The sequence below is a fragment of the Cheilinus undulatus genome, linkage group 11, assembly GCF_018320785.1.
Source record: "Cheilinus undulatus linkage group 11, ASM1832078v1, whole genome shotgun sequence".
Taxonomy (NCBI): Eukaryota; Metazoa; Chordata; class Actinopteri; order Labriformes; family Labridae; genus Cheilinus; species Cheilinus undulatus.
In genome coordinates, this window is record NC_054875.1 from 4,820,510 (window position 1) to 4,892,448 (window position 71,939).

At 40.0% G+C, this 71,939-nt stretch overlaps 4 protein-coding genes across 4 annotated transcripts in view; 3 read left to right on the forward strand and 1 right to left on the reverse strand.

The window, feature by feature from the left end:
• The first annotated feature begins 6,534 nt into the window (after positions 1-6,534).
• On the forward strand, positions 6,535-12,431 carry LOC121517426 (keratin, type II cytoskeletal 8-like). Its single transcript, XM_041799173.1, has 9 exons — positions 6,535-7,143; positions 9,533-9,741; positions 9,823-9,883; positions 9,987-10,082; positions 10,241-10,405; positions 10,520-10,645; positions 10,795-11,015; positions 11,134-11,186; positions 11,367-12,431. The coding sequence occupies exons 1-9, from the start codon at positions 6,613-6,615 to the stop codon at positions 11,648-11,650; spliced, it is 1,746 nt and encodes a 581-aa protein (XP_041655107.1). The 5' UTR covers positions 6,535-6,612; the 3' UTR covers positions 11,651-12,431.
• Positions 12,432-23,380: 10,949 nt separating this feature from the next.
• Positions 23,381-28,992, forward strand: LOC121518012 (keratin, type II cytoskeletal 8-like). The gene is made up of 9 exons (XM_041800170.1): positions 23,381-23,997; positions 26,110-26,318; positions 26,400-26,460; positions 26,564-26,659; positions 26,819-26,983; positions 27,098-27,223; positions 27,372-27,592; positions 27,710-27,762; positions 27,943-28,992. The coding sequence occupies exons 1-9, from the start codon at positions 23,461-23,463 to the stop codon at positions 28,212-28,214; spliced, it is 1,740 nt and encodes a 579-aa protein (XP_041656104.1). The 5' UTR covers positions 23,381-23,460; the 3' UTR covers positions 28,215-28,992.
• An 11,858-nt stretch (positions 28,993-40,850) lies between these two features.
• On the reverse strand, positions 40,851-59,348 carry zgc:171775 (STKc_p38 domain-containing protein). The gene is made up of 12 exons (XM_041799249.1): positions 59,110-59,348; positions 54,990-55,119; positions 50,837-50,895; positions 50,445-50,556; positions 46,784-46,813; positions 45,968-46,015; positions 44,261-44,375; positions 42,946-43,017; positions 42,719-42,798; positions 42,496-42,574; positions 41,242-41,415; positions 40,851-41,130 (listed from the first exon to the last, which is right to left on the reverse strand). The coding sequence occupies exons 1-12, from the start codon at positions 59,229-59,231 to the stop codon at positions 41,069-41,071; spliced, it is 1,083 nt and encodes a 360-aa protein (XP_041655183.1). The 5' UTR covers positions 59,232-59,348; the 3' UTR covers positions 40,851-41,068.
• Positions 59,349-62,808: 3,460 nt separating this feature from the next.
• Positions 62,809-71,939, forward strand: part of LOC121517687 (plexin-B1-like) — a 139,946-nt gene continuing 130,815 nt past the window's right edge. Inside the window, exon 1 of the mRNA XM_041799652.1 lies at positions 62,809-63,058. The gene's annotated coding sequence lies outside the window, so the exon portion shown is untranslated. The remainder of the gene's footprint in view (positions 63,059-71,939) is intronic.

Here is a 71,939-nt window from a genome sequence, read left to right on the forward strand (position 1 = left end):
TTTTTTACTGAACAGGAAACTCCAGCATTCCAGAGCCAACCCCCTCCATGTCTGCTCTCACACCCACCATACCAGCACAAAGACATCATTACCTTACCTCCCTTACTGCATGGCCCACAGAGCCTAGACAGCATGCCAACAGACCCAGGCTCCAAATATGCAAACTCCAGGTAACGACAAAGTAGATACTAGCTTCCCAAACACCACCCATAATTAGTCAGACAATCATTCCTCCTACAATCTTTACACATAAAACTGAAATTAAAAAAACGTACAAAAGAGAAAATGAGAGAGACAGACAGAGCTCATCTGCCATATCTGCCGATACCGATTCACTTTTTAAGCTAATATCTGTCAACACTGATTTCATGCTGATAATATTGTATTTTTTTTTCTTTTTTTTTTTTTGTTCATTTAACCTTTATTTAACCAGATAAACCCACTGAGATTGAAATCCCTTTGGGGTGACCTGGCCAAGAGGTCAGCAGCAGACGTCATAATTAATAATACATATTCAAGAGACAGATCATAAACTATATGTTAAAACAAACAATAATTACGAATTAGAGCTAGATCAAATTTTAAGTGAAGGATAAGGAATCACAATAACAATTTAAAAACAAGCGCTGTTCGATGTTCTCCTGTTGTCTGTCATTTTAGATAGAGTGAAAGTTTTCCAGTGAGATGAGTTCAGACAGTCTCAAATCAGTCTGGAGAGTATTTGTGCAGAGGGGGCAGAAAAACTGAACGCTCTTTTCCCCTGTTCAGTACTGACACGAGAAACAAGCAGGTGGAAAATATCACAAGAACACAAGGCATAGTGGCTTTTAGTTCTTTAAAGAAGAGTACATAAATAAGAAGGAACTAAGCCAAGAAGAGCCTTGTTAATTAGAGTCAGCCAGTGAGTGTACCTGTGAGCACTCAGAGGAGGACAGCCAGATTTGGCATAGAGTTCACTGTGATGCGTGAGGCGACTACAACCAGTGACAAACCTCAGAGCACAGTGATAGACATAATCAAGGATTGTAGATGTTTGGCTGAGGCAGTCATGTACAGAATATCACCATAATCAAGCAAAGGTAGAAAAGTTGCAGATAGAGGATATTATGAGGTCTGAGAGAAAAGCAGGATTATTTCTGTAACAGAAACCTATTTTCACCCTGAGTTTGCGCTTCGAAACGAGAGCTCCCGATCAATAAGAAAACCCAGATATTTATAGTCAGCTACTAGCTCAATGGGCACACCTCGTGAAGTTCAGACAGAAAGGATGCTCCCTGGTAACTCACCTGAATTAGAAAACATCATGAGTTTGGTTTAGTCTGCATTTAAAACCGAGACTGAACAACATTAAAGCAGACTATAAAAACTTAAAAGCCTGCATAATCAAAGATAACCAACAATAAAAATTGGTTTCATCTGCATAAGAATGATATGAGGCATTTGACAACTATACACGTTAGTAATATAAATGGAAAATGAAATAGGTCCCAAGACTCAACCTTGGGGCACACCTTTGGAGACCTCCAGAAAAGACGAGGTGGAACCACCCATCTGAATGCATTGGGTTCTCTCAGACGGGTATTTAGCAAACCACAATGCTGTATATTTTGATAAGCCAATCAGGTGAAGCATGTTCATCAGTAAACTGTGATCTACTGTGACAAAAGCTTTTGATAAATCAATGTAAAGTGCAAAAACAGTATTTCATAGAATCCAAGGCATCAATAAAATCATTTAAAACCCAAAAGCAGCTGTAATTGTGCTATGTTGCTTCTCAAAACCAGATTGAAAAGGTGATAAAATGTTATTTGTGTCAAGAAAATCCTTTCATTGATCACTTACTATTCCTTCAAATACTTGCTGTGCTAGTCTTACACGTCTCTGACTTTTGGTAGTTTGCTCAAATATAGAAACACCGCACTCCTGATGTCACTTAAGTCCATGAGGGTTCAGTGCTTACAGACCAGGGTGGAGATATGGATAAAGCCACATAACCAATAAACATATGTTAACTGCCATTTTTATTCCTAGATGCTGTATTTTAATCTCTTCAACCCAAGCCCTTGTCCCATTGAGTGTGGCTTCTTCATTTTTGCGATCCTTTGAGCAGCCAAATAAGAAGCCTCTGTGCTTTTTCTGAGGTTGTGGTCAGGTTCACTATTCGTGTTTTCTGGCAGATGTATTCCTCAGCCCTTTAGTTTGAAAAAAATCTTTTGTTTTGTCCTTTAACTCTGCATCCTTTGCTATCAGATAATGCTTTAGCTTGGTGGGCTTTACATGAAGACACACAACACATTTTGGTCTTCTATCGCTGTTCCAATAAAACCAAACTCCAGATGGCAGTCATCATGTTTTCTCAGTTTAGCTGGTGTGGACCTAGCATCACTTGTTGTTGCTAGCTGGACCTAAAGAGTGATATATTTACAAACAATGGAATTAAGTTACAACTTCTTTTTCTTCCCAAGCCTTTCAGGTTGGTGTAATTAGTGTATGTAATAGATTTTGTGATAACTGGATCATGTATGTAATGCCTTAACTTGCCCAATAAACACAGAGATTAAAGCAAAAAAAAAAAAAAATTCTGACTAAAATTTTTTTTCAGCACCAAATCATATTACCCGACCATCAACCTACCATGCCACACGTGTAAGAGCCTTTTTTTCTGCCTATCAGTCACTTCCCAGAGGTTTTCATGTAAAAAGGAGTATACTGTGTACATTCCCTTAGCCCAAGGGCACAGTATACTGTTCTCTAATCAAGCATTCGAGTTGTAAAAAGACTTCCACCTACACTATTAAGATTCTCAGGACCAATACCATTTTAAAGGAAGAGGTCGATTTTGAACAGCTTTTCTGTTAGTTTGCTTTTATGTAATTTCAATGTTTTCAATCTATTCAATAAAACACTTTTTGCAAGGCTTAACTCAGCTAAAATGTAGTCATACAAATATTCAACCATCTCCATAACTTTTCAGTGCAAGTTATATATTTTACTTTGAACAGCCATACAAATAAACAAAACTCACAGCAGCACCAACAACTAAGAACAATTAAGCGCAGTTGTGTAAATGGCTATCCTGCTTTTTATTTCTTCTGCTTTGTGGCAGTGAAACCAAATGCCTCCAGTCACACCCATTTCTGGGGTCTTTCTGAATGAGCTGCAGGTTCTGGGGCTCTGACTCCAGCAGTGGAGAAGGAGGCTGTAGCACAGGGGTCTCAAATTCATTTAGGGTAGGGGCCAGATTTGCTCCAATGAGACGTCCTGTGGGCCGCACAATTTTTTTTAGCGATATCAACACGACCAACAACTAATATATAGGCTGCTGTAATTTTTATAAAGAGAAATGATCCAATATTAGATGTAGGTGTAGATGTAGACCATTTAATGAGTGCTGCATGTTTGCACACTAAATGGTTAATTAGTTACCTTAGAAGGAGAATTTATTTGCAAGTAATCTAAACAGGTTGGGCAAAAATGTGCTGTCCTTGTAACATATAACAAGTTTTACAGATTTTAACGTTTTTAGAATCCACTGATGATGAATTTACAAGACTGGAATATCATTCAACATGACTGTTTATGGCTTTAAAACAGCAACCTATTCACAAAACCTGATCTAAGCCCTGTTTAACCTGGCCTGGCCTGGCCTGAACCCGTCATGAACTGGAGCATCTCCGTGCTTAATTTGGCGCTGCGTCAAGATCAAACATGCCAACCTCTCATGCCTCATGTCTCATGCCTGTGTCCAGATTAGGATTAAATGTTCAGTTATAAAGTTTTGTTTTTGTCGTTATGAGAGGAATTTTTACTGTTTGATGAGACCTGGAGTTAAATACGCCACAGGATTTATAAACCATGTCCTATATAAACTTAAGTGATCAAGACCATAATTTCACTTCTTGTTGACATAAAATTCAAACATATATAAATAGAATTAGTTGATATTACTTTGGCATTATAGAGTGTAAATGTCAGGGATTAAATCAGATGAGAGATTGAACTGAGTTGCTCTCAAAGGTGAGATACGATGTCTGCATCACAATTACGCAGGGAAAATATTTGTCATCCTGAGCTCAGCTGTTTTAATCCCACTCAGGAGATGTTTGGTTTTACAAGGCAAAAACCTCTGGATTCCTTTATAGACTTATTTAAACTCCTATCCACATCTCTGACCCTTCCTGTCACATCAGTGAGCTGTGATGTCTGCGTCGTTTAAAGAATGAGTTGAGCAACAGCAGCAGAGACTCTCAGACCAGCACCCTGGTAGCCCAAGTACTGCTGGCACTAAACTCAGACAGAACCCGAGCCCTGGACCAAGCAGAAATCATTGATGCCTTTGCTCTCAACCATAACAATTGGAAGACTGTTTATTATGAAGACATCAAACTAGCGTGTTTTGTCAGCTGCAGTGTGTTCATTAAATGCATTTGTGGATTAAGGCACCTGTTTTGAATTGTTCTTATCTCTTAATGCTCATTCATAACATGGATATAATATGAACTGAGCCTTTTGTTGGCTTTAAAGCTGCAGTGTTGTTGACTGGCAGCAGAAACTGGTGGATTTTTGTGACTGAGGCTGTAGTGTGCGTGCGTATAAGGCGTGGGCCGCACTAACACTACACTTTGATGTCAATGGGGGGCCAAAAAATATCTTCCTGTGGGCCGCAATTGGCCCGCTAGTTTGAGACCCATGGTGTACTATAACCCCTACCCTGTCTTCTTCAACAGTACATTAACTTCACAGAGACGTCAATAAGTAACATGTAGTTCTTTCCCCCCTCTCATTTTCCAAATGACGGAAATTCGTTGTGGTGACGGAGAACTTTAATCCATGTTGGAGTATAATAGGCATTGTTGCTTAAACTGGAACATACACACACAGAGTGTGTTCTTAAGCTCAAAAAAAGTTTACACTAAAGAGCAGAAAGTTTTCATTTGACACTGATCCAGTGGAAGAGACAACAAGCACTTAAACACAGATGCAGAACTAATGAATAATTTTTTGATGCCTTTGTTTGCTTTTAAAAGGTCAAATAGAGGAATCACAATTTATCAGTCTGTTTTACTTTCCATAAAAAGATTACAACTCATCAGTGTATGTTTGACCTTCCAAAAAATCCTCCCCAAAGTTTAAAAATCAAGCCATGTGAAGAAGCATCCCCCCAGTTCAAAAGTGAATTTCAGGTCCTGACATTGACATCAACATTGACATTGCCTTGGGAATTTTATTTGCTACTCTGTCATGTTTTTTGAAGGAAAGTGAAGGTGCACCAGAGAGTTTGTCATCTATTTTTCACACAGACACCACTCAAACTTCCCATCATACATGTGACATCATTTGAAGACACTCATCAACAGCTCTCTTTCCTCTCTGAAGTCTCCGCCATGAAATCATACTGCCATCTTGTGGTCATATTCATAGCCTTTCCATCACTTTGGTAAAGGTTCATCTTTGTCTCATCAGTCCATAAAATTCTGTCTCATAATTTTTGGCCTTTTTTCCCTACTGACCTCATTTTATTTCCTTCCCCTTTGGCTGTTTTAAATCATTGTAGCCCTCCCCACTTTGATGCTTTTATATCTTTTATTGCTTCTCTTTTGTATGTCTTTGCTACATTTATTTAAAACATATAAAGATATAATATTAAGGGACTGTAAACCAAGTATTTTAACATAGCACACACCTCTGGCTCTAACGGGCGACACAGAGACACACACAGCTAAAGCGCACACAGAAACAGCGCTGGCGCTGACCCTCCACAGCCAGAGAGGAGATTTAATGCAGGAGGAAAAAGTTCAGGTATTCTGAAACTTTGCCCTCAACAGATTGAAGCCTGAAGTCTGAACTACCAACATGTTACCATGCACTACAGAGTAGGTGTGTGCGTGAGCATTGCGTTTGTGTGTGTCATGACAAAAGACGAGAATGAGAGGAGAGCAGCCATTGCTGCTGCATTAAAGACGCACGAACAGTCAAAGGAAAAAAGACAATAGGAGAAAAGAGTGACAGCGGGACAGAAGATCATGATGGAAAAATTAAAAACAGAATATTGTGCATGAATCCCAAACTACGAGTCCGAGTCAAGTCTTGGGTCTTTTGCGCACAAGTCCAAGTCAAATCTCAAGTCACTAATGTGTGTGACTTAAGTGCGATTTGAGTCCAAGTCGCAGACTCGAGTCCCCATCTCTGATACAGTTCTCCACCTCACCCTCATAATCCTCCGACAAAAGCACCTCTGAGAAACTCTCCAGCTAGTCAAATTAAAACTCCTGTGCCAACATGTCTTTCCTCCCCTCCTAACCCACAGCTGTGATGCCATTCCTCTGTGAGCACCTGGGTGTGTCAGGGTGGCACTGTTACTTGTCTAACAGGCTGACCCAATCCAAGCCTTTCTAGCTGTCTGCAAGTGAACCTTCCAGGATCCAGGTAACAAGAGGAGGTGCAGAGAGGTGGGGCTTTCTGGGACCACCCACACAACTGGAGGCAGATAAAAGTCCATCACAGAGAGCAAGAGGACACTTAGAGGGACTTGACTCTCCTCTAGGTGCGCCCTGCCAAACCTCTCTCTCTCTCTCTTTCCTTTTGTTTGAGAGTTCTTCCTAATCAGAGAAAATGAGTACTTCAGTCAGAAAATCCGTCACCGTCTCTTCAAGGCGCAGTGTTGGGGGTAGTAATTTTGGTGGGAATCGTAATTTCACTAGTATGAGCGTCGGTGGGAATACTCCAAGGTTTACCGCAAGATCGGTATCTGGAATCGGTGGTGGTAGAATGTCAGTGACCGGTGGTGTGTTTAAATCAGGCGTTGGATATGGTGGTGGTGGTGGTGGTGGCGGCGGCGGCTACAGTTTCAGCAAATACAGTGGTAGTGTTAGTGGTGGTGGTGGCGGTGGTGGTGGTGGTTACGGTGTCGGTTATGGTAGTTTTGGTGCTGGTTTCAGTGGCGGTGCTGGTTTCGGTGGTAGTGGTTTCGGTGGTCTTGGTGGTGGCGGATTTCCGCTGCCGGCAATCACACAAGTCCAAGTCAACCAAAACCTGCTGGCCCCTGTTAACATCGACATTGACCCCAACATCCAGACCATCCGAACCCAGGAGAAGGAGCAGATCAAGAACCTCAACAACCGCTTTGCCGGCTTCATTGACAAGGTGAGTTTCATTTTCTCATGCATAAAGAAAAAGCCTCTGTTAAAAATGTTTAATGTTTGAATTTTCCGTGCCATGTAATAACAACAGGTGATGATAGATTTAATGTAGGATTCACTACACTGATGAGCTAAAGTTCACCGTTTTTTTGTAAGCATGAATAACTGCAGGAACCTGCCTCCCCAGCGTTCATTAAATATTACACAGCAACTGATCTGCAAACAAATAATGTAAATGCTCACAGCCTTGTTTACTATGACTTTAAGCACAAATGCATCACTATTTTGACAAAAGTGAACAGGATTAAGTAATTTGTTCATTTGCTCAAGCAGTGTGTTGAACTCTGATCTCAAACCAAAATCCAGCAGCAGCAAACTCTTAAACTGAAACCTGACCTATTAACTTCTTGTTCACCATAACTGAAACTTTGCCAGCTGTCTCAGTGTTAAGAGAGGTAGGAAACAAGAGTGGTTGGATCCACTAGCATACAGTATGAGGGGGGAAGGGGTCAGGTTATCTTCAATCTCTATGGCAGTAGGAATGTATAAGCTCTTAGCTTAACTGCAAGGAAGATCATAAGAAACATCAATTAATACCTTGCAAAACTTGCATTACTTTAAAGTGATATTTCATGAGTTTTGAAGTTAGGTCATATGAGGTGCTTGGCTATAGAAGTGGCATTAGCCTCCAGTGGTTATCACAAGCTCAGAGATCCCTGCTGCATAATGGCTGGGGATGGGAACATTTTATCCACATAGTTGAAGGAGTTTTACGTAAAAATTGGCCAAGAAAATATGTGGCTTGCCTGTATGCTGTCGAAAATGTACAAAGTACTTTATCCCCCCACCCCCCAAAAAAACCTGTGTCAGGCACTAACTTATGATGCAGCTTTAGGCATGTTGTCTCCTTCCGCCACACACTGTTATCTTCTGATCAGCAGTGTGAGTCTGTGGGATTCTACAGTAAAAATAACACCATACCTGGCTAAAACAAAGATCATAGGAGCCAATCCAACCCCAGTGATGAGGATGTGCCGTTTTAGCTTGGTGTGGTGTTATTACCGTACAGGTGTACAGGCCAGCCAACATATTTTCTTGGCCTATTTTTATGTAAAACTCACTAAACTACGCGAATAAAACGTTCATCTACTGGCATTATGTCGCCACAGATCTCTCTGAGCTTGTAATAACCACAGGAGTAACTTTCACAGCAGTCACTAGAGGTGAATGCCACTACTATAGCCAAGAACCTTATATGACCCAACTTCACAAATCCTGAAATAAACCTTTAAGAAAAGGTTTGAGCTTTTGGTTTCCTGTGTGCCACAAATGATTAGGGATGAAGGAAAATGTGAGGGGTGTTTTTGACCGAGCAACTCAGAAAAGACAGGCAAGGGAGTTTCTTTCAGGCAGATAAAAGACAATCAACCACACCTTATGAGAGAAAATGCTCAGTTAAGATTTTCTAGTGTGCACATGCTATGCCTTATTTGTCAGGATGATGTTCCTTTAGACTTCTCACAATAAAACCATTACAAACTGAAAATACACAATGAAGATTTTGCATTATTACAAGAGGGAAAAAATTTAACTGTCTGCATTTAACATCTGAATTTAATTTTTGTCTCTAAAGCATCAGGATTCAAGTGATGCGACAATTATGCCTGGTCGGTAGTATTAATTACAGAGGGCTGTGGCGGACAAGTTCGCTCAGTGAAAGTATGCATCCTTGGCGTGAGGGAGCGTTAATGTCAGCAGTTTGCAGGGAGGGTTGAGGCTAAGGTGTGGCATAAATACCTCACCTTGCCTTACCTGCCCTGAGGGATATTTTCATACAATAGCTGCCAAAATTGCTCTCTGTGTGGGAAAGCCACACAAAGGTGTGGCAAGAACAATCACATGAGTGAAGTAAAACAAAGAAGACAAACATCTTAAACTGAGCATGAGGAATCATCAAGGAAAGTGTAAGAAAATATAAAGATATAGGTTAATGTAGTATTATGGCTAAAATCATTTGACTGCAATCAGAAATGGTTATAGTGTCATCATCTGATACCTGAACTTTCATTTTGTAGCCTATATTGTGGCCCGTCCATTTAAGGTGATAGGTGGCTTTAGAAATAACTTGATGCCTTTAAGTATAACCTGATCAATCGTTACACTTACTCTAAATGTTCATATTTTGAAAGAAAGCTTTTTCTAATTGACCTCCACATTATAGGACGTCTTTTATCAACCACTGCAGGTCACCGCCAGATACATGTCATCTTAAGACACTTCCATGTTCATTTCTTGATTGAGTGGCAAGAGACATTTCAAGACTTTTAAATGCTAATCTTTGACTTCCCTATGTAACTAGATATAAACTTGCGTGTACCATGTTCATGTTTTAGGTGCGCTTCCTGGAGCAGCAGAACAAAATGCTGGAAACCAAGTGGAGCCTGCTGCAGGATCAGACCACCACCCGCTCCAACATCGATGGCATGTTTGAGGCTTACATCGCCAACCTCCGCAGACAGCTCGACGGGCTCGGCAATGAGAAGGTGAAGCTTGAGGCAGAGCTGAGGAACATGCAGGGATTGGTAGAGGACTTCAAGAACAAGTGAGTTGATACCAAAATGACCTTCATTCATCTATGCACAAAGCTTTTCTCATCAGCTAACTAAGTCCATGTTTGTGTCAGATATGAGGATGAAATCAACAAACGTGCTGCTGTGGAGAATGAGTTTGTGCTTCTTAAGAAGGTGAGAGTAAATCTGCAGTGACAGGTGTTAAAACTACAAGGTTAACTGATATAATACTTTACATTTGGGCCGTCACCAATGCAATCTGAATCTCTGCTGGCAGGATGTTGACGGCGCCTACATGAACAAGGTTGAGCTGGAAGCCAAGGTTGACGCCCTTCAGGATGAGATCAACTTCCTCAGAGCTGTCTATGAAGCAGTACGAAAAATTCAAATTCTTTTACTCAATATTTTGTTTATATACTCCATTTTGTTCAAAAGAAGAGAAAGATAACTGGCTCTGATGGTATGAATAAAGGGAAAAAGTACGCTTTCCTTTAAAAGCTCACTTTGAAAAGTGATAAATCTCTTGTGTAGGAACTGCGTGAGCTCCAAGGACAGATCAAGGACACTACAGTCATTGTTGAGATGAACAACAGCCGTAACCTGGACATGGACCAAATTGTGGCTGAAGTCAAGGCTCAGTACGATGAAATCGCCCAACGCAACCGTGCTGATGCTGAGTGTTGGTACGAGCAAAAGGTAGGAAGTGAGAGACATTAGTCTCACCCATTTCTAAACATAAAATACAATACCTGCCCTGTCAGTGAACATTTGAATCTTTAACAACTGTTATTCCAAACCTTTTTACTTTAGTTCCAGGAGATGCAGGCTTCTGCAGGCCAGGCTGGAGATGATCTTCGCAACACCAAGACTGAGATCGCTGAGCTGAACCGTATGATCAGCCGCATCCAGAACGAGATCGAGGCAGTCAAGGGACAGGTGGGCCCTGATTAACAGCTTACATAAAGATCACTTCTATACAGCTCTGGACCTATGAGCTATTTAGAAAAAAATCCAAACATAATAAATCCCTCTAAAAGCATAGAGATACCATATCTGAAGCTTCTCCATATTATCCAATTTTTCAGCGTGTCAATCTGGAGGCCCAGATTGCCGAGGCTGAGGAGCGTGGAGAGCTGGCAGTCAAGGACGCTAAGCTACGCATCAAGGAACTGGAGGAGGCCCTGCAGAGAGCCAAACAGGACATGGCCCGCCAGGTCCGCGAGTACCAGGAGCTCATGAACGTCAAGCTGGCTCTGGATATTGAGATCGCCACCTACAGGAAACTGCTGGAGGGAGAGGAGGACAGGTACTGAAAAAAATCTAAAACATTTTAGGCTAACGAGAAATTAAATCATCGGATGCCTGACTTTGAGAAGGAAGCAACTTCAACAGCTGTGAGTGCTGATTTGTGTATTTCTTTTCAGAATTGCAACTGGTGGTGGACCATGCAACATCATCGTGCAGCAGACAAGCAGCAGTACGTATAAACAAATATTGTTAAAATTCAAGTCATTTAAGTCAACTTGCAGGTTTTCAAGTTAAACTATTAAGCACTGAGAATAAGAACACTACTATGAAGCAGAATGATTGCTTGATACTTAACTGAATAAGCATGACATTACAGAGAATGATTACATTTGATTTTCTAAAAACACAGGCGTCAGTGCTGGTGGCGGCGGCGGTGGCGGCGGCATGGGCGGTGGCTTTGGCGCCGGCTATGGCATTGGCTATGGTGCCGGCATGGGCGGCGGCTATGGTGCCGGCATGGGCGGCGGCTATGGTGCCGGCATGGGCGGCAGCATTGGCAGCAGCGGCATCATCAGCAGCGGCGGCGGCATTGGCATCATCAGCGGCGGCGGCGGCATCATCGGTGGAGGTGGAGGTGGCAATATGTCATATTCACAAAAAACCTCAAGCAGCATCGTCCGCCGTGTGGTTTAACTGAACCAGCTGTTTTTCCTCTCTTCACTCTTCCTTCATTGCATTCTCCACCTCTTGTCCCTCTTCTCCACTCATAAGAGCCAAAGTTAACCCCTCCACCTCTGATCTTACAGCAGACTCAGGAACATTTTGCATTCAACCTTTAACAGCTGGCTGATTAGTGTAATGACAGCTTTTCTGGCATTTACCTCCTGTGTTGCTCCTCCTCTTTGGTACCACAGAGAGAGAGATAACATCAAAAAAGCAGAGGCAGAGCGATTATTACACCATAAAAAGAACAGCAGAGATGTGAGTCGGTCCTCTCTTCTTTGGATCAGTCAGCCTGGCTGTCTTTTAGTTGCTGGATGTGCTATCAAGCAGACAAGAGGATACTTGTAGTGTCACGACAGAAAATCTTTACAAAGCAACGGTGATTGCACAAAAAATGACAATAGCAACTCCAAGATTTGAGCAGGGAAAAGTAACATCTGCAGTCAGCATACACCTGTCCAACCTCTGACCCCTTCCTTTCTTCAATGTCTCCTCTGTTGTCTCACATCTGTCAACATGTTGTGCATTGTTACATCATCAAAAGCAGCCACACTCATATTCACGTCAGGATCCTCTTTTTCTTCTCCTGTTCTGAGAGAAAATGGGCTCTCCACTACAGCATATCAGCGGTGTCTTCATCCTGCTTTACACCACTAAATAAAAAGAAACCATGGTTAAGGCTGACTGGAAAAAACAGATTTATCTTGAATTTGTACCACCAAATGCCTGGAATAAATCTGATTTCACACTAGTTTTGGCAGTTCAGTTTCTTCTTTGAAGTGTTTGTTGTACGGCACCTTCTGACAAACAATTTTGGGCTCACAACTGCAGGCTTGCTAAGCTGCTTGGTAATGTTTTCATGGAAATGTTCGAACAATCCCTAAACTAGTAGCACTATTTACAAAGAAAATAACTCTGAGATTCACCATTATTTTGAAAACGAATATCACAATTTTAACATTTTAATGACACTAATTGAAAACCTAACCCTAACCCTAATCCAAACACCAAGTAGTGTGAAAACTGCAGACCCTTGCATCAGTTTCTGAATAAAGCATAAGATACTTGTGCCCTATGAAGAGGATCAGCGCTCAGTGAAGATATCCCTAATCCATCACTATCTGCCTCCACAAGTCAACCATGCAGACCGATGGGTAGTAAGAAACCTGCACTTTACCAGGGTTGTCAAGTGGGAACCCTCCTTCATCAGTGTTTCATCCAGTTAGTCCCAGGACACCTCCAGAGGGCTACAGAGTGATCTCCAGTATCCCAGAGTCACCCCCTCGATGCCAGCTCTCACCACCCACCACGCCAGCATGGAGACATCATCTTACCTATCGTACCACATGGCCCACACAGCCTCAACAGCATGCCGTCTTCAACAGACCCAGGCTCCGTACATACAAGCTCCAGGTAGTGACAATGCCGATACTACCTTCCTTAACACCACTCATGATTACATTGAAACAGTTATGGGGAAAGGGAAAAATGAGACAGATTAGAGAGAGCAAGAGAGAGAGAGGGAGCCAGCTTAGCAATATGGTGGGGGAGGCAGAGCTAAGGGTGAGGTACCCTGTCGTGGGCTAACACACACACTGGCCTGGCATGGCGTTGTGCCCCCATTTACTCCCTCATTTTTATGAGGGAAGAGAGAGAAGAGGGCGGGTTAAGCAAAACTAACGGTTACTCCTTCTCATGCAAATCCACTGACTGGCCTGAGCTTCCGTCCTCCCACAAAACCGTCAGCTCTATAAAATAAACTACACGCTGACTGGCAGACCATAGGACTATGTCAGGTTAAGATTGGTGCAAACTATCTTCTGTGGCACAACAAGTTTCCCTCCTAAATCTACCTGCATCTTCCAGTCCTTAGCATCCATTGACTGGCCTAGCTGGTGCCTTCCTAAAAACCTGCCTCCCTTACCCTTCTCGGACAAACTGAACCGTCCTCGTCCCCTGATTATGTCCAGCATTCACCTGTCCCCTTCTGTTTTCAATTCCTGCTGCTAGACTTTTCAAAACCCTGTCATGTCTCCATTTATCTACCTTGTGACAGACTGATCTCACATCCTGTCAAAATGTGCCTCAAGGTTGCTCTCGGAGCACAGAGGACATGATGGGTCCAAGTCAACCCAGCGCTTTAACTTCTGGGGTGATGGTAGGACATCATAGGTAGACCCTAGCAGGAATTTGTTTTTTATATTGACATAATTTTATATTGACAAATGATATTTTCTAGGGCCTGACCAATTGATTGACCCACCAATGTAATCAGCCGATTATAGCCTCTCAGAACTAACTGTTAACCAGCCAAAAGTTGTCAGACAGACACCAAAGTTAACACTTGTTTCTTCACTAATCAAGAGCAGGAGACAGGAGTTTACTTACACATGATGTCTGTGTTCTGTCATTTTTTTCCAATAGAGGGGACTCAGACTCCCTTCAAGCACCACGCTCTATTTAGGGTAAGCGTACCCATTAAGCCCAAGCACCATTTGTGTCAAAGGTTTCAGGAAAAACTCAAAATGGAGGACCCAAATGCAGATAAAACAAAACTGGTTTAATTAACAAACAAAAGAACTACTACAACTAAAACACTGGAATCAAAATCAAAGAAACAAAACAAAATCCACAGGAGCACGAGGGAAGCACGAGGAGTAACTGACACGAGGAAGACATCAACAATGAACCGACACAGACACAGGGAGACAGAGAGCTTAAATGCACAGGGAGTGATTAACAACGGAGGACAGGTGTGGACAATCAGACACAGGTGGAACTGGTGAAGGTAATCACAGTGGAGGGAAACTCAGGCAGGAAGCAAAACTAGAATCACACACAAGGGAAGGCAAACTACAAAGTAAAACAGGAAACATGGAACCTAACACAAGAAGCACACGAGGACTGAATGACAAGACTAAACACTAGAAGCTGAACAAAGGAAACACAGGAGGATACAAAGAACCAAACACAAGGAGGGAAACTAAAACACAGGGAGTAAATCTAAAACATGGAATAACTAAACAAGAAGCACAGGGAATAAACTACACAAGAAACAAAGGGAGTAAAACTAAACATGAGACAAAGGAATTAACTAAACATGAAACACAGGGAATGTAAAACTAACATGAAGCAGGGAATTACTAAACATGAAACATGAGGAGTAAAACTAGACATGAAATGCAGAGAATACTAGACATGAAGCACATAAAACACAGAAACACAAGGGCTAAAGAAAACTCCTTATAAACTCAAAACCTAATACAAGGTCAAACTAGAAATCACAGAATTCACAAAGGATAACCATAGGAAAACTCAGAAACATAATAAATCAAAACCTGGATCATGACAATTTGAGCCCATTTGCAACTTTGAAGTCAATAAAAAAAGAGGGGCCTGTCTAATGCTTTACATTATTTTGCCCAATCACACAATTTCTTAATTATTTGTCAGTTTTTGTTTGGCACCAATCACATTTGTCGATACTGAATAAGGCTGGCCTACATTGTGCCGTCTCAAGGAGGCTAAGATAAAGTCGCCTCAAAACTTTGGTGTTTTGGGACCCCTCAGAAAGAACCTCTTTTCAACTGTTTTCAGCCACTGACTTGTTAAGTACAGTCATATTATGTAATTTGACAGATTATTGATTTGTTTTTTGTGCATAAACAAGTAGTTTTTTGTCATTTCTTACCATTTAGTTTTATGTGAAAAGATTCAAATTAAGACACAAAAAAAGGGTTTGGGTGGGTGAAATATTTTCAAAAAATGTCTTTTTTCCAAGGTGGGCTTAAATGGTACAGTGACCCACAAAAACAGCTAGTGTAAGCTAACTTTGAACAAGAATTCCTTGATAATTCAGAAAGTTTGGCAAAAGAGGGATGACTGCGATGGCAAATTTTACAGCCTATTTAGGCTACAGGCATTTCTTTACACATTTGTTTCATTATGGTGAGAACATATCTTATTTCCCTGGTTTTCACTGGAAATTTTGAGGTTTGATAGCTTTTCACTGTAATCCTGTGTTGGATATTGTTATACCTCGCTAACTTCATTCACACGAGTACATAACAGATCACACACTGCCCAGAAGAATTGTTATGTCAGTTAATTTTGCATAATAATTTGTTTACAGTGAGAAAAATGCCAACAAAAAGGAAGAATTACAGCAACTGTCCTAAAATCATCATTGTTACAAGCCAAACATTAAATCCAAGTTCAATAAGATGTTGATGCACTGTTAACCAGGGCGTGCCTCAAGGCTCTGTTCTTGGACCTTTCCTTTTCACCATCTACATGCTTCCCCTAGGACAGATTATTCACAAACACGGTCTCAGCTTCCACTCTTATGCAGATGACACCCAACTCTATCTCAGCACCAAACCATCCACTCAGCTCCCTCCCCACTCCCTGGTAAACTACCTCTATGACATCAAAGCCTGGATGACCTCTAACCAACTCAAACTCAACAGCAATAAAACAGAGCTCATGGTGGTGGCCCCCAAAGCGCTGCTGCAGAAGGTTGGAGATCTCATGCTCTATGTGGACGGGACCTCCATCCGTCCGTCCTCCGAGGTCCGAAACCTGGGCATCACCCTGGTCTCCACCCTCTCGTGAACTTAGATTTTGGGGGGCTTAATGGGTACACTTACCCTACCTCCTTACAGAGTACAGAGTGACTATAACTCAGAGCAGCTTGAGCAAATTTGTTGACGAGAACGGTTTGCCTCAATAGTGAATTTATAACTAGTTTTTGAACTAGTTAAGAAGTCCATAAGTTTCCTGTATCATTTCAACCTGCTTGGCCATGAGTCATGACTGTGCCGGTCAAGCTTATCTGTATATAGGGCTGGGTATTACCACTGATTGGTCTGTCCCGATTCAGATCCCGATTCAATTCGATTCCTGTATTGATTCCATATCGATTCATGTAGTGTTATTTTAGCTGAAAACCTGTTTTGCTTCAACATTTAAGATGTTCTCAGAGAACTAAAGTTGGAAATAGGTCAAAGACTGTTCCAACCCTCCCAAAAAATAAAAATATAAGAGTTTGAATGAAAAATTGAACCTGAACTAGTTGTATTTACATTACTATTTTACCTCTGTGTGGCACAGCTTCCATGTAGCCTTTCTTCTTTCCAGCATGCATCTGTCTTTGTAGTTTTTAAATCTAAATTGCAGCCTGATATCCTCTTCAGTTTGGCTGTGCCAACAGTGGAGCACAGCTGCTCCTATGTGTTTAAGGCAGAGATACAGTCCTTAACAAATTTATTAGACCACCTGTCATATTTGTCTCAAAGACCATCCAGCATCATGAAGTGCTTTAATGCAGACGCTTTCATTTTCAGTGAGGTCTCGATGTTTGACTATTCTGAACAGGAATGAGGGATTTCAAACTGAATTCACCCAAATTTGAGCCGGCTCACTGGGCTTCTCTGAGAAGTCAGAAATTAATCAGGCATAACATTCAACCACTAAAACTCATTTTTCTGTTCAGGGGTGCAAGTAAATAACTATAATTTGACATACTAATCAAGAAATACTACTGTGCTTTACTGTTTTTTCAGTTTTTTTTGTAAATCAGTACATTTGAAAATTCATGGACAACAATAATAATTATATTTTAGCATAAAAAATATAATTTGGGTTAAAGAGCTTCTACATATTGGTGTATTAACCATTGCAGGAACATAAAAAATGATTTTGGTAATTACCACTGCTGTTAATTTAGGGCAGCTGTGGCATAAACCTTACTTTGGTCAGGGTTAGGGTGGTCTAACACATTTGTGAAGCACTATAAGTCTCTTATTGCAAGTCTAAGTTGAAAGTCTTGTTGCTAAATGGATTATAATAAAACAATAAGCAAATTTGATATAGTGTTTTTACTTAGATTGAGTAAATCCATGATGCATAATTACACTTAAGCTTATAATGTTTACACTGTGGAAGAAGTAGTAAAAGTCACCAAAACAGGTTCTAACACTGATTTTAAAACTACAAGTTTTCACATATAGTGCATCTATTGTGGTGCTCTAATGATCATCTGCTGTAAACTGTTGTTTATCCATCCTTTCATCATACTGTTACCACCCAGCTCATGGGGGGAAAGGGAAGTAACAAAAAAACAGATTTTTTGGTTTATGGAAAGTTAACAAGTCAATAACAAATTAGAGCTAAAGAGAGTCTAACTAGAGTTGTGCTACCTTACCTCAGTGAAACAAAATGGAAAGAAAGCCTAACTACTCTCTCTAACCAAACCAAAATACAAGTGAACCAGCACAAACAGTAACTCCAACAAGGCAACGGTGCTGAGATGAATGTGTGTGCTCCTAAAGATAACTAAATTCCTGACCCAGACTAAATGAATACAGGTGCCTCCTCAAGATACTGCAAGTTCTGGAAAGAACAAAGTTAACACTAAACAAAGCTGAATCAAATGAAGCTAGGCCTAGACTGAAGGGTGACAAAGCTTTTGTGGCTGCAGGTTTTCAGGTGCTTCTCTCTGATTGGTTGATTGACTGAGCAGGGCTGCACACCAGTCAGGCTTGTTAGCTGGCTGCACAGTTGAAGGAGATTCAGCCTATTATTTTTATAAACACGCACTTGGAATCCCGGTTTATAATGCTCCTTAAAACTGTAATGAACCTCCCGCCACCAGAGGCCACTGTAGCTTCAGTTAATAGCCACAGCCTTCCTGTCTGAGTTTTCCCACAGCACTTCACCAGATGTAAATATGAGAAGCTCAGCAGGAAGCTTAAACCAGTGGTTCCCAAAGTGGGGGTAACGGGATGCTTTCCATAAAAAAAAAGTTTCATATGATTTAGAATCATATATTTTTTCCATTATTTTAAAAAATATTGTTAAAATGAAAATCTAAATGTAGTTATCAAGTGATATTTGTGGCTAAATGACAGCAGAAGTTTTAAAAACTACCTAAAACACAAGTTTGTACATGATGTACAATATTGTGCACTTTATCCCCCTCAAGGGAAGATGGGGGTCCCAAATCTCTTACACAGTTTTTTTGGGTGTCACAGGCTTAAAAGTTTGGGAACCCCTGCACTAGACAACTCAGCCAGGTTGTCAGATCACTGCAGACCACACACCTGCCAACTTGCCAACGACCTTGGGTGATCACGTCATCAGAAAAATAAACAAACATGGACGTCTGTCCATACCCTCTTATTTCACTCCAAACTTTATAGTTTAAGGAATGATGATGAATTAAAGCAGGTAGGTCTGCTGGTTCAGCCTAAAACTCCACTAAAGTATTTGTTCATACAGCCATTATTTACAGCTGATATAGGCAGATTTTTTACTGAACAGGAAACTCCAGCATTCCAGAGCCAACCCCCTCCATGTCTGCTCTCACACCCACCATACCAGCACAGAGACATCATTACCTTACCTCCCTTACTGCATGGCCCACAGAGCCTAGACAGCATGCCAACAGACCCAGGCTCCAAATATGCAAACTCCAGGTAACGACAAAGTAGATACTAGCTTCCCAAACACCACCCATAATTAGTCAGACAATCATTCCTCCTACAATCTTTACACATAAAACTGAAATTATCCATGGTCTCACGATAGAGTGAAAGTTTTCCAGTGAGATGAGTTCAGACAGTCTCAAATCAGTCTGGAGAGTATTTGTGCAGAGGGGGCAGAAAAACTGAACGCTCTTTTCCCCTGTTCAGTACTGACACGAGAAACAAGCAGGTGGAAAATATCACAAGAACACAAGGCGTAGTGGCTTTTAGTTCTTTAAAGAAGAGTACATAAATAAGAAGGAACTAAGCCAAGAAGAGCCTTGTTAATTAGAGTCAGCCAGTGAGTGTACCTGTGAGCACTCAGAGAAGGACAGCCAGATTTGGCAGAGTTCACTGTGATGCGTGAGGTGACTACAACCAGTGACAAACCTCAGAGCACAGTGATAGACATAATCAAGGATTGTAGATGTTTGGCCGAGGCAGTCATGTACAGAATATCACCATAATCAAGCAAAGGTAGAAAAGCTGCAGATATACGATATTTAAGCAGGAGTTGTTTCCATAACAGAAACCTATTTTCACCCTGAGTTTGTGTTTTGAAAGAAAGCCTACGATCAAAAAGAAAACCCAAATTTTCATAGTTAGCAGCTAGCTCAATGGGCACACCTCGTGAAGTTCAGACAGAAAGGATGCTCCCTGGTAACTCACCTGAATTAGAAAACATCATGAGTTTGGTTTGGTCTGCATTAAAAACCGACGAGACTAAACAACATTAAAGCAGACCAAAAAAACTCAAAAGCCTGCATAATCAAAGATAACCAACAATAAAAATTGGTTTCATCTGCATAAGAATGATATGAGGCATTTGACAACTATACACGTTACTAATATAAATGGAAAATGGAATAGGTCATAAGACCGAACCTTGGGGCACACCTTTGGAGACCTCCAGAAAAGACAAAGTGGAACCACCCATCTGAATGCATTGGGTTCTCTCAGACGGGTATTTAGCAAACCACAATGCTGTATATTTTGATAAGCCAATCAGGTGAAGCATGTTCATCAGTAAACTGTGATCTACTGTGACAAAAGCTTTTGATAAACCAATGTAAAGTGCAAAAACAGTATTTCATAGAATCCAAGGCATCAATAAAACATTTAAAACCCGAGTAGCTGTAATTGTGCTATGTTGCTTCTCAAAACCAGATTGAAAAGGTGATAAAATGTTATTTGTGTCAAGAAAATCCTTCAGTTGATCACTGACAATTCCTTCAAATGCTTTAGCATTGTGCTGCTCTTAGACGTCTCTGACGTTTGGTAATTTGCTCAAATATAGAAACACCGCACTCCTGATGTCACTTAAGTCCATGAGGGTTCAGTGCTTACAGACCAGGGTGGAGATTAGGACAAAACTACTGACTCCTGTAAAATCTAACATCTTTTAACCAGTAGTGCTGCCGCCCCCTGCTGGCGTTTAAAAAAATAAAGCAGGCATACTGTTCACTTCTGAAATCCAGAAACAGTTATCTTCTACATGGTATGGTCTATTAACTGGAACAGTGTATGATTCTTAGTAGAATAAACACCTGATTTTTTAACAAGTTAACCACTTAACTGGCCCATTATTGGGACTGATATTTGTCATTTAGCTAATGATCTGTATCAGTGTTTTATTTTAAAGATCACTGATAAAAACTAATTCTCTAAAAACTCTGCTACTTTGTTCTGAAAGTGGTGAACATATTAACTGTACTTGATTTCTGGCTTTAGATATAAGGGCTTCTAAATTGGTGACACCACCCTTCACCCAAGGTTAAAGCCCATATTTGCTGCAATAACTGGGGCCCCTGAATGACAAATGATGTGTGATTTTGCTGAAATTCTGCTGCATCGGCTTTTACGCCAATACTGCATCAACGTCCTTATTATCTCCCATAAAACCTGAACACACAGAAGACAGTAAAATAAGCAACTGAGCATTTATCAACCTGTTCAGCTTGAGTTCACACATTTTCAGGTCAGTGTGGACTCAGTAAATCTGGGTGTGTTGAGGAATTATTGGACCATTCAAGTGTAGTTCCTATTCAGACAGTTAGGTAAAGGACTGCAGATTTATAGTTTTCCATTAAGACTAAGTATGGCATTGTGATAAACAATATTGGATTTTTGCAGCTATCCAATATTTACAAAATCCATTTAGCTGACACTGTTACTGATAGATGATTAAATGTAGTTCAGACCTAAAATTTCAGTCATTAAAACACACTTTGAAGTGTAAGGAATAATGATGAAAAAGAATAAAACTTCTTCGTTTGTGAAGCCAATATTCATAGCTGATATAGGCAGAAATTTATAGTCATAATGTCAGCTGTGATTACCAGCAGAAATGTTCACATCTGTCAATACCATGATCATACTGTTAATATTGTGTTAGTAGGGCATCAAAAATATATTTTACCTCACACTCCACTTCTACCAATCCCTGAAGGCTACATTTAAATGCTTGTTTGGAGTATAATGGGCATTGTCGCTTAAACTGGAACATACACACACAGAGTGTGTTCTTAAGCTTAAAAATAAGTTTACTCTAAAGAGCAGAAAGTTTTCATTTGACACTGATCCAGTGGAAGAGACAACAAGCACTTAAACACAGATGCAGAAATGTGAGTAATTTTTTGATGGCTTTGTTTGCTTTTAAAGGTCAAATAAAGGAATCACAATTTATCAGACTGTTTTACTTTCCATATAAAGATTACGACTTATCAGTGTATGTTTGACCTTCCAAAAAAATCCCAAAGTTTAAAAATCCAGCCATGTGAAGAAACATCCCCCCAGTTCAAAAGTGAACTTCAGGCCCTGACATTGACATCAACATTGACATTGACATTGCCCTGGGAACTTTATCAGCTAATTTGTCATGTTTTTTGAAGGAAAGTGAAGGTTCACCTCAGAGTTTGTTGTCTATTTAGCTATTTTTCACACAGACACCACTCAAACTTCCCATCATACATGTGGCATCATTGGAAGACACTCATCAACAGCTCTCTTTTTTCTTTGAGGTCTCTGCTATGAAATCATACTGCCATCTAGTGGTCAAAATCATAGCCTTTCCATCACTTTGGTAAAGGTTCATCTTTGTCTCATCAGTCCATAAAATTCTGTCTCATAATTTTTGGCCTTTTTTCCCTACTGACCTCATTTTATTTCCTTCCCCTTTGGCTGTTTTAAATCATTGTTGCCCTCTCCACTTTGATGCTTTTATATCTTTTATTGCTTCTCTTTTGTATGTCTTTGCTACATTTATTTAAAACATATAAAGATATAATATTAAGGGACTATAAACCAAGTATTTAAACACAGCACACACCTCCGGCTCTAACGGGCGACACAGAGACACACACAGCTAAAGCGCACACAGAAACAGCGCTGGCGCTGACCCTCCACGGCCAGAGAGGAGATTTAATGCAGGAGGAAAAAGTTCAGGTATTCTGAAACTTTTGCCCTCAACAGATTGAAGCCTGAAGTCTGAACTACCAACATGTTACCATGCACTACAGAGTAGGTGTGTGCGTGAGCATTGCGTTTGTGTGTGTCATGACAAAAGACGAGAATGAGAGGAGAGCAGCCATTGCTGCTGCATTAAAGACGCACGAACAGTCAAAGGAAAAAAGACAATAGGAGAAAAGAGTGACAGCGGGACAGAAGATCATGATGGAAAAATTAAAAACAGAATATTGTCCATGAGTCCCAAACCCCGAGTCAAGTCTTGGGTCTGTTGCACACAAGTCCAAGTCAAGTCTCAAGTCATTAATATGTGTGACTTAAATGCGATTCGAGTCCAAGTCGCAGACTCGAGTCCCCATCTCTGATACAGTTCTCCACCTCACCCTCATAATCCTCCAACAAAAGCACCTCTGAGAAACTCTCCAGCTAGTCAAATTAAAACTCCTGTGCCAACATGTCTTTCCTCCCCTCCTAACCCACAGCTGTGATGCCATTCCTCTGTGAGCACCTGGGTGTGTCAGGGTGGCACTGTTACTTGTCTAACAGGCTGACCCAATCCAAGCCTTTCTAGCTGTCTGCAAGTGAACCTTCCAGGATCCAGGTAACAAGAGGAGGTGCAGAGAGGTGGGGCTTTCTGGGACCGCCTACACAACTGGAGGCAGATAAAAGTCCATCACAGAGAGCAAGAGGACACTTAGAGGGACTTGACTCTCCTCTAGGTGCGCCCTGCCAAACCTCTCTCTCTCTCTCTCTTTCCTTTTGTTTGAGAGTTCTTCGTAATCAGAAAAAATGAGTTCTTCTACAGTCACCAAATCCTTCACCGTTTCTTCAAGGCGCAGTGGAGGGGGCAGTGGTGGTAGTACTCGTAATTACAGTAGTTTTAGCTCTACTGGTGGGGGTGGTCGAGGATTTGGTGCAAGATCGGTAATTGTAGGCGGTGGTAAAGTGTTAGTGTCTGGTGGTGGTGTTGGCTTAGCTGGTATTGGATATGGTGGTGCTGGCTACGGTGGCTACAGATACGGTGGTGGTGGTGGTGTTAGTAGGTACAGTGTTAGCAGTTATGGTGGCAGCAGTGCTTTCGGTGCTGGTGGTGGTGGCGCTGCTGGTGGTGCTGGTAGTGCTTTCGGTGCTTTCGGTGCTGGCAGTTTCGGTGGTCCTGGCGGTTTCGGTGGTCCTGGCATACCGCAAATCACACAAGTCCAAGTCAACCAAAGCCTGCTGACCCCTGTTCCCATCGACATCGACCCCAACATCCAGACCATCCGAACCCAGGAGAAGGAGCAGATCAAAAACCTCAACAACCGCTTTGTCGGCTTCATTGACCAGGTTAGTTTCATTTTCTCATGCACAAAGAAAAAGCCTCTGTTAAGGAAAAGTTTTACGTGAGATTTTGAATTTTCCGTGCCATGTAATAACAACAGGTGATGATAGATTTAATGTAGGATTCACTGCACTGATGAGCTAAAGTTCACCGTTTTTTTTGTAAGCATAAACAACTGCAGCAACCTGCCTCCCCAGGTTCATCAAATATTACACAGCAACTGATCTGCAAACAAATAATGTAAATGCTCACAGCCTTGTTCACCGTGACTTTAAGCACAAATGCATCACTATTTTGACAAAAGTCAACAGGATTAAGTAATTTGTTTATTTGCTCAAGCAGTGTGTTAAACTCTGATCTCAAACCAAAACCCAGCAGCAGCAAACTCTTAAACTGAAACCTGACCTTTTAATTTTTTCTATACCATAGTTAAAACTTTGCCAGCTGTCTCAGTGTTAAGAGAGGTAGGAAACAAGAGTGGTTGGATCCACTAGCATACAGTATGAGGGGGGAAGGATCAGGTTATCTTCAATCTCTATGGCAGTAGGAATGTATAAGCTCTTAGCTTAACTGCAAGGAAGATCATAAGAAACATCGATTAAACTTATGATTCAGCTTTAGGCATGTTGTCTCCTTCCGCCTCACACTGTTATCCTCTGATCAGCAGAGTGAGTCTGTGGGATTCTACAGTAAAAATAACACCATACCTGGCTAAAACAAAGATCATAGGAGCGATTTCAACCCCAGTGATGAGGATGTGCCGTTTTAGCTTGGTGTGGTGTTATTACCGTACAGGTGTACAGGCCAGCCAACATATTTTCTCGGCCTATTTTTATGTAAAACTCACTAAACTACGCGAATGAAACGTTCATATCTACTGGCATTACGCCACAGATCTCTCTGAGCTTGTAATAACCACAGGAGTAACTTTCACAGCAGTCACTAGAGGTGAATGCCACTACTATAGCCAAGAACCTTATACGACCCAACTTCACAAATCCTGAAATAAACCTTTAAGAAAAGGTGTGAGCTTTTGGTTTCCTGTGTGCCACAAATGATTAGGGATGAAGGAAAATGTGAGGGGTGTTTTTGACCGAGTAACTCAGAAAAGACAGGCAAGGGAGTTTCTTTCAGGTAGATAAAAGACAATCAACCACACCTTATGAGAGAAAATGCTCAGTTAAGATTTTCTAGTGTGCACATGCTATGCCTTATTTGTCAGGATGATGTTCCTTTAGACTTCTCACAATAAAACCATTACAAACTGAAAATACACAATGAAGATTTTGCATTATTACAAGAGGGAAAAAATTTAACTGTCTGCATTTCACATCTGAATTTAATTTTTGTCTCTAAAGCGTCAGGATTCAAGTGATGCGACAATTATGCCTGGTCGGTAGTATTAATTACAGAGGGCTGTGGCGGACAAGTTCGCTCAGTGAAAGTATGCATCCTTGGCGTGAGGGAGCGTTAATGTCAGCAGTTTGCAGGGAGGGTTGAGGCTAAGGTGTGGCATAAATACCTCACCTTGCCTTACCTGCCCTGAGGGATATTTTCATACAATAGCTGCCAAAATTGCTCTCTGTGTGGGAAAGCCACACAAAGGTGTGGCAAGAACAATCACATGAGTGAAGTAAAACAAAGAAGACAAACATCTTAAACTGAGCATGAGGAATCATCAAGGAAAGTGTAAGAAAATTTAAAGATATAGGTTAATGTAGTATTATGGCTAAAATCATTTGACTGCAATCAGAAATGGTTATAGTGTCATCATCTGATACCTGAACTTTCATTTTGTAGCCTATATTGTGGCCCGTCCATTTAAGGTGATAGGTGGCTTTAGAAATAACTTGATGCCTTTAAGTATAACCTGATCAATCATTACACTTACTCTAAATGTTCATATTTTGAAAGAAATTTTTTCTAATTGACCTCCACACTATAGGACGTCTTTTATCAACCACTGCAGGTCACCGCCAGATACATGTCATCTTAAGACACTTCCATGTTCATTTCTTGATTGAGTGGCAAGAGACATTTCAAGACTTTTAAATGCTAATCTTTGACTTCCCTATGTAACTAGATATAAACTTGCGTGTACCATGTTCATGTTTTAGGTGCGCTTCCTGGAGCAGCAGAACAAAATGCTGGAAACCAAGTGGAGCCTGCTGCAGGATCAGACCACCACCCACTCCAACATCGATGCCATGTTTGAGGCTTACATCGCCAACCTCCGCAGACAGGTCGACGGGCTCGGCAATGAGAAGGTGAAGCTTGAGGGAGAGCTGAGGAACATGCAGGGACTGGTAGAGGACTTCAAGAACAAGTGAGTTGATACCAAAATGACCTTCATTCATTGATGCACAAAGCTTTTCTCATCAGCTAACTAAGTCCATGTTTGTGTCAGATATGAGGATGAAATCAACAAACGTGCTGCTGTGGAGAATGAGTTTGTGCTTCTTAAGAAGGTGAGAGTAAATCTGCAGTGACAGGTGTTAAAACTACAAGGTTAACTGATGGAATATTTTCCATTCGGGCCATCACCAATGCAATCTGAATCTCTGCTGGCAGGATGTTGACGGCGCCTACATGAACAAGGTTGAGCTGGAAGCCAAGGTTGACGCCCTTCAGGATGAGATCAACTTCCTCAGAGCTGTCTATGAAGCAGTACGAAAAATTCAAATTCTTTTACTCAATATTTTGTTTATATACTCCATTTTGTTCAAAAGAAGAGAAAGATAACTGGCTCTGATGGGTATGAATAAAGGGAAAAAGTAAGCTTTCCTTTAAAAGCTCACTTTGAAAAGTGATAAATCTCTTGTGTAGGAACTGGCTGAGCTCCAGGGACAGATCAAGGACACTACAGTCATTGTTGAGATGAACAACGCCCGTGGCCTGGAAATGGACCAAATTGTGGCTGAAGTCAAGGCTCAGTACGATGAAATCGCCCAACGCAACCGTGCTGATGCTGAGTGTTGGTACGAGCAAAAGGTAGGAAGTGAGAGACATTAGTCTCACCCATTTCTAAACATAAAATACAATACCTGCCCTGTCAGTGAACATTTGAATCTTTAACAACTGTTATTCCAAACCTTTTTACTTTAGTTCCAGGAGATGCAGGCTTCTGCAGGCCAGGCTGGAGATGATCTTCGCAACACCAAGACTGAGATCGCTGAGCTGAACCGTATGATCAGCCGCCTCCAGAACGAGATCGAGGCAGTCAAGGGACAGGTGGGCCCTGATTAACAGCTACATAAAGATCACTTCTATACAGCTCTGGACCTATGAGCTATTTAGAAAAAAATCCAAACATAATAAATCCCTCTAAAAGCATAGAGATACCATATCTGAAGCTTCTCCATATTATCCAATTTTTCAGCGTGCCAATCTGGAGGCCCAGATTGCCGAGGCTGAGGAGCGTGGAGAGCTGGCAGTCAAGGACGCTAAGCTACGCATCAAGGAACTGGAGGAGGCCCTGCAGAGAGCCAAACAGGACATGGCCCGCCAGGTCCGCGAGTACCAGGAGCTCATGAACGTCAAGCTGGCTCTGGATATTGAGATCGCCACCTACAAGAAACTGCTGGAGGGAGAGGAGACCAGGTACTAAAAAAATCTAAAACATTTTAGGCTAACGAGAAATTAAATCATCGGATGCCTGACTCTGAGAAGGAAGCAACTTCAACAGCTGTGAGTGCTGATTTGTGTATTTCTTTTCAGAATTGCAACTGGTGGTGTACCATGCAACATCATCGTGCAGCAGACAAGCAGCAGTACGTATAAACAAATATTGTTAAAATTCAAGTCATTTAAGTCAACTTGCAGGTTTTCATTTTAAACTATTAAGCACTGAGAATAAGAACACTACTATGAAGCAGAATGTTTGCTTGATACTTAACTGAACAAGCATGACATTACAGAGAATGATTACATTTGATTTTCTAAAAACACAGGCGTCAGTGCTGGTGGCGGCGGCGGCGGCGGCATGGGCGGCTATGGTGGCAGCGGCATGGGCAGCGGCATGGGCGGCGGCATGGGCGGCTATGGCGGTGGCTTTGGCAGTGGCTTTGGCAGTGGCTTTGGCAGTGGCTATGGTGGCGGCATCATCAGCGGCAGCGGCATCAGCGGCGGCGGCATCAGCGGCAGCAACATCGGTGGAGGTGGCGTTGGCACTGTGTCATATTCAAAAACCAGCTCAAGCCGCACCTCCCGCCGTGTGGTTTAACTGAACCAGCAGTTTTTCCTCTCTTCACTCTTCCTTCATTGCATTCTCCACCTCTTGCCCTCTTCTCCACTCATAAGAGCCAAAGTTAACCCCTCCACCTCTGATCTTACAGCAGACTCAGGAACATTTTGCATTCAACCTTTAACAGCTGGCTGATTAGCGTAATGACAGCTTTTCTGGCATTTACCTCCTGTGTTGCTCCTCCTCTTTGGTACCACAGAGAGAGAGATAACATCAAAAAAGTAGAGGCAGAGCGATTATTACACCATAAAAAGAACAGCAGAGATGTGAGTCAGTCCTCTCTTCTTTGGATCAGTCAGCCTGGCTGTCTTTTAGTTGCTGGATGTGCTGTCAAGCAGACAAGAGGATACTTGTAGTGTCACGACAGAAAATCTTTACAAAGCAACGGTGATTGCACAAAAAATGACAACAGCAACTCCAAGATTTGAGCAGGGAAAAGTAACATCTGCAGTCAGCATACACCTGTCCAACCTCTGACCCCTTCCTTTCTTCAATGTCTCCTCTGTTGTCTCACATCTGTCAACATGTTGTGCATTGTTACATCATCAAAAGCAGCCACACTCATATTCATGTTGGGATCCTCTTTTTCTTCTCCTGTTCTGAGAGAAAATGGGCTCTCCACTACAGCATATCAGCGGTGTCTTCATCCTGCTTTACTCCACTCTGAATAAACCATGGTTAAGGCTGACTGGGAAAAAACAGATTTATCTTGAATTTGTACCACCAAATGTCTGGAATAAATCTGATTTCACACTAACTTTGGCAGTTCTGTTTCTTCTTTGAAGTTTTTGTTTTAAAACTGCATTTTTTATAAGCTGCTTGGTAATGTTTTAATGCTAAAAGATAATCCCTAGACTAGAATTGAAGCAATGTTAACAAAGAAAGTTTCTCTTAGATTCACTGTTTTTTTAAACAAATATCACAAATTTAACATTTTACTCCCATTATTCAAAAACTGGTGAGTAGATTTGATCAGCCTCAGCAGGCCAGAGAGTTTATGGCAAAATCTAAACTCTGTTAGATGGATGAACACTTTCATGCATCTGAACATTTTAAAATTAGAACCAGACCAGAGAAGAGGTTGAATCATGCTACAGATTGCTGAAATTTTACCCCAAACTTTGAATACACTGTAGTTTAGGCTTGGGGAACTTGCAGCAGAGAGTCACATACTGCTTGGGAGCTGCATGTGGCTTGCCTTCTCACTCACTGCCACTTTACGATATCAATAAATCATAATCATAAAACATATGAAAAAAATCTGCTATAAAGTAACAAACTTAAGTTGCTACTACAAAATCACAAAGACTAGATGCACTGCAATATGAAAAATTAAAAAAAAGATCCTTACCTTGCAACACCAGAGGTTTGGACTGTTTCCATGTTTGTCTTCAAGCAGATCCAACTTGCAAAGATTCAAGCTTAGACTGCTGCTTTAGCTACATCCATGCTGATCTCTTCACTGGCAAATATTTCTTCATTAAAAGAGGAGTTAAGAACCATGCTAAAAGCTTTCCTTGGTGGAATCTTTTTGCTCCAGCAAACTCTGGAGGTAACTCCAGCATTCCAGAGTCACCCCCCTCCATGCCTGCTCTCCATCCACCATGCCGACACAGAGACATCATTACTTTATCGCATGGCCCACACAGCCTAGACAGCATGCCAACAGACCCAGGCTCCAAACATGCAAGCTCCAGGTAGCGACAAAGTTGATACTGCCTGCCTGAACACCACTCACAATTACAGTAAGACCATTACTCCTTGTACAAACTTTACACATGAAACTAAAAAAAGTAGTAAAGAGAAAATAAGAATGATTGGAAGAGAGAGACAGAGCTCATCTGCCATATCTGTCAACATCAATTCACTTTTTGAGCCAATATCTGTCAACACTGATTTCATGCTAATAATATCGTGTTTCTCTGACAACCCTCTGACTTTTGGTAGTTTGCTAAAATAGAGAAACGCTGCATCCACTGACCCACTTAAGTCCATGAGGGTTCAGTGTTTACAGACCAGGGTGGAAATTAGGACAAAGCTACTGACTCCTGTAAGCTCTGACATCTTTTTACCAGTAGTGCTGCTGCCCTCTGATGGCTTTTAGAAAACACTGCAGGCATTTTGTTCACTTCTAAAATCCACAAACAACTTTCTGCACCATCAGTGGTTCCTAATCTTGGGGTCGGGACCTCATTGGGGGTTGCAAGACACTGAGAGGGGGTCACCAGAGGCCTAAAATAAAACTAAGAATATTTTTTTTAATTACACTGTTGCCAATTTACACCAATTCTACCAAATATTAACCATATTTCATCACTTTTTAACACCAATTTTAGCACATTTTTGCCATTTAATACCCATTTGTTTCAATTTTATACCCTTTCCACCACTTTTTTCTGCCTGTTTTCCTCACTTCTAAACCAATTCTTGACACTTTCTGTCTCATTATTGCAACTATTAACCACTTTTGCATTCTTTTCTGTCCATTTTAACCAGTTATCCCAGTTTTGCCAGTTTATATCAATTTTCATCCCAGTCCACCCATTCTCCCCCAATTTTTTGCACTTTAAAGCCATTTCATCCACTTTTTAATCCCCTTTTGCAACCTTTTTGTGCCCGTTTTTGCCAATTTAATCAATTTTTAGTTATTTTTTTGTGCCTTTCTTATCTAATTTTTGCCATTTTTAACCCATTTATGTTCTTTAAAAATCCATTTTCAACACTTTTCACCCATTTGTCCATTATTTACTAATTTAAGCAACTCTTTTACCCATTTTAAATCTGTTTTTAACAAAGTTATTTTACTTTTAAGAAGGCTATTTACTACACAAATGAATAGACAGCGATATCTGTTTCTTTGATAAGAATGGTTATTATTTAGGTCAAATGTAAAATATGGTTTTCACAGCTTAACTTCACAATGGACTATGATTTTGCTGACCTCCATGGGCCCTAAGTTTGGTTGGGTCCCAGAAATCTTCCCCTTTATCCCTCCTTATGGACGGCCTTTTCTGCACATGACAATTCTTGAATGTGCATGGCTGTATTCGATCACCTTCAGGTGCAGCTGGGGTCACCGATCTCTGGCCCCTTTATTTTGGGGGTTGCGGGCTGAAAAGTTTGAGAACCACAGTTCTACATGGTTTGGTTTATAAATTGGAACAAAGTGTCAGTCTGATTTCTAGTAGAATAAACACCTGCTTTTATAAAGCGTTAACCACTTATCTGCCTGGCCTATTAGGGCTGATATTTTGCATTTAGCTAATGATCTGTCAGTATTTTAGATCACTGATTGCTGATTGATAAAGTGCATCCATAAAGAGCAAATGGATAGTGAATTAAATCTGCTTTTTTGAAACTTTAATGCTCAAAAATGTTTTCTGTGATGTTATGGCTTACTAATCTTGTCAAGTAAGCTCGTTTGAATAAATATGATCTCACTATTACAGCTGCTACGTAAGTAACGTGAGAATTCAGCAGACTTTGGCTCAGGGAACACAGAAGAAGCTTACCTTTTGAGTTTTTCACTTCTTCACATGTTGTCAAAATTCAACTTACACTTAAAAGCAGCTGAATGGGCTCCATGCATGAAAAATGATGTGTGACTGGGCTGAAATTCTGCTACATTGGCCTAAAATCTTCACCGTATGCGCCCAGTTTTACGCCAATGCTGCATCATTGTCCTTATTATCTCCCATGGTTGGCATCACAATGGAACCTAAACATACACAAGACAAAAAAACTAAGCAACTCAGCACTTAACAACCTGTTTAGCTTGTGTGCACACATTTTCAAATCAGTGTGGACTCAGTAAATGTGGTTGTGCTGAGGAATATTTACACCATTCTAGTGTAGTTCAGCAAAAATAATCAAAAATCTTTTGATGACTTTGTTTGCTTTTAAAGGTCAAATAGAGAAATCACAATTTATCAGTCTGTCAGTTTTTTCATAAGAAGATTAAAACTTACCGGTGGATGTTTGACCTTCCAAAACATTCCCCCCAAACTTTAAAAATCCCCCCGTGTGAAGAATCATCCCCCTAGTTCAAATGTGAATTCCATGCCTTGACACTGATTGACACCAACAGAGACAAACACAGAAAAACTGTTGCAGGCATGCATATTTTGGTATTTTCATTGGGTGAAATTGGGATAGATGTTGTCCAAAAATGGTGCATAAAAGCTTTTTTCTGCCAGGCCACAAATCCTGAAAACGGGACAGTCCCAGGTAAATCAGGATACAGGGTCACTCCATGTAGGAGGCTGTTGTCCAGAAAGGTGGGCTGCTCATGCTCACATCTAGCCCTGGCTCCATTCCTGTAAGATGTTCCCACCCTATCGCCTTCATTTCAAGATATCGTGACTGTCAAAAAATAAAAACAAAAAAATAAAGGCATAACAGCCCAAAATAAATCTTAGGAATCTCCAGTGTGTGTTGTGCCTGACATACATTTTAAACTATTACTTCAAGGCAGAGCTGAAATACAAACTCTACTCATTGGCATGGGAAACAAGCTAGATAGCAAACATACTAAAGAGCTATCAGGGACTCGTCATTTTTATATTTGAAACTAAGAATATCTTACATTATTTAAAGTGGGTTATTTATTATAATTTTTATTAATACATGATTGTTTTATGAGCTGACTCCTTTAGTGGCCCAACATCAATAAATCTTTAGTTTGGTCTTCATGACTTATGCACTTCAGCTAGCTAAAAAAACGATGCTTTTAACACGAACAGCCTCAGGGCAGACGCCACTGTTGCCAGATATCGAGAGACAAATAAGCAACCAGTCTATTAAAACAAGCCCAAAACAAGCAACTTTTGCTACGGAGGCCCGTAGGTTCCGGGGAGAGAAAAATAAATAAACTGTGTGCATGGTTTTACAATCTGTGGTGAGGGATTGTAAACTCTGGGTACAGATTACCAATTTATATCCATGTGGACAGATTGGTAAACTGTGTGCAGTTTTGCAGAAGTGTACCCATGGTGCAGTTATCCCCCCCCCCCCCCCGAAAAAGTACCAGACTATTGTAGCTGAAGTATAGCAGAAGTACAGTTACTCTAGTTCAAATTTACTTAAATTAAATAGAAATAAAAGTTTAGTCTACAAATTTATTAAGGTAAAAATAAAAAGTAATTTAAAATTTACTCTAAGTATTACCCAAGGGGTTTTCAAAGTAAAATATGACCTGTCCTTAATGTGCAATAACAAGAAAATATGGACCTCCAACCAGGTTATTGTAGGGTCTGTATAACTGAAATGACCACATACCATGTCTCACTAAAAGACCTTAGCCTGTCTCCTTAGTGTCCAAGGGAATATCTTTGGTCTTGGCTGAGCAGGGCTTTCTACCTTGGACTTTGAGATGTCTGAAATGATAAACATTTCAAAATTACATCACTTTTCTTTAAAAAAAAAAAAAAGATCAAATTCATTAAGTACAGCAACTGACCAAATTATTTGCATGGGCTGAGTGAGTGAGTGAGTGAGTGAGTAAGTGAGTGAGTGAGCACCCAAGACAGTGGCAGCACCAGTCATGGAGTCAGTTAGGATCTGAAAACACAAGATAATCAAAATGTTTTTGTGCACTGATTAAAGACTCAAGCATACCTTTGGGTCCACTGGTACAGGTAGTAGGTGGGGCAGATGGCCGGGGCTCACTGGTGTCTTTATGACAGCCGTCCTCACCACAACCAGCCACAGTTTCAAACGCCATATCTGACATATGACAACATTTAATTACTATACTTGGAACCAAATTCTAACCCTTTTCAGCTATCAGTTCATTTTTTTGGTGTTGAAATGCTTAAACATACCTTTGGGTCCACTGAGAAGCTTGGGCTCACTGAAGCCTTCTCCATGACAGAAATCCTTGCCAAATCTGTCCTCAAATCCGTCCTCAGTTTAAATAGCTACATTTAACACACATGACAACATTTACTTACTTTCTGTTACACTAATAACCTTTTTTTTATTTTAAACATGTATAAAAGCAAAGGTATAATAGCATAAGCATACATAGGTTATAGTTACAGTCAAATAATAGAGCCTGCACTTTGTAACTTTTCCACAGAAGAAAATGCCTCTCAAGTGTAGCCTAAGGAAGTTGAAGGGTTGAACTGAACAATAGAAAAGTTATTATTCTCAGCAAACAAACACATGATAACTATTTAAAAGACAAGAATCCTTTGCAGGCACTTGATTTAATTTGCAGCCCACAATTTATTTGAATTCATTTTAATAGTTTCACTCAGTAATAAATTGGATATTGCTAAAGTGTAGATCATTAATTAAAATGCCCATCAAGCGGGTCCCCCTGTTCTTCTTTGCTGCCCTAAAAACGGTAGCTCGTGTTTCCCAGCAATGAAGGAGAATTTATTTCCCATTTATTCTGCTAACACTTACCATGGCAAAACTAAGCACAATATAAAGTTAAACATTACACTATTTGATCGGTGCAGTAATACTTGTATTTATCAATACCAATACCTGCATTTTAAGCAGTATCAGACGCCGTGTTTCCCACAGGACGGGAATCTATTTGTGGTGGTGGGTTGCGGGGTAATATATTTTTATTATATATCCTGATTCACGATATATATCGTGATATTTTGAAATGGCCTCTCAGCAGCTGTATAATGTTTAATTCAGCCCCAAATGGCACGAGTTTGGTGATAAAAATAAAAAAGACTGTTCTATTGGATTTTAAAATTGTATGCAGAAAGAAAAAATCAATATAAAGTCAAATTTAGCAATTTTATTTTGAAAAGGACTTCATTTAATCTTTTACTAATAAATCAAAAATACATAAATCATGAAATACTTGTTCTTTCACAGTGTATGGAAAGTCCTGAAATATTTTCTATGTTATGTTTACTGTTGCTGATTATAAAATGATTATTTTCCTCATTACGGGTGAAGCAAACCTACACAAAACTCACCAATCATTCATGCAGTAAATGGCCAAAATCCTGCAGTCTAGTCCTCCATTCAGGCTCACAGCTGTGATTATATTAGTCCGTTATCTGTGCGGATGAACGCTGGACCAGTTTCTGACAAGTCCATGAGATGAGAGCATCTTTAGACCTTGTTAAATAAACTCTCCTGTGTGATCATGGAGGAAAAAGGTCGTCTGGAGGCAGGAACATTTTAACCCCTCTGTCGTTGTTTTGAGCTGTAAGGCTGAGATAAGTCTCCGTTGTTGTGGAGATGTGGATCACATTAGTCTGCTGCTGGGCCGTCTTCTCTCTGACCTGTACGACTCTGGCAGGGAGTTTTCAGCAAAATGCTCGCACCCAGGCAAAATCTCTTATTCTGGGTTAAGTCTTTGAGATTTTTTAAATCCTGGCTTTTCAACAACACTGGGCTCATGTCGTTGTGCTACTGCCGCCGTTATCTCGGAGTCATCTTGCGGCGTATTTTAACGATTACCGCGTGAGTTTGACCTCTTCCTTTGCAAAGTTGAACGACTGCTCAACGCTGCAGACCCAGCGTTGCTTCTTGCTGTCTCAAAAGTCAGCTAGCTCCCCGCTAACTAGCCGTGCTGCTTTGTTTACCTTCCTCTCCCTTGCTTCCCGCCGCTGATGCGCATGTGCAGAGGAGTTTTCTGGGTGGGCGCAGGCGCATGAGAGAGAGTGAGCTCCGTGAGCTCGCTGCTGTGAGAGACGCATTCAGGGACAATGGGAGAAGCGAAACTCCGGCGAGAAATGCACGCTGGCGGCTCAAAACTTCCACATAATTTATACTGGGATATTCGCGATATAGTCATCTTAACGACACGCTACATTCACAGATCGAGGGCGAACAGGAAGCGCCAGAATCTATTTGTGGTGGGCCTAATTTATTTGTGGCGGTCCGCCCCAAATAAATGAATGTATGGGAAACACTGCAGACGTGTTTCTGATACTGGTATTGGAACAACAATAACCACAACCACTGTTATTTAGCCTTAGCCAAAGAAGTAAACAGATGTCTAAAATTATCCTACATTTAGTTAGCATGCAAGCACATTTCACTGTAGCAGCAAAGCTGACAAAAGCAAAGCAGAACCTTAGAATTTGGACTTACCATATCTGTTGAAAAATATACTGCTGCTGTGCAGGAGTCCCGTGTCTGTGCGCCTGTAATGTCACCAAGTCCCGGGAATACGGATGCCGGAAGCTTCACGGCATGACAGCCAATGACGTTCTAGAAATTCTAGGGTGGCATCAGGGGTGGGCAATCATATTTTGGGGGTGGCACGGGCCACTCCGGCCACCCTTTGTAACCGCGGCTGGAGGGAGTTAAACCACCTTTTCACTTTGTTGCTCAAAAAAAAAAAAACTCTCCTACAGTTCACCATCAGTCATGCTTTTCATTTAAACGTCACTGACGTTTTCCTTAACAGAAAAATAACAGATTGCCCTGCTCTGCCTCTGATTGGCTAGTACTCGTTGCCATCAGGGTCAGAGCCAATTAGAAGCAGGATGCGGGTGGGAAAAAACTCTGCTGTCTCCTGTGTGTGTGTATGGGGAAAGGGGAGGGACAGAGGGAACAGGCAGAACAAACTATCCTAGATTTAAATAACACATCGAAATCAGCTTGACAACTTTTTATGGAGCTGGGAACAAGCCCAAATACGCGACTGCACTTTAGAAACAAGCCCAAAAACCACAACCCGCGACTACCAATGTTTATTTATTTATTTTTGGGCCTTTTCATGCCTTTATTTGATAGAGGAAGGACAGTGGAAAGATTCGGAAACAGGGAAGAGAGTGGGGAGAGACATGCGGTGAAGGGCCACAAGCTGGATTTGAACCCAGGCTGCCCGCGTACATGGGTAGCGCCTTAAACCACGCAACCATCTGCGCTCCTGCTACTACCAATATTAATAATCAACTTTACAGAAAAACAAGCCCAAAGTTGCTTAAAATAAGTGGACTTGGTAACAATGGCAGACACGGGTGTTGCAGTTAAAAGAGCTACCGTGTTTACTGGAGACTTTCATCCCAAGACGTAGCCATTGTGGCTACATCAGTGTTCAAACAAACGCCCATATACATTAAGGCCGTCAAATATACATAAATTAACGAACAAAGCAGAAATATTTAGGAGGATTAATCCATTTCTGTCGTTATATAACAAGCAAAATACGTACTGGACTAAGAGTCCCCGGTTAACATGGTCACTCTTTCAACCGTTACACCTGTTGTCGGTCTTACCTTTGACTCAGTGGATTTATGGCTCAAGCCCAAGTGGCAACCTCCGGTCCTGAAAAATGAAGCCAATGCGGAAGTGCAAAAAATTGCTATACCGCGAGTGTCCACTTGAGGCTGGCTGCAGGAACACCAGAAGTCCCGTCTGCACATATTAAACAGCCGGTTTTGACACACAAAATAAACTGGTTTACAGCCTGGTTCAAAACACCAAACTTGTCTCATTAGCTGGTGTCTTATTGTGCTCCCATTATACAGGGGGTGAATTTTTTTGTACCACGATTGTTTGGATTATATTTAGGATGAAAGCTGATTGGCACGTCTCATTTGATTAACAGATAGCTTGGCAGGCGTAGGCTCAGTTTCTGTCAACCGGAATGGGCCCTATGCACGGCAGGGGGTGGCGTATATCCGGTGGAAAATAAGGCCGCTTCACAAATTCTGCCCAACGATATGTGCTAAGCCAAAATGTTGTTTGTTTTGTTTCGATTGTTGTTTGTGTTTACTCTATCATCATCGCTTGGCATCCAAACACGCTAAAATGATGTTTAAAAAACAGGTTAAAAGCACCTCTGGACATCGTTGCTGCGTGCTGCAATGTACATCTTCAGCTAAATTTAACTCGTCAGCTCAGGTAACTCATGCAAACAGCGAGTAAACCGCAACGAATTTGCCATCAAACGCCTTTCTCTTCTCCCGACTGGAAGTGTGGGAACGGTCTAATGCCAAATGCGGAAGCAGTCCATGCATAGAGCCCATGCTAGCTAGCAGGCTGACAGGAAGTCGCGCTTAGTGGGCGGGCCGTTAGATTGATCCAAAGTTAAGTTGAGATCGCGATTTCAATATGGAAGCCTCCGCAAATGGGCTTCAAGAACCGTTTTAGCCCGCCTATTGTAAGCAGACGACTGACGTCAAACAAGGTTTGTCCAATTCTTTCTACAGTCTATGCTCGAGCCAGATTCTGTTGCCCTCTTTTGAATCCTTCTGGGGACCTGGGAACTTCATCGGCCTGTATGTCAGGTTTTTTGAAGGGAAGTGAAGTTACATCGGGGAGTTTGTCGTCTATTTAGCTATTTTGTACGCAGACACTGCTCAAACTTCCCACCATACATGGACGTCATTGGAAGAAATTAACCAATCGCTCTCGATCCTCTTTGAAGTCTCTGTCATTGAATCATACCGCCATCTAGCGGTCAAACTTATATGACGGTGCTTTTAAATTGAACATTTTTAATTCTGGATGCAATTATTAAACTAAGCTCTGCATACGATTATTTACTGTCTTAATTTGAAAAAAAGGTAAAGAAAGAAAGAAAGAAAGAAAATAATTGTAAAAAAAAAATACTAGGGCTGTCAATAGATTAAAATTTTTAAGCGAGATTAATCTCACAAATTCCATAGTTAACTCGCGATTAATCGCAAATTAATCACACTTTTTTGTCTGTTCTAAATGTACCTTACAGTACTATTTCTCAAGATTTAAATCCTCTTATCAACACAAGTGGACAAAAATGCTTTCTTTATGCAAATGTTTGTTCATGTCAACAACCCAAAACAACAACAGATAAAGTCCAGAAAATTCTCTAGTCTGAGCTCAAAGATACTGACCGCTGCAAAAATATGCTGACAGCATAACATGGTAAACTCAAGCCACAACAGATGGAGATACTGACCTTAATGTACCATTACTGAATAATACCACAATGTAGAGTCAGACTTTAGACTTCCAGAAGTTAACTCCTCTGTTCTCAGCATCTGAACACCAAACAACAGATCTCATCATCACACATGGACATAAAGAAGTCAAGTCTCTGCTGAGAGCTCAGCAGTAAGGCACAGACACATCTAATGGTGTTTCACTGTTCTGATGTGAGTAAGGTGGACACGTCTGCACTGCTCAAGAGAAAAAGCAAGTCATTACTTAAAAAATGTCTGCTATTATTTATCATATTTTTACTTTCAAACTAAAAAATGTAGTCCAAATGTAAAATAAATGCTGACAGTAAGAAATGACTGTCATCAGCCCAGTAGATTTACTGGAATGATGTCAATAAACACACATGTGAAGCCTCTTTTCAAAACTCATGAACACACAAAGTAGAAGAAGTCTCAGTGGAGAACTTTTAAGGTGTAGTAAGAGGACTTAACCATCTCTTCATTCTTCAGATCATAGAAGAGCTACAGATTTAATCTAAAACCATTTTTTCTTCCTAAATAAAGGAGAGCCACAGTCTAATAATGCGTTCAGCTTATATTCTGATACTCTACAGAGCTCATTCACTAACCTGTGCTCTCCTGTCACACACCAGCCTCTGCTGCTCTGTCTCCTCCTCCTCCTCGCTGTACATTCACCAGCATCAGACAATCTCCTATAGGGACTGCAGAGTCTTTGACAGTTTTGCAGCATCTTGATTGACTGTTATTTAAATTTGGCGTTTATTCACAGTTCCAGTCGATCGTTTTAGTAAGTTTCGTTTTTTTCCAAATACTTTCACTGCGTGGGGATGAGAGCGGACCTTTAGGAGACATGATCGGACCAGTCAACAGTCAATAGCGCAGCTGTGGTGCCGGTTCATGGCAGATATAATAGCCTAAATGAATAAATTATTCTGGCCCAAAAGTGCGTCGGCACACCAGGAAATGCCTGGTATGCCAGATAGCAAGTCCATCCCTGCAGAGTTGTCTGAGTGTCTCCATTGTAAACAAATCCAGCATGGCGAGGGGGGCGGCTCTCTGCATTAGCGGTGTGCATGGCTAGTGAGTGGTGCGGGCTATATAAGACTCTACTAACTTCCTGTAACTCCGTTCATGTCGACAGTAGGAGAAAATAACTTCAGTCTTATCTGACATGATCTGAAAGCTGAACCTCTCATTCAAAGTCTCTGTCCTTTATCTATTTCTGCTTGCTTGTACCGCATCACGACGACGCCACTTCCTGGTCTGGCAAACTACGGGATGGGTCGAGGGTCATACAGAACGCGCATGCGTTCATTGTGTGACAAAAAAATTAGCGGCGTTAAAAGTAATTTGAGTCAACGTGATATTAACGCGATATTAACTTTGACAGCCCTAAAAAATACATTACATTTTATTTCTAAAAGGTGTCATAAGTTAAAATGAAATCATTCATTTAATCCACATTTAAAAATGATTTAAAAAACAAAAAGACACTTTTTATGAATTATTTTTATGAAATAGGATGCCAAAGCTCATCACCAAGCTTTACTGAGAGTTTGTGGAAATAATTAAACCCTCTAAACAGGGCATAAATAGGCCCTAAGCTCCTCTCCTTTAATAAGGGGCAGAAATATCACATGTTTATTTCAATTAACAAGCTTTGACAAAGACAAATCCCTGAGTGGAAAAGACCAATTTGTGCATTTTTTCAGACTTTAATAAAATCAAACCACATGAAAACATGACTACAGACTTTTTATTGTCCTATACAGGCCACCATACTCAGTAAGCTGCATTCCAGTAAAAGGCTTTAACAGCAGTATATTATATACAACTAAACATAAACTTTTGGGATATTTACTTGTTTTTTATTATTTGTTCCCATTAGCTTTACGGCACCGTTGACCCATATGTTTAAGTATGACAACAGCAGGAGGCAGCAGCACATCCGGCGTCCTACATGGCTGTCTGACTGGGGTTGTCAGGATCGAAGGTCATGATCTCCATGTGGATGAGACCTGATTGGACGAACAAAAAGAAAGATTAATTCACAGTACAAGCTGATATTCATGTTTGTTAGTGTCTCACAACCTCCCTGTTAGGTGTCACTTCCAGCTTCTCCTACTCACTCTTCCACTCTCCAACATCAAGCTCCAGGCTCTCAAAAGAGTCGTCGTACGGCGGCGAGTCCGGCTCGCTCTCGGGGTCATAATACTCAGCCAGGAACGGGTGTGCCAGCCCCTGCTTGGCTGTCAGCCTCGTCTCTGGATCCAACTGTAACATCCCCTCCAGAAAGTCCACGGCTGGAAGAATAAACAGAAATGTTGCAGAGAATATCTAAACCGGTGATGCTCAACGTATGGCTCTGGAGCCACATGTGGTTTTTTGGTGATGATTTGTGGATCTTTAATGTCTTAAGTTGAAACATTATTCCCATTTTTGCCACTTCCTTTCGACAGTTTTATCCTGCTTTTTGCATTTTTTAAGCCCACTTTTTGCCACTCCTCACCCATGTAAGCTACCTTTTGCAATAAAATTCTACTTGGTTCCCATTTTTCCACCTTTTTTCTGATTTTGTCCTATTTTAGTTACTTTTCACTCATTTTTTTGCCATGGTTTTGCAACTTTTAGCCCATGTTTGCCACCTGTAACTCATTTTTTTTGTTTACCACATCTCACCTATTTTTGCCACTTTCTGCCCTTCTTTGCCACTTTTCTCCCCATTTTTACTACTTCTTTTTGTCACTTTTTATCCATTTTTGACACTTTTTTCCCTGTTTTTGCATTTTTTGCCCCTGTTTGTGGCCCTTTTTTGCCACTTCTCACCCATTTAAGCTGCATATTGCAATTAAAATTCCACTTAGTTCCCATTTTTCCATCTTTTTTTTCTGGTTTTTGCCCATTTGAGTCACTTTTCACTCATTTTCTGCCACTTTTTTACCACCTGTAGCTGATTTTATAACCACATCTCACCCATTTTTGCCATTTTCTGCCCTTTTTGCCACTTTTCCCTCAGTGTTTGCCCCTTTTTGCCACTTCTCACCCATTTAAGCTGCCTCTTGCAATTGAATGCCACTTTTTGATGATTTTCCCACCTTTTTTTCCGATGTTGCCACTTTTTGACATTTTTTGCCACCTTTAACTTATTTTTGGTCACTTCCCACCCATTTTTTGCCACACTCTGCCCTTTTTCACCACTTTTCTCTCAGTGTTTGCTGCTTTTTGACCACTTTTGCCACCTTTAACTGATTTTAATTGCCACTTTTCACCACTCAGATTGTGGCTCTTGCAAATGTATTTTTCATTTGGCTTTTTATTTAAGCAGGGTTGAGTAACACTGATGTAAACAGATCATCTGAATTTAGTAGAGTTTTTCAGCGTACCGTTTCTGTCCATGTCTGGAAAGACTTCCCTGAAGTTTTTCTTCTTCTGTGGGGGAAGACCTAGCACGTATGACTGTGCCTGAAACAAACAGTTTTTACATTTGACTTCAGAGCTTAGATATGAAATACAGAAAGGAGATGATGTAGAGACGAACACCAAAATACAAGTCAAGATTCTGATGTTAGTAAGGATGTAAAAATGCTTGAACAAGGCAGAACTTACATCTTTGCTCTGCATCTTCTGAACCAAAGAGAAGTCTGGGGTTCCTGTGAGGCGGAGGATTTTCTTTAGCTGATCAATACCTGAACAATCTGGTTAGGGATGCCTCACAAACAAACAGTAAATTAAAGCCATCACAGGATAGACAGGTGAGAGACAAAGGTGTCATTATAAACATAATTATGAAAACACATTTCAGTAAATAGAGAGATTTGATTGTGTGAGGATACTGTCATGTCCGGGGAAAAGCACCTGTCCAGTGATCATCTCAGCCAGGATACAGGCGGCCGACCACACATCCACTGAGAGGGAAGAAGGCAGAGACAAGCAGAAATAACATTAATAATGTGGTTCTGTTTTAACTGGACTGTCAGTATTAACCTCCTGAGACCTGAGCTTTTGTTTTTTTATTTCCTTCCACTTATCTGGGATAATTAGGACCTGATGAATTTAAAAGCTCCGCCTTGTCTTTGAACAGGAATTTATTTTGACCAAAAACATCTAATATCAACACAAATTCCCCCAAATTTCATGGAAACTACCTAAAATCTCTGTAAAAAAATATCCTAAAATGTATTTTAAAGTTTGCCATTGAAGGTACCCCAAAATTTCTACAAATACACCTGAAAAGTTTCAGTGAAACTTTATCATAAAGCCTAAATTTTAACCCCTTAATGCCTGTTGTTTCATATTTGATACATACTTTAATGATACCTCTAATCAGTATGATCATGAATGACTAAAATAAATTCTGAATACAATCTGATAAATGATAAAAATTCCCTCAAGTGGATTATCAGTTACCAAAAACACCTAAAGTTTCAAATTAGATTTAAAAAAATGTTAAAATTTATGGAAATTTAGATTTTTTTTTATTTTATTAGAAAGTGAAATAAACATTTCAGTTCCAAAAAGTTAGAATTTTCTGACTATAATTTGTGTTTTCAGGCTTTAATGGGTTAATAAAAAAAATCTCCCAAAAAATTCCATTTAAATTCCTGGAATTTTTCAAAAACTCACCAAAAATCTCAAATCCAACACACTCCCCAAAACATACAAATATATTAAGATTCAGAAAATTCACCCAAACATCCTGTCAAATCCCCTGAAATTTCCAAAGGACACCTCACCTCCCAATAACCGATTAAATTTCCAAATTCAAAAAATCTAATTCCCAAATTTTCTTGTGAATACCAAAAAACAAAGCAAATACCCCACAAAAATGTAATAAAATCCTCCAAAATACCAGAAAATTTCCAGAATAAAAAATTCCTGAAATATCTGGAAAAAATCCTGATTTGTCGTACAAATACTCAAAAATTTCTTGTCAATAAACTTGCAAAGAAACACTCAAAAATATCCATGAAAATTCCTAAAAATGTCATATCCTCTCAGTATTTTCAATGAATTATTTAAACTTCAACTCACATTCTAGGCAATTATCTCAAAAACTCTGATGTTAGAAATTCTCACTGTGTTGTAGGAGAGCCAGAATGTAAGGTCAGGCATGCAGGGCCTTAGGAGGTTAAAGGTAGGTGTTATTACCGGTCTGACTGTAGTGCATCCAGTTAAAAATGACCTCAGGTGCTCTGTACCAGCGTGTCACCACATAACCCGTCATTTCACTCTCTGTTTGTCTGGCCAGGCCAAAATCCAGGATCTGAGAAAAGACATGTTCAATTTTAATGTTCAGTTAAATATGCTACAAATTTAGCACAAAAAGTAAGGAAATGTGTGTTTGGTAGATTATTTCTTTGTTGTAACAATGCTTCTTGTCAATAAATCTCATACTGCTGGACAGTCTGTTTATTACCCTTTTAAATGATGCCACATTTGTAAGGATCATGCATTTGAGGGACGAGCAGCAAAACTGAGGGTGTGGGTAGCACATACAGCAGGTTCGGTTGTAAATCTTAAACGATTTTAGAAACGTAGGAGACTACAGACATAAGGTCAAATTCAAATGACTTTTCTTAAAATCCACTGAGCACACACATTAGACGACACAGCCAGACTGTCAGACCACTGAGGCCAACACCTGCCAATCTGACCCTGCATGACCACGTGACCTCAGAAGAATAAAAAACACGTATGTCTATCGATACCATTGGCTTGCTGTCCCTCCACCACTGGCTGTCCTGGCATGTGTTACAGGTGCAGCAAAAATCATAAAACAAGAAAATTAATCAGGATGAAATCCTAGCTGGAATGAAGGTACAGCTGTGTTTATGCTTGTGAATGGTGAAAGTACGTATGATCTGGCTGGTGATGTTTCCCAGTCTGCTCATTCTCACTGGTTGTTGTGGGTTTTTCCATCAGGAGCACTATGACCTAGAATCTGATAGATTTGGAGTCTGGGAGGTTGTGACGGGATTTGGAGAGGTAAAATAATTACGTTGAAGGCACACACTTGAGGATTATTCAGGCAAATAATCAGTTTGCCATGAGGCTCCACTCGGGATACGCCCCCACGATGGTCGGGGGAGGCAAATTTTGCCCCAAATTGGACTTAAAATCCTGTGGTGTGTGGCCGGCCTAAGTCTCCTTTCATTGCTTTCATTTTCATAGTTTGGCTGGTCCTGCGACTTATAGTCAGGTGCGACTTATATATCAAAATATATATAATTTAACATACTTTTTAATGTTAATTCATACTGACTGACATGGACAAGGAGCAAACATTACCGTCTACAGCCGCGAGAGGGCGCTCTAGGCTTGTGACAACCATGGTGACAACTATATGCTATATGCTCTATATGCTGAAAAAATGAACGAAAACGGTAATCGAGCAGCAGAAAGAAAGTTTAGAGTGAGTGAGAAACTTGTGAGGGACTGGCAAAAAGCAGAGGTTACTCTTATTGCAATGAAGAAAACAAAGAAAGCTAATCACGGGCTGTAAGGAAGATGGCCAGAGCTGGAGGAACGAGTCCACCTATGGGTGCTTGAACAACGTGCTGCCGGGAGAGGCTTGTCAACGGTGCACTTACTTCTCCACACTCTGGTAGTTGCCAAGGAGAGGAATATAAATAACTTTGCAGACGGGCCTTCTTGGTGTTACCGCTTCATGCAACGCAACCGCCTCTCTATCAGAGCACGGACAACGGCGTGTCAGTTTCTAAATAAATGCGACTTATAGTCAGGTGCGAATTATAGTCCAGAAAAAACAGTAATTGCATTTGCTGGTATAATGCATGATAAAACAGTATTGGTATGAGCTGCAAAAAGTTTAATCAGAGCACCGCATATTCTTACCTTTAATTCACAGTTCTCATTTACAGCAAGGTTACCAGGCTTCAGATCCTGAAATTAAACAGAAGTTTATTAGTATTACTTGAAAAATGAACAAATCAAACAGTACTAGTGCAAATACTCTCTATTGGCCCAATGATGAACAGCATGTCCTAACTGCTAGTCACTTTCCTGACTCACAGAGATGGATAACTTTGTTTCTTCGACTGGGGGAACAGTGGTGCATTCATATTCATGTCTGCCTGTGCCAGAAGCTCGACAATGCAGAACTTTCCTCTCTGCACAACCAAAATAAAAGTGATCTATTTCATACTTTAAAAAAAGGGAAACCTGACAATTAAAGGACAGAGAATGTAATATCTAATGGCTGCAATGTGGGCAGCAAACAAGAAATGTGATGCAATGTGGCAGGATATCTGTCACACGCATGTTGTTAAGTGTTTGGGTTAAACAGGAAGTGGAACTGTCACATTGGAACACTTGTGGAAATTGCTATTTTCTGTGCTGTTTTTCTGACTACATTTCCTAGAGCTGTGGTTCACAACTGATGGGTTACACAGTGCTGAACGCAGGCAACCAGGGCACTCTGTGGAAATAGAATGGATGCCATTTTCTTGTTGGTTATTGTGCTGTTGAATCAACTCTGAAACGACTATTTTAAGATGGAAACATTATGGATTTTTGCTTTAAAGGGAGCTACACAGTTTAGAGAGATCCAATAGAGTAAGCCAAAAGGGAGACAGCATTGCAGCTTATTTAAGTAATAAAATCTAAGGATGATTTTAGTAAAAGGAGAATTAATTCAAGGTTAAAACTTACCCGATGGATAATTCCTGCAGAATGAATATACTGAAAAGAAGAACAATAGAAGCATTAAATAATAGTGATATTGAACATACAAACATGACTAAAAAGTATGTTTACAGCTGTCTATGTGGCATGAATTAACAAAAACACTTAGCATGTCTCAGTCTCCACCCATAGCTAATAGTCCAGGTTGTAATGGATCCATTTTCCAGCCCTCACAGTGAATCCAGACTGTTTCCACAGTGCAGAAACGTGCTCAGAAGACTTAAGAAGTGGAAACAGTTCAGGGTCAAAAGGTTTTCAGCTTCATTCAAGGACAAATGGATGTGTAAGAGAAGTTAAGAGCCGGTTTCTGGTTTGAAACGTGCTGCGTTTGACGTTTCCATTGAGCACTCTTGGTTAATCATTGACAGCATTAAGTGAAGCAGCAAACAGAATCAGGCTTATAAAGTTACAGGCGTGATTCATGATCCTTTCGTTTTTAAGGAGGGGGAAGAAGGAAGCTGTCACCACACTGCCTCGCTGAGCTGATTTCCATTGATACCTATAGACTGAAGTATGAAAATGATGCATGTTTCTATCTTTAACTGAATAACTGTACATTTATTTATGTACCTAAAACATCTAAATAAAACATTTTATCAAGGCAGTGATCAAGGTTGATCAGTATAAAGTTATAAAGCTTTACAAAAGCAAGCCAAATAAAAAAATGCACTTTAGGTATCAAAAGAATCCCTGTTCTACTTAAATTTTCTTTACACAATTACAGCACAACAACAAAAAGGAACAAAAGTTCTGTAATTGACACTTTAAATGCTTTTTATATTGACGTTTTTAACCAGCTTTTCCTGCTCACATGCCAGCACACACTATTACAGTATTTACAGTAAACACATGTCCGTCTGGTGTTTTATCCTGAAGTTTCTGCCTCTCTCTACTTAAACAGAGCCTTACTGTGCTTCTATTATCTAAAACAGGGGTGTCAAACTCAGTCACAGAAGGGGCCAAATTCTGAATTAAGGTCTAACCTGAGGGCCCAACAGGGTCCACATTTAACCAAACTGTTAACCTCATTTTTGCCAGTAATAAATTATGGGGGAAAAATGATTTTGAGACTTAAAAAGTCAAAATTATTATCTTAAAGGCTCATAATCGGCGATAGAACGTCAAATTTATTAGTTCAAAAGGTCAAAACACAAAATTGGATGCTTTTCAATTGCAAATATAAAAAAAAGAAAGTCACAATCAAGTTTTTAAGGCAAAAATATGGCTTGAAATTTAAAATGGTGCACCTAAAAGGTCAGAATATGAGATAAAGGTCAAAATAATAAATTGAAAAGGTCAAAATATGAGATAAAACCTGAAAATAATAAATTCAAGATGGCCAAAATATGAGATAAAAAGTCAAAATAATAAATTTAAATGGTTAAAATATGAAATGAAAGTTCAAATAGTAGATTGACGTCATAATTATACAATGCAAAAATTGAAAATATGAAATGAAAACACAACTTAATTTCTTTTCCCAAATTTTTTATCAAATTATTTTTCATTTTTATTTTTTTCCACATTTTTATGACTTCAAGATATTTGAAATCATCAAAGTTAAGTTTACAACATTTTTATATTGGAGGAAATCTGCAGATCATATATTTTAAGGCCATTTATAATAAGAATAGGATATGATTCTTGTGGGCCAGGTGTAACTGTACCACGGGCCAGATTTGACCCTGGGCCATGAGTTTGACACCCCTGATCTAAACTGATGATCCTGTTTAGGGTTGGTGGGTCCTGACTGTTTTTAGACAGGAGGGAGGGTTCACTCTGGGCTGGAGGCCCGTCAACAACAGGGCTGAGACAGAGACAAACAACCGGTATTCAGCCGGTGGGTTGGGACCCAAAAGTGGGTCACCGAGTTGATTTCAGTGGGTCAAAAATTTGTCTAAGAGTCTTTAAAGTGTTTTTGTTCCATCATTTTAGTTTTTGACAGCAGAAAGAAAATAAAATACTTTACAGGTTGTTTCTGGAATTGTTCTAGAATTTTCACTGTGTATTTACCCAAACTCAGGAGATTTTTCTCTATGGTTTTTAAAGGAATCTTTAGGTAATTTTCCCAAAAAGGTTCACATGTTTTCCTGAAATCTGGAGAGTTTTTTAGACATTTTCTCAGAAACTTTTGGTACTCCTCTAGGACCTTTTACCTCTAAATATATGAAATTTTGCTCACAACAAAGAACTTTCAAGACTTTTCCCAGAAAATTTTAATCTAGGAGTTTTCGATGTAAACATCAGGGGAATTTTCTCAGAGAGTTTCTTTTTGTTAATGTTTATTTTGTTTTTTTTCCCTGAAACTTTCAGAAGTCTTCAATGATACTTTCCCTGATTTTTCCCCTTTATTCTTTGTCTTATGCCGCATTCGATTGTACTCGGAACTCGGAGAGATCCGGGTCAGAAACTCCGACTTCCGAGGTAAATGTGTTTTTATTGCATAAGCTCGGAAAACATGGCTGGCCGCAGTAAGCTGGTGTTTGTTTGGATGTTTTTCGAGGATCAAAAATTCCTGCTGGGGAATTAAATTAGCTACTTGAGGGAGAGGGAGAAAGACAAAAGTCATATGCTGTAAGTATGACTCGAACGCACCAGCAAGGGGAATCCTGCATGCGTCATTGAACTTATACGGGCATCAAGGCGAGCTGTGCAGAGGCCTGTACTGTAGTAACATAAATGCTAAATTAGACGACACATAAAAGTAAAAGTTGAGGAGAAAGTGACTCTGTTCATCTCTTACGGTGTGTGACGCCATTTTGCTATTACGTCATTCTGACCGACTCGGGCTGCTTGAATCCTCCCCGAAATCCCGAGTCAGAGTCCCGAGCTCAAGGGCCGTTCTATTGCACTTTTCCGATTCGGAGGCTGGATTTATCCGAGTTCCGAGTACAATTGAACGTAGCATTATTTTTCTTCAGTCTGGATTCTAAACTGCACTATCTTCTGTTGAGTGCCTCTGGTTGATTGGCAAATATAGCATATCAGAAATTTGTGCCATGTGTGTCATTGTGGAACCTGAGGTGGCTCCAGACCAGTTGAGATCAACTGACATACATGACCCACCTGTGTCATGCTGAGCATGATTCTCCAACCTCACTCTCCTCGTTTGCACTCTTATTTCTCCAGCCCAAACTATACCTGAGCATGGTTCCCTCTTCTATCATGTCGCAAAAAGACACATGCATGGTTTTGTTCATGCAAATCGTGGTCTAAGGATCAGGCAACAGTAGGGCTAATCAGTATAATACTAATAATATTAACAAGTGTTATTTGAAAGAAGATTTTTTAGAAGTTCCACATCTGATGTTTTTTCTTTTGGAAAAAAAAGTAAATAGGCAATTCTGTATTATAACCAAAACAATATTGGATAGGTTAAACATACATTTCTTTCCTTTAGGTCAGGCCTATATGTTGAAAAGTTGATGCATGAAGCAAAAAGACTTTCAGATTCTTGCAAAATATTTTGGGATTTTGCAAAAGTTTACAACAATCGTGAGAAAAGTCTGTCAGGAATTTCTCAGCCTGATTGTTCTCCCTATGGTGCACCATAGTCTAATGGCTATTCGTGGTATCAATAACAGAAAAACTGAGTGTAAGAATGGATTTCATGAAGATGTAAATCTACCTTGAGCCCCCTGAGCAGCTGGTAGAACAGGTATGTGATAATGCGATCAGTTAACCTCCTCCTCTTCATGATGTGGCCCAGATCCTGAGCTACAAACGGCATCACCATGTAACTACAGAGAGAAAGAGGAGCAGTGAGTGACATGATAAGTACATGAAGATAAACATTATATAAAGGTGGTAAGGGTGTGACAAGAGTGTTTGCCAAAGGGGACATAAGTTTGTTACTATAGTGAGGAAATACAACATGCATAGCTGTGTAAAAACAGTCTGCTCTCACATCCTCACCTGAACTTTTCATACATGCACACACATGCTCACAGGGTCTCAACAAGCTGCAACAACCAACACAAGAATGTGGTGTTTTTTTTTTTTTGCAGACTCTGAACTTACAAGGTTTGGAATTTTTCCAGTGTGGAGTCTGGCGTGAAGACGTTCAGGAGGCAGATCACCTACAAGGAGACATCATGAATGTAGAAACATCCAATCAAAACCATAAGGACACCTGGACAACAGCCAAAGGGTCAAAGATATGTAGAGGGGCCAGGGCCAAGGCTGCTCATAAAGGGGGAGTTTTCTGGGGCCCTGCCAAATTGGTGGCCCATGGAGGTCAGCAAAATCAAGATAAAATGAAGTGGAGATAACCATTTTTTATTTTTAACCTGAACAATAACCACTCACTCGTCATGGACGGTTCAAACACAGGGATGCTCATAAGTGTACCTGGTACCAGAGCACCCTAGGCCAAGAATCTATGTAGGGCTGACAGCTTCCATTGGATTGGTCGATTGTTTGGTTGAAAAGCTTTTGTCTGACCAAGATAACCCTGCTCGGCAAGAAGGTGGGGGAAGCTGCCGGACAGACTTGGTAAACCTAAATGGGTAGTGCGAGTGAACTGGGAATGTCTGGTAGAGGCCGCTACGCTCACCTCCAGAAAAACTTCTAGTGCATCCCTGGGGAGGCTGGGGACCTGGAGTCTGAGTGAGCCATGTTCAAAGCCTCTAGCTCACAACTTCTAGTTGCTGTGGCAGCAGCAGCTAGAAGTTGTGAGCAGAAGGTCATTGGTGCATGTTGTGATGGCAACCCCACAGCCATCGGGCTGAAGAAGGACACCTTTCAGACCTGGTTAGCCCAGTGGTCTCTGGAAGTGGCTGACAGGTATCGGATGGTTCGGAAGGCTGCGGCTGTTGGGGAAGCAAATCCCATGGAAGGAGTTCAGGGAGGATTCAGGAGGGCTTGGTTCAGGCTGTTATCAGCGGAAGGAGAACTGCTTACTCTAACTGTGGATATCGGTAAGTTCGTAAGTCAACTGGTCCTTTCTTTTAGTTTTTTCTTGCATGACCTTGATAAAGGATTTGAGAATTTTTGATTAAGATACTTCCTCTCCTACTTGTTATGGTAAGAAAATGATGGTACTAAATAACTATATCATATAAGACACAGGTGTCAAACTCAAGGCTCGGGGGCCAAATTCGGCCCTTTGTATAGTTGTATCCAGCCTGCAAGATCATACGATCTTTCTATTATGACTGGCCCACCAGTATGAGGTCTGCAGATTTCCTCCAGTATAAACGAGTAAATGTAACCTTGATGATTTAAAATATCCTTGTTAAATTAAAAAAATCTGAAAAGATTAAGAGTAAAAGAAATTAGATACAAAGTTAGGAAGGTGGGAAAATAAATTAATGTTGTCATTTCATATTTCAATTTCTCATCTCAAAGTTCTGACTTAAACTTATAATTTTGACTCTTTTTCATGTTTTGACCTCCAAGATTCACAATGCAAAATCCTAAGTCATATTTTTACCTTTTAAACTTGTGATTTTGACTTTCTATCTCATTTATTTACCTTTTAAAACATTATTTTCCCTTTGAATTTCATGTTTTGACCTTTTGAACTAATAAGTTTGACTTTTTATCTCAGACTTTGAGCCTTTAAACTCATCATTTTTCCTTTTTTTAATCTCAGAATGATTTATTATCAGTGGTATTTATATATTTTCATATTTTACTAATGGTGACAATGAGGTTGCAAGTTTATGTTTAAATGTTGCAGAATCCGTGATTGACTTTCACAATCCTGGCCTAAAAAGTCCGGCCCTCAGGACTTCTCATCAGAGCAAATCTGGCCCCAGACTCAATATGAGTTTGACACCCCTGATATAAGACGATGTTTTCACTGTGCAGTGGGAAAAGCAGAAAACTTGTCGATGTTTCGGCCCTTAGCTTAATAATCATGACCAAATCTGGCCCTGAGAATAAACTAATTGGGGAACCATGTTATTGGAGTCGTATGTAGTTGCTGTAACATGTTGGTCTCACAGTTCAAAGAGCCTGCTGTTTTATGCAAATGATAGGCGCTGGCTCATATTTAAGAGGCTGTTTCCTGTTGTTTTCTGATACAAAAAACCCAAAATGGTACCAGAACAAGAGCCCCTAAAGCAGGGGTCATCAAGTACATCTGCACAAGGGCCAGATTTATTCTCGACAGAGACCCTGGGGGTCGGACTTTCACATCCACAAAAAATCAACGAAATATTTTGGTCTGATTGAAATAGTATTGTAGTAGTATTTGTATTTTCTTTCAAAACACATTTTTTTAGACATTAGCAGTGAGATCTATCCCCCATTTTTGAAGCTTTTAACCCTTTTTTGATACCTGTTGCCCCTTTTTTCCTCTTTTACCAATTTTTGCGAGGTTTTAACCCCTCTTAAACCACTTTTCCGGCACGTTTTACCCCCTTCACTCTTTTATCCATTTTTGCCACTTTTTCACCCATTTTCATTACATTTTTTTTTCAATAATTGTTGCAACATATAAATCAATGTTTGCCACCCTTTAACCCCTTTTTGCAACTTTGCCAGGCTACTTTTGCTGTTTTTGCCACTTTTAACCAATTTTTGATATTTTTTGCCTCTTAAACTCTTTTTTTCAATTCTTTAGCCCATTATAAACCACCTTTTTCTGCATGTTTTATTCTCTTTGAGGCCACTCTTTTATCCATTTTTGCCACTTTTCTTTTATTTTCCAATTTTTAAACCCGTCATCAATTCTTTGCACTATTTTTGCCACTTTTAACCCACTTCAATACTTTCTGCCACTTTTTTCCTCATTTACCAGATGATGCAAGATTTTAACCCCTCTTTACCTTTTTTACTGCATGTTTTACCCACTTTTATCCATTTTTGCCACTTTTAAGCCCCTTTTCATTACATTTTTTTCAACATTTAAATCAGTGTTTGCCACTTTTCACCCATTTTGCCACTCTTAAATCCCTTTTTCCAACTTTGCCAGGCTATTTGTGCTGTTTTTACCACTTTGAACCCATCTTTGATACTTTTTGCCTCTTTAACCCATTTTTTGTCATTCTTAACCCCTTTTAAACCACTTGTCCAGCATATTTTATCCTCTTGGTTCCACTTTTCTTCTATTTTGACACTTTTAGCCCCTTTTCATTACTTTTTTTTTTGCACTATTTTTGACACTTTTAACCCATTTTTTTTCCCTTTTTCCTGTTTTCACCACCTTTTCACCAGTTTTTGTCCCTTTGTGCTACTCCACAACCCATTTTACCATTTATCACCCATAATTTTTGTAACACTTGCCAACCTTACCCCTTTAAGTATGGCTGAAAAGTAAATTTCTGAAAAAACAGACTGAATGTTAAGAAATTCTAAAACTTTTTCATATTAGTTGTTTGTGGGATGGATTTAACAGCTGCAGATATTTAAAGCCAAAGGATAATCTTTAAACCACAACATCTTCTTTTCCTCCTTTTCTGAATTTAATGATATTTCGGGGGCCGGACAGGAACTTATGGGGGGCCTGTTATGGCACCCGGGCCGCCAGTTGAGGATCAGTGCCCTAAAGAGTCAAGGACTGGCTCTTTTTACTGAGCTGAGTCAAATGATGTGGATCTTTAAAAACCTGGTATTTATATCACTATAAGTAAGGCTGGATAGACACTGGCTGTGGAAACCAGAGCAAGATCACGGTATACTGTACCAAACTGTACCAAACTGAACCAAAGTGCACCACTTGGTGGAAATGGACCATTAGTTGCTACAGTCTGTCATTTTTTTCTGAATATTTTATTTTTCAGAGTTAAAACAAAACTCGTGACAAAATATTTTTCACTGCTGTAGCCATGTGACAGGAATGCATAAAAAGATAATATTGAGCTTTATACAGGCTCATCTCCAAGGATTAGCAGAGAAGAAAATGCTCACGGAAGTGTTTGCAGTTCCTCACAAGTTTTTAGTAAAAATATCGAACCATGAGGGCTCTGACCAAACACAACACTCCCTTGTTGTCTGTGATGATTGACAAAGTTTTGGCTCCTGTTTAATGATCATTTTGCTTCTCTGTGAGTTAAACAGACAAACAAGGGAGTTATTACAATACTACTCCAACTAGATAGTTTTATATCACGTACGAGTTTCATGGTATTGCCCCTGCCTTCTAACTTAAATAATGACTTTATATTTATTTATTTAAAGAAAAAACAGATCAATAATCCATGCCTTTGCTCAGTAAATCTCTTACATTTTCATGCTGGATATGTCGTAGCAGTCTGAGCTCCCTGTAGGCACGTTTGGTGTGGATGAGTGATTGGAAAGGTCGGTACAGCTTCTTGATGGCAACCTTCTCCTTTGTTTTCTGGTCGATGGCAGAGCTGAGTGGGAATCAGGCAGAGAAAAGACACTTTTACACACCCAAACATATGACTGGAACAACCAGTAGAATATGCATGCTTTTACTTAATTCAACGGCTGAAAGTAGTACAGCCCCAATTCCAAAAAAGTTGGGTCGCTGTGTAAATGTCAATAAAATCAGAATTCTCAAAAAATAATGGCTTATTTCGGATTTGACTGCATCTCAAAAAAAGTAGGGACAGGACCATGTTTACCATTGTGTCGCATCCCCTCTTCTTTTAACAACAGTCTGTAAACGTTGGGGATGTGGGAAAACCAATTGCTGGAGTTTTGGGAGAGGACAGTTGTCCCATTCTTGTCTGATGCAGAGTGCTAGCTGCTCAACAGTCCTGGTCTTAATGGATTTTTGATTTATGGTGTGGTAAATGTTTTCTATCAGTGAAAGGTCTGGACTGCAGACAGGCCAGTTCAGCACCCGGACTTGTCTCCTGTGAAGCCATGCTGTTGTGATGGATGTGGTACATGGTTCAGCATCGTCTTGCTGAAATAGTCAAGGCCTTCCCTGACAGAGACGGTTGTCTGGATGGGAGCATAGTTGCTCTAAAACCTTTATCTGCTTTTCAGTATTGATAGTGCCCTCTCACATCATAGGCACTGATGCAACCCCATCAGAGATGCAGGCCTTTGAACTGTACAAGCTGGATGGTCCCTCTCCTCTGTAGTCTGCAGAATACAGTGTCCATGGTCTCGAAAATGATTTTCAAATTTTGATTCATCCGACCACAGAACAATTTTCCACTTGGCCTCAGCCTGTTTTAAATGAGCTTTGGCCCAGAGAAGACAGAATCTTTTCTGGATCTTGTTCATATATGGCTTCTTCTTTGCATGATCCAGCTTTAACTTGCATGTGTGGACAGCACAGTGAACAGATAATGACAGACAATGATTTCTGGAAGTGTTCCTGAGCCCATGCAGTGATTTCCAGTACAGAATCATGCCTGTTTTATTATATTGTATTTTATATCCTTCTGCCCAACTTTTGCTCACAGAGATTTCTTCAGATTCTCTGAATCTTTTGATGATATTATGGACTGTAGATGGTGGGATATTCAGTCTTCATCATTTCATGTTGAGGGACAATTTTTTAGGAACGGTTTCATATTTTCTAGACACAGTTTTTCATGGTTTTCGAACCTCTGCCCATCTTTATTTCTGAGAGACTCTGGCCCGTCCACAGTGAGATGAATTCAGGAGTATATGCAAAAGTTTTTTTTATCGTATTGGTGTTTCATCCACAAAGAAACAGCGTTTTGGGTGACTGTAAACGACACTTTTTGAAAAGAGCTCCCATGAAAAAAATCCATGAATGACTACAGTTTCGTCTCCGTGTGGACAGCCAACCGGATCTTTCTTGAAACACTTACGTCACACATAGTGTAGCTCTCTTAAGACGCCTGCATGAGACTGCCCAAAACAGCAATGGCGGGTTACAGGGTTGTGTTCATGCTGCAGAAGCTACTGAGCTTATTATGGATTTTACAACATCACATGTTCTTAAATCCAACGCGGAGAACAACCAGGAGGGCAACTGGAAGAAAGTTTGTGTCCATTTTCTATGACCTTTTTCCTCTTTCGGTGTATCTCTGTAGCAGCGTTACAGTGCCACGTACAGGCTTGGCATATGCACTACAGCGTTTTCAGTCGTTTTCAGCGGCTCTGTGCTTACGTGGATATGTCCTGAAACGTTCCTGTCTTTACGGAAAACTTTTTCAAAACGAAACAGTAGTATATTGTTTATGTCCTCCTTTTATACCCAGTCATGTTACTGACTTGTTGCCAATTCACCTAAGTTGTTGCAAAATACCAGCTGTTTGTTGCATTAATAACGCTTACTTTTCCAGCCTTTTGTTGCTCTGTCCCTGCTTTTTTGAGATGTGTTGTTGCCATTAGATTCAAAATGAGCTTGTATTTTTTTCATAAAATGGTAAAATGTCTCAGTTTCCACATCTGACATGTTTTCTATGTTGTATTGTGAATTAAATATGGGTTTTATAAGATTTGCAAATAATTGCATTCTGTCTTTATTTACATTTTACACACTGTCCCAACTTTTTTGGAACTGGGGCTGTAGTTACTTGTTTTACGTTAGTAAAATACTGAAACTAATCCATGACTGCTGGGCTTTATTTGTTGAAAATGTATCTTCGACGTGGTCTCTTTACAAAGTTAAGATCTAAAATAAAACTCCCATGTCAGTGATCTCATCTTTGTCCCTTTTTCTTATTTGCTGAGCTTAAATGTCAATATCTCTAATAAGATCTAGTCTGTCAGCGTGTTATCATGAGATAGCACTGTGACTCAGATATCCTGGATTCCTGTAGGCCGCTCTGGAGATTCTTGTCGTATCAGAGGACCTGCATTGACTTGCTGACTCGCCTCAGGCATACAATAGTGCTTCTGTTGGCAGATGTCAGAGCTATCTAGGCCTCTTGGACTGCAAGCAACACAGAGCAGGGAGAGGAATGCAGACTGAAGGCCTACTTATATGTTGTCTGTGTATAGAAAAAAAAACATTTAGGATACTGAGCACTCATAATGTTTTTATAGGGCAACAAAGGCAAGCAAAACTGCATCACTCTTTCACTCTTTTTGGCACATTTTAACAAAGTTTTTTTTACTGCTAGAACAGCTGTTTTCAACTGGTCATTCCTCAGGACCCACCTCCATCTCCTTCAAGTAAAACCGTTACCAAAATGTCAGAAAAAAAATCAAAATTATATAATAAAAATGTCATAGTTTGGATCTTGGATGGAGCAAAACATATGACTGAAAAAAGAGGACAAACATAAAGATCATCACAGAAGCTCTGAGTTTATGCATGCATGTACTTTTACTCCATTTTGCCATAACATGCCAGTGTTCATTTCTTTGACTAAAACTATGACTAAAAATGTTAATCGACAGCCATGACAACAACTAGACTAAAACTAACAAAAATAGCTCTGTGATGACTAAAATGGACTAAAAGTCAGTGTTAATTTTGGCAGCTATTTCTAGTTCCAGTCCTTAGATAAAATGTCCTCTAGCTTTAGTCACTTTTTAGTCATTTCTACCATTTTTAGTTTCAGTCTAGTTTTATCCGACGAAAACTAAATTACATTTTAGTCTACTTTTAGTCATCTTGACAAAAACTAAACTTAAGTTTTGTCAGTTTTAGTGATCACAGATCTATTTTTGTAAGTCTTAGTCTAGTTTCTTGCCATGGAATAAAAGGCTGTTGACAAACATTTTTAGTCATAGTTTTAGTCGACAAAATTTACACCGTAACATGCACATTTTTCTGTTTTCCAGAAACTCAAGCATTGAACAGACTATCATGGAAAAGAACACCGTTATCCCAAGATAGCCAGATAAATAAGTCAAGATTTCAAGAAATTAACCAAAATTTGCTTGTCATTGCAGCAAAATGGAATAAAATTAAATATAAGTATGTCTTTTTCGGGCTTCCGTACATGAGATGTTTTTGCAGTGTGTTTCCCCCAGGACATATTCATGACCCACTTTTGGGTCCTGACCCACCAGTTTAGAACCACTTATTTAGGATATCGAGCACTCATAATGCTTGTAGTTGAGGAACAAATGCAAAGATTACTGGATCGTTATTTGCCCTTTCTTTGTTGTTGTAGTAAACAGAACTGTTGCTGCTAAAACAACCACTGATGCATGCCTTAATGTGCTTTAAAGTTTCTTAAATTAGACGTTTTGCACTAGAAAATAATCTATCTTGCGTAAAAAGTGGAGCAAACCCTGTTCGAGTCTAAGAATGTGTGACATTTTTAATTTCAGACTTCTAAAAGTAAGTTAAGAGAATTAAGAGTCCAAATTAAAAGAATAAAAGTCCAAGTGAGTAGCCCTTACTGCTCAAACACCCTGAAAAGACTGACAATGTCCTACGGTACCTCCTCACCTCTGCACCCGCCCTTCTGTGCCCCCTCCCCGGGTAAACTCACCACACAGTCCCGTAAGCTCCGGAGCCTATGGGCCTCAGCGCCGTGTATCTCTCCGGGATGTCCCACGTCGTTTTCTGCACCTCCAGCCGCTGGAATCCCGCTCTGACGGGGGGGCCCTCCATGTTGTTTCAGTTTCAGGCACTCCCGTGGAAATAAAGTGATTTTACAGCCGTGGAGTTTCAACCTTACAGGCAGGTGAGATCTTGAAGTGTAAAGGTAAGAGCAGCAGGGAAACGCCCCCCAACCCCCACCCCTCCTGCTCTGCCTCCTCCTCTCGCGAGCAAGTTACATATGAGCTGTCAATCACACGTGGACGACTGTAGAACGATTGGATCAGTGGAAAGTGAACCGAATTAAGAACAGCACATTAAACACCGTGGTAAAATGTTGGGACGATTTTCAACGTCAGCTGTCTTGCCATAACTTGAAGGAGAAAGTCCAACACATGACACGATGTTCGCCATCATTTCAGGAGAATTAAAAGTTGTTTCATGTTCACAGTTTTAACCATAAGACTCAAATATTTTGCATTTTAAAGGTTTTATAAATCCATGTCTACAATGTGAAGCAATGCTTCCCAATGCGCTGATTTGTGAATCAAAAGCTTCACAGTGCTCATGCTAACATATACACTGTTTGACCCTGTTATCCATTACCAAATATATGCAGGAGTGCATGTACAAAATGACTCATTGACTCCCTAATGATCCCTGGTGAATGTGACAGGATTTATTTATTTATTTCAAGAGTTTACATTGAGCTGCTTTCTCTAAGTCTGTAAAGGTTGATTATTAAGATGATATTTTGAATTGTCTCAAGATAAAACTGCTTTAATTTCTGTTCAGATTGAATTATGGGCTTCTACAGGCAGAGAGGACAGTAAAAAGAAAGTTTAATTTTCACAAATTACTCTTGGTGTGAACACTGAACTGTCTGTGATTTTTTATGGTTAAATGAAACATTTAAAGATGACATTTTTGTTACATTTCCCATCCTAGGATAGTGGATATACAGTATAGAGTCTGAAAAACAAGTGGATATACTCCATTGACCTTCATATAAGCTGCACTACGACTCTGCTGGCCTTTTCATGAACTTTCTACTTGTTGATACCTTGTCTTTTGCATGCATTAAGACAAAAACAATTATTTCGGCTGTGCAGAAGATATACAGTGGATATCCACTGCATGGCAGGTTATTTACTTTACTTAAACAATAATTGTTTTCAGTTTTATGTTTGAATCTAATTCTCAATCACCCAAAAAGGATGCAGTCCCTTCCCGGAAAGACAGTAAAATCAGCGCAATTGCGAAAATAAGTAATTATTTTGACTGGTTTTGTGCCAATAGTGCATAGTATGATTGCATCAAAAGTTCGGAAGTCTGCTGACTCTGAACTTTATGACTTTAAAATGAGAATTTGCAAAATCCCTCGTAATTTTCCTCATCTCATGCTTGCCCCTCCCACTGATGTGACGTCAAATCAATGACAGCATGGCGTTTTTATTTTGGCGTATCTTAGCTATATGGTTTTTTATTTGCTCACTGCATTTCTAACTTTACCATTGTGTCCCAGTAACCCTAAATTCATCCTACAAAGTCCCCACTCTGACCAGCAGGTGGCAGTCATGCGTCATTCTGACAGGTCTAGACAAGGAGGAGACTCATTGTTCATTTTTATCTCACAAGACTTCAAGACCTGAATTCAAATTCATTTTTTTTAGATTTTCGGCTAGCTTTGAATAAATCAATGACAACAAACAGAAATATAACTTGAGAAATCTAAGACGTAATTCATCAGAAGTGTACTACATTTAAACGACAAAGGGCTGAAAAACCGTCAGCATTTTTAAATGTTTTACCATGTTTCTTTTCCCCCCAATAACTTAATAATGTAAATCCAAGTTTTTGTCTCAAAGACTTTTAACACGTCCGTGTTTCTCTATATGTAAGCCTGCTGTCTGTTTGAACCGGTCACATTGTTGAGAGGTTCAGCCGGTGTAAAGTCAGCCGAGGTGAGAGCGACATCACCGGAAAGATTTTTCAAAATAAAACCCTTTTGTCTCACACCAAAGGATCTTTGGGGAAAGTACATCAAACTTGCAGCAGTCTTTGTTCACTCTGTGCCAAAATGAACATTTGTAAATGCATTTTTCTCCAAATTTAACATGCGTTAAAATAAACAGAAAATATGAAAGAATGCTGCAAAACTGTTTAGTTTAAATGTGTGTGTCTATATCTGAAAAGCAATAATGTACCAAATATTTGTATAATTTCAAAATGAAGACTCATGTGTAAGCAGTATTTACTGTAAGCATAGAAAGTACTGAGCATATGCAAATCTAAAGTATTTCTCATTTTGTTGAGATTAATTTAATGAAGTTTGGAGTCAAATTAAAGTGAAATTGTTGCTCACTTACCACAAATATATCAAATATGGGTATATATTTTCTGTTTACGTTCTTTTTTGTATTCGTCTGGCTTATATTCATTAACCATGCACTTTTTTAAATCACCCTATAAAAAAATGGAATACTGAATAAACCATAAGAGTTTGCCTGATCATGGTTTAGTACTAAATGATGCCAACAGGGGCGCAGCTAGAGATTTAGGGCCCCTAGAAAGAATATTACACAGGACCCCCCTTAACCGGCTAGCCAAGCAGCAAATATTGCCTCATTTTTACAGATATCACTGCATTTTAATGTATTTTTTAAACATAATATCCCCGTTTATGAGCAATATCTTTACTAAATTTACCTGCATTGTTTTGCATCGCTGGATATTTTTAGGGGAGGAGCAGGCCCCCCCCCCCATTGAATTTCACTCTATCTGATACAAATTTCAGTCTGTTGACCTATTCATTTTGTCACTTTTGATTCAATACAAACACTAAATACTAAGAAAAATAAATAAAAACACACTTTTCATTGCAGGCTTCTCAAGGCCCTCTTCCTACTGTGGGCCCAGGTAATCAGTACCCTGCCCCCCCCCCCGCCACGCCCCTGGATGCCAGTATAGGGATTTTGCATCCTAAACACTGAAGGCGGTTTTCATCCCATACACCTGCCCTGTCCTGTTAAAAAGTGTAAATTATAGGTGGTTAATAATTCCCCTTGCCATAACTTGAAATAATTTTCACACTTTGACTACTTTAATTGTGTAAATGCAGCTTGTAATGTGCTTTTATGAATTTCCAGTGGTGCTTTGTGCAGCATGAGCGCCCTCTGCTGGAACCCCTGCAGACTGGAGCGGTGCAGCCCGTGTGTCTTTGCTATTCTGCACTCTGCTGTCTCTCTCAGTGGTAAGTTGATTTTTGATAAACTCTGCAGAAATACTTGTCTTTGCCCTGTTTTCTAAAACCATAGCGCCACTTTTTATCTTTGTGATAAATTTACCCAGATTTAGCTAAATTATTTGCATGCTTTAGCTTTCTTTGAGACCTCATAAGCCTCTGTTGTTATCAGAATGAACGCTGTGCTGGTGTCAAAAGTGAAATAGTGTCTCTTTTGCGTGTAATTTGTAAATATAATTCGTATTTTTCTGTCAGCGCACATTGGGCATGCTCTCGGACTTTATTTTGAAGGCCTTGGCGCCGTACTTCCTGTCCCAGCCTGTGTGATTGTAGCAGCTTGTCTCTGTCGTGTCGCCGCTGTCTCTGTTGTTGAAGTCTGTCAGATACCGAGCGGACCGAGCGGAGAGCTGCAGCAGGACAGATACTGACACAGTCTGAGTGTTTCTGAGAGGAGGAACTCCTTTCCTCTGGGCTGTCCTGACTCCACACTGCTGGTTTCTTTACTCACGAGTGAAACTTTACGGAAAAAGGAGGAAAACTTCGGAGTGGAGTGGAGTGGAGCTGCCGGAGCCCATCAGTGACTTTGTGCCTGCTGGCGTGGATGTGAGGAGGCTTCAGCATGCTCGGCTGATCCAGGCTCCTCACTGACGAACAGGTGAGTTTACTGCTGGTTTGGAGAAAAGTTTAAAGTGCTTTATGAGTGAAACACGTGGGAGTTTTCCTTTAAAACACGAGAAATCTGCAGAACATGACATTTTAACAACCACTCAAACACTCTCAGACACACTGGTTTGGGCTAGGGCTGGGCGATATGGAAGTATCATGTTGGTTTTGTAGATTAACGGTGATATGAGGTTCAAAAACACGCTTTATCCTACCTTTGGGCTTTTTAAAAAAATTTCTACACACCGTCTAAATTTGACTAAAAACTGGCAATTTGTGGCAATGATCAAATCTTTATTTTACTGCTCATTGCTATCAAAAAATACAGAAACATGATCCCCAGTCATAATTTTAAAAAGTTAAAGGAGCAGTCATACACACCTTTTATTGTCCTTTTTAAAATGTCAATTCAAAAGAAGCTGAACAAATATTGGCTGCATTTCATTATTTTTACTCTTAAATACCATGTGATTGAAAATGATTATATTTTCATCGTTGTAGTGATCAAAAAGTTAAAAAGTGTAGAAACTTGTGTTACCAAAAGAGAGAAAAAGATGTCTAAATTGCACAAATTCATCTGCGAGATTTGGAGTAATGGATGTAAGTGGTGAGTAGCGAGATAAACCCAATGTTGCCAATGTTTTTGCCCAAAATTTGATTATTAAAAACAACATTTTGCTCAATATTGGAACTTTAAGACTTCTATTCTTTGTTTCCATGGTATTACAGTAGAGATGTACTGATTGCACGAATTAGGGCCAATGCACAGTGCCAACATTTTCCCCTCTGTGTCGCCATAGAAACACAAAGAGCTGGTCCAACGTATCAGGGCTTCTGTCCAGTCATGGATCTTTTCTCTAAATCAGCTGTGAGGTGTGCTGAATGCCAGAATTAAATTGTTTTGCAAAAAATATATATATTTGCTACTGACATTTGTTTATGCACATGTTACTGCCAATGTCAGCTGATACTGATGTTGAACTGATGCATCTGTGCACCCCTATATCACAGAGATATTGGCAGGGATGCATCAGTTCAACATCCCTTTGACAAAGGTCTGCTTTGGTCGATAATGCTGGCATTTCATCCAGAGAATCCAATATCGATTCTCAGAATGATTCGGCTGCTAGCATTACCTGCTATCCACACCTAGTGGTGTTGTGACTCGTGGATGGGCGGAAACCGTCATAACTAAGCACGTGGGGGGACTTTCAAATTAAAAGCATAAGGTAAAAATGGCGATTAATATCGATGTTTATCCTTTCAATCGATTTGACTGAATGATTGCTCAAACAGTCGATATATCGATCCAGATCGATGAATCGTTATACCCCTACTAACTGCTGCGATCCTGAACAGCCCTGAAAGTCTTTGGAAATATGACAGAGCAGTTTACTTAGGGAAATTCAAAAGCATAAAGGCTAAACCTAGGGCCAGTATAAACTAACAGCACTGACACTGACTGGTAAAATCACTAATAACACCAGCTGATTTAATGGTGGAGATTATCTCCTTGGAGATAAAAATTATTGATCACGGAGAATGCACCTGCTAACACCAAAATGAGAGTCAACCTCACAGCAAAGCAGTTCATACTGATGAAGAATATGCTCTATGCATCTTTTAGGAACACCTCAAACTGTCAGAGGGGAACACTAACTCGGGTGATAACTTCACTCATGGTGCAGGAGTGTCCAACATAAAAAACAACAACAATCCTCTAGAAATGTGAGCAGAAGAACCCGGCAGGGATTACTGTACAGCAGACAACATCCAAACACAACCTAACACACTTAATTAGTCTGTGCCCAAGGGCATGATGGGAAACAACAGCTGTTTTATGGAAGTGATGTGGAGTCATTCTCTCCCTTTGTGCTACTATGTAGTCGGCAGAGGTGGATAAAGTACAACAGCACTCAAGTAAACGTACAGATACTGATTAAAACTTTCTTAAGTAGAACTAAAATCACTAATTTCAAAAGGTACTAAAAAAGTACAAGTACCAAAAACACCTACTCAGTTTGAGTAAATGTAATTAGTTCCTTTCCATTCTTGCATCCATCAGAGAATAGATTTATTATTGTGCAGAACATGCGACCTGTTTGACAAACTCTGGTCTGATTTTATGATAAAACATGAGATGAAATGTTAGCAGAGTGAAGGAGTTACACTGAAAGAAGTCATAAAAACTAAACACAGGTAATAACACTGACCAATGCTTTTTTTCCAGATGTTATTTGTTTTTATAGGTTTCAATATCAGCTCTGATTTTTTACTGCTGCATCTCAAAATAAAAGTATTTGATTTTAATGATATATGGCCCTAGATAAAGGAGAATACATAAAATGAAATAAGCATTTCAATCAGAATAATTTGTGGTCAATAGTCACATTACTTAGTGGCTAGTGATCAGCAGTATTGGCTAAATCAACATAAACTACACTGATTTAAACCATACTGCCTTACCCTATATTTCACATGTATATTTGTCCATGAATCTTACAATTTCAATCCTATTTCCCAGCCCTACCACTCACACACACATTGTTTTGGTCTGTGGTGAACACTGGGCTTTAGCCCACACACACACTCACCATGCACACACTCTTTTGTCAGCTGATGCAGGAATGTGTGAGAGCCAAATGTCAAATGCCTTGTTCACCTGCTAGCGCTCTGCTGCACACAGCTGCCTATTTACTACCTCATTGAGACAACAGGAATCATCTTGTTTGGACAAAGTTCACTGAACTTTACTGAAGTTGAACGGCTTTTTACACCTCTAAGTGTTTCTGGATGGTTCTGCCATTGCTGGGAGGGCGGACAGGGTCTGTTTATTATGTTTGGGGTGAAAAAGAGGAGCTACACTAGCTATTTAAAGATGAAGATGATGAGCTTCTTTATGTGCTCTTTAGAACAGGGGTTCTCAACGTTGGGGTTGGGACCCCATTTGGGGTCATGAGACACTGAGAGGGGTCTCTAGATACCATTAAAAAACTAGGAATATTTTAAAAATTACACTTACACTAATTTTGCTAAATTTTAACCCATTTTCATCACTTTTTCCCACCTTTATTATCAATTTTAACACATTTTTGAAACTTTAAACCCATTTTTTGTCAGTTTTAAACCCTTTCCACCACTTTTTTTCTGCCTGTTTGGCCACTTCTAAACAAATCTTGCAACTCTCTGCCCATTGTTGGCTCTGTTGACACATTATTGCCGCTATTAAGCCACATTTCATAATTTGATATGCCCATTTTTGCCAGTTGCAGGATTTTTCTGCCTCAGCTTACCCTTTTGTGCCATTTTTTTAAATACATTTTTATCCCATTTCACCAAATTTCAACCATTGCCACTTTAACACCATTTCAGCCATGTTTGAATCCCCCTTCACCACTTAATATGGCCATTTAGCCAATTTAACCCTTTTTTGTGATTTTGCAATATTTATCAATTTTCTTGGTATTTCTAACCCATTTCTGCTACTTTTAAAATCCAATTTCACAATTTTTGCCGTTACTAACCCATTGTAATGTATTTTAATTCTGTTCTGAACAAAAGGATGTACATTTTAAAAGAGGGCTACTTACTACACGAATGAATTGGAGTTTGTTTCTTTGATAAGAGTGGTTATTATTCAGGTTAAATATAAAATATCACAGCATAACTTTACAATAAATCATGATTTTGCTGGCCCCCAGTTTGGCTGGGCCCCAGAAAGCTCTCCCGTTATCCCCCCTAATGGGCGGCCTTGTCTGCACATGACTGTGTTCAGCCACCTTCAGGTACAGTGGGGGTCTCCAGTCTCTGGCACCTTTATTTTGGGGGCGGTGGGCTGAAAAGGTTGAGAAGCGGGGCTTTAGATGGGGCAAGGCGAAGCATTGTTGCTGGATAGCCTCTCCTTACCACACAGGGGTCCAGCTGACCTTCATATCCATCATCATCATTATTATTATCGTTTTAATTTTAAGTTCTAAGACCATGCAGTGTCTCCAGAAGATTCCACATTCTTGTCCTAAAGACAAAAAGGAGCAAAGTCAGGACCGGGCCTGTTTGTCTGACAAATGTCTTGACAGTTAATTATCGTTTTGCAGCTGGTGGATTGTTCAGATTTGAAACATCAGTGGCCCACATGGACTGAATAGTTTAGTCATAATGAGTCTGTGTTTGAAGTGAGTCATGTGCTGTGATTTCAGCTGTTCATGGATGAGGTGAGGCTTCGCTCTCTGATGAGATGACGATGAACTCAGGGCATGTGGAGTCGTCGGCCCGTTAGAAACAGTAGCTAGGAGGTCCCGCAGCATGCCCCCCTCCTTACTGGCCCATTAAACAGGTAGGCACGATGAGTAAGGTGGATCCCTTCTTGGAAATTTGGAGCATCCAGAACGTAATCCCCTGTAATCTGGTGAATTGTGAAACAACAATTTGTGGCTGGATTGCAATGATGTCACCAATTCTTAACAGATAAATCAGCTGTTGCATGCATGAAGCTCACATTGATGCAACATATGATCTTTTATTTTTTAGCAGCTTAACGTAAAAGACAATCCAGTGAGAGAAGAAACTGAATTAAGACTTTGAGAGTTCAAAGTAGCATTGGTGTTAGCATCATGGCTAACAGTTGCTTCATTTTAAAGCTGAGAAGTGTGTTGAAATATTAATGGTCCTGATGTTGAACATGTTTGTGCTACTTTTTACCCTTTTCCACTTATTCTGTCAGTTTTTGCCGCTTTTAATCCTTTTTGTGCCAATGTTGTCCAATCTTTTCCTATTGTTGCCAGTTTTTGCCACTTTCAACCATTTCTTCACTTTTAGTGATGTAACTTTTTTGGCCAATCTTACCCAGTTTTTCCCACTTTTTGCTTTTTATCAAGTTTTGCTTAATTTTGCAACTTTGTCCCAACTTTAACAAGTTTTTTCATAATTTCACTTATTTTTGCCACTTTTTGCTAAATTTCAACCCATTTCTGCCCCTTTTGCTCTTCCCTTTTTATGCCACTTTCATCCCATTATTGCCAATTTTTCAACTGTTTTTTACCAACCTTAACCCATTTTAACAGTTTTTCCTAATTTTTGCCACTTTCAACCCATTTTTGCAGCTTTTTGCCTTGTTGTGCAACTTTTTAATTTCAATTATAATGTTTTTTTCCTGCTTTCATATATTTTGATATTTGTTGATTTTTGCAACTTCTTCTTGCCAACTTTACCCCATTTTTGCCCATTTTTGCCATTGTTTTACTAATTGTTAACTGTTGCCCCTTTCATTACCACCTTTACACAAATCCTGCTGTTTTTTGCTCTTTCTTGCCACTAGGGCTGCAGTAAGCGATTCTTTTTGTAATTGAGTACTTTATTGATTCACCTGGTAATTAATCACGTACTCTAGTAAGAAATATTGCATGTTTTTAATCAATCACTTTTGCTTTTTTAAGAGTAGTACTAGACAAGTGAGAAAATAAGCTTGGTCCCTTTAATGAACTACTTTTATTTTAAAAATTGGTATTAACAGGTTCTCTGAAAAATATATTTTACAAAGTGCAATAAAGTTCTGATGGAATTTATCAAAGTTAAAAGGAAAGGAGGTTAAATAATGACAGTAGATTATGCCATATTTGGTGTTTTAGGGATCCTCTTCCAGGAAATTTTTAGGTTTCTACATTTTATTTCTTCTGTTGTAGTTTTTGTAGTTTATTTTCCAATTCTCCATTAAAGCAAAGGGACTCTTAATCATTTTAACATCCTCTACTTTATGCATGAATGTTATATTTCAGATTCTAGCAAGAAATAAAGCTCCATCATTCACACAGTGGTCTGCTGATATCTGAAAGCTATTCTTTTACATTACAAGAATATGGTCCATTTTTCAAAGGGTGTCCACTTTAAGTTTTTGCAACCGCATTTTTTTTTGTGAGTTCATCCACCATAAAAATCTGACCTTTTAAGCCCATCCACTGACCTGGAGAACACATTTTATGTGATAATGCTGATTCTGTGACCTGTTGAACCCTGACTGTATAATGATGAACTTTGACCTATTTTATCTCTGTCACTGTGGCAATGGTGTTTCTGTTTAATTGGTGTCAATTCATTTTCAATGTAAGTCTTATCAAATTATTCAGGATGCTTAATCTTTAAAAAACCCCGCTGCAATCAAGACGTCAGTGCGCTGAATTTTAGATCATTTATGATTAAATGTATAACATGCACATGCAGAAGAGAGGGAGAGAGAAAGCACCAAAACAGGACTTGAATCGTGAAGCCTGACTGTCTTCTGTGAAACCGTTGGTCCAATCAGCGAAGTTTATGAAAATCCCTGAAGTCTGCAGACACAAAATCAGCGCTGTCTCACACCAGCGAGTCATGCAGGCAGCGCGTAAACTCTGAGATCTGCATACGCGGTCAGTAAATGCTTAAAAACGCAGGACGAGTGCCTGTCAACATCACTGCATCAACTTCTCTCCCCTCGTGGTTTTCACGCCTCAAATCATGCATGTTACGTTATAGCAACAGCGAAAACAAGTGCATGTGCCACACAAATAGCCGCCCGTGCGAAAGACAGCACGCCTGGCAACTGACGGCACGATGTCCAAGCTTACAGCATGGACATATATGAATACATGACTGATTTAGGCGAAGCCTCGAGGCAGATCATTTGCCTCCAGCCCTACTTGCCACTATGCCATTTTTACCACTTTATACTATTTCTTTTCACAATTATTTGATTGTTTTCCTGTAAAATTATCTATTTTTTCTGCATTCTTTTCTGCCCTCCTGTTATTTTTGGACATCATGGCTTAGCCATGAAATCTGACTTTACTTTCCAAATGGTTTGGGTCTGTTTGCCCATCCACATTCTTAACATGACCACAAAAAATTTCATTCTTATTTTTAAGAAATCTGGTTTTCATTTCAAGAAACGCTTTATAGCATTACAGCATAAATTACCCCCCCCCCCGTGTGTGCGGCCTTGCAGACCGGCATACATACAAGCACACTCATGATGCAACGGGATGCAGATGCAACGTCATGGTGAATCATGTAAATCTGCAGCCTGAGAAAGCAGTTTGACCATTTAAGGTCCAGATTTTGATTTCCTTTGTTACTGTGGGGTTTAGGCAAACATGAGCCTTGAAGCTCCTCTTCTCTTCTCTGTTTTTCTTTTTTCTTGTTGTCCAAGCTTCCAGACATTTCTGAATAGCTGATCATCTGCTTGCCCCGTTTCTGCTCCAGAAGCTCAGTATCACATTACTGACACTCGACTGTGGGGGAGAATAAAAATGGGTGTTGTTATGGCATGATCAGAGACTGGAAGAGTCTTAGTGTTCACTAACGTCATGCTTACTACAGTTCTTTATCTCATTGTTGGCATAGTTCTGAGAGCTTCATATTTAAGGTTGTGTTGCAGGTGACAGATTCGTTGTGTTACTCTGAAAGTCTTTGTGACTGCATCATGCGTTTTTGTAGTGATGGAAATCTGGTTAATACTTCAGCCTTCGTGTCATACATTTCTTTAGGGCTTTGGAAATGAACAAAAAGCAGCGTTCTCACTGATGAATTCAATCTTACCTCATCAGTTTTGGGCTTACATTCAACCAGAATGTGTCTGCCTCCAGCTCCAGCTCTTTATTTCAGGACGGCTGCCACGTCTCTTCTTCTGTCGAGCTTTTCAAATGAGACTGTGGGCTGATTATTCTCATTAGGTGGCAGACAGGAAGTGGTTGGGTTACCATCCGGACCTGAAACCTCTCAGACTCACAGCGGAGCGGGTCGAAGGCCACTTCAGCTGCAGCTGGTCATTGAAAAGCGAGGCTGTGCAGCTGAAGCCACTGTTTCCAAGCACCTTCTATGAACCATAAAAGTAAGACCGCTGGGCTGGGACGCGGCGAGGACGGGCCGTTATGATTTATGGGTGTCAAGTGTCGGGCGCACTGTAGGTTAAGTAGTTTGCCTTTCAACGGCGTGAGAACTGGAAATAAGAGCGAACAATAAAGACAGAGCAGCGTGAATGCGTCTGAAACGAGACGCTCCTCAGCAGCATCTGTTCACCTCAGGTGTCACATACTGGAGCGGCGTGTTGGAGATATTTTTAGAGCCTAGACACAATCACTCATCTGGATGGACTACATCAGAATAACAGGAATCAAAGGAGATGAGAGAGGATGACCTTTGACCTAGGCGATATGGCAAAAAATATGACCAGGATAAATATTGACGTTTCTTAAGATTTGTAGCTTGTTGTTTTATTGGGTTCAGATGCTGAAAATGTTTATTCCTTATATTTATTATTAACATGAATAATATTTATTCATACTAATTTTTGACCCCTTTTTACCACCTTTTTTTGACAGTTCTCACCAAATAATGTCTCTTTTAACCCTTTTTTGCTTTTTAAAACTAATTTAACCCATTTTTTGCCCCTTTTAACTTCCAGCATCTTTTTTTGCCACTTCTTGTTTCCTTTTTTACCTCTTTTTAACTGCTTTTCACCACATTTTCAGCCCATATCCAGCACTTTCAACCCTCTTTCACCACCTTCACCCACTCATTGTTTGCTCTTTTTGTCATTTTTTTCTCTGTTAACCCTTTTGGCCACTTAAAACTTAATTTTTGCACATTTTCACCAATTTTTGATTCTCTTAAACCATTCTGGCCTCTTCTCACCAATTTTCCCTCTGCTGTTATCCATTTTCACTACTGCTCACCCACTCTTTTTTGTCATTTTTGCCTCTTTTAACCCATTTGTCCCACTTGCATACCAATTTCAGCCACTTTTTAACCCATTTTAATTTCTTTTCTAGGCCATTTATAACCATTTTTACCACTTGTACACCTATTTCCTTCACTTTAACTCCTTTTCACCACTTTTTCTTTCA

What these genes read in the sequence shown, in the direction of transcription:
- LOC121517426 (XM_041799173.1), top strand. Translation starts at nt 6,613, where the DNA reads ATGAGTACTTCAGTCAGAAAATCCGTCACCGTCTCTTCAAGGCGCAGT. An exon ending in AGTGTTGGTACGAGCAAAAG is followed by an intron (nt 10,406 to 10,519) that starts GTAGGAAGTGAG and finishes TTTTTACTTTAG; the next exon opens with TTCCAGGAGATGCAGGCTTC. An exon ending in CGTGCAGCAGACAAGCAGCA is followed by an intron (nt 11,187 to 11,366) that starts GTACGTATAAAC and finishes CTAAAAACACAG; the next exon opens with GCGTCAGTGCTGGTGGCGGC.
- LOC121518012 (XM_041800170.1), top strand. Translation starts at nt 23,461, where the DNA reads ATGAGTTCTTCTACAGTCACCAAATCCTTCACCGTTTCTTCAAGGCGC. An exon ending in TCAGAGCTGTCTATGAAGCA is followed by an intron (nt 26,660 to 26,818) that starts GTACGAAAAATT and finishes TCTCTTGTGTAG; the next exon opens with GAACTGGCTGAGCTCCAGGG. An exon ending in CGTGCAGCAGACAAGCAGCA is followed by an intron (nt 27,763 to 27,942) that starts GTACGTATAAAC and finishes CTAAAAACACAG; the next exon opens with GCGTCAGTGCTGGTGGCGGC.
- zgc:171775 (XM_041799249.1), bottom strand. Translation starts at nt 59,231, where the DNA reads ATGGAGGGCCCCCCCGTCAGAGCGGGATTCCAGCGGCTGGAGGTGCAG. An exon ending in GGAGCTTACGGGACTGTGTG is followed by an intron (nt 55,120 to 59,109) that starts GTGAGTTTACCC and finishes ATTCCCACTCAG; the next exon opens with CTCTGCCATCGACCAGAAAA. An exon ending in ATGAGAACTGTGAATTAAAG is followed by an intron (nt 44,376 to 45,967) that starts GTAAGAATATGC and finishes GTCTTTTCTCAG; the next exon opens with ATCCTGGATTTTGGCCTGGC.